The following is a 72089-nucleotide window of genomic DNA, read 5'->3' as shown; positions in this document are numbered from 1 at the left end:
ATTTGCCTGTCACTGGGAGAACATCTGGGATCCTGGTTTATAAAAGCGCGTAGCCATCTATATTGCCTTGATAAAACAGGTGCCTAAAGAACTTCTGACATAAGTTATAATTTTTTCCTATACTTGATATCAACAATTTATTATTTCTATAGCGCTACCAGGTGCACCCAGCGCTGCACATTCCTCATTGTTACTACAATTACGTTCATATAGCAAGAAATTTTTAAGTGCAAAACAAACTACTCCCATGTTTCCGAAAACATTTCGTGCAAGGGAGCAGTAGCTAGATTATTTAAAAGAATCTTACAGAGTATGGAGGTGCAGGTAGGGTTACCATATGGCTCCCGAAAAAAGAGGATGGATTGAGACATCTGGATTTTACTTCCATTGAAAGCAATGGAAGTAAAGAAGATAGACTGAGACATCTGGGTTTTACTTCCATTGCTTTCAATAGAAGTAAAACCCAGATGTCTCAATCTGTCCTCCTTTTTCAGGAGCCATATGGTAACCCTAGGTGCAGGGCCTATCTACGGTAGTAGCTCAATGGCAGTGTTGAGTGCTGCCATAGGGAATACTGACGTGCAAAACCTAGGTCCGGCTTCTACTTCTCATCCAGCAAGGATGGAGATGCAGGGTAAACAGCCCCTGGGCATTGGGAGCAGAAGGGCAGCTAGTTCACAACAGTGATGAGTACTGCCCAGTTCAGGGTACATGAGTACTGAGCTGAGATGCAACTGTGGCCTGGCACCCATGGCCAAGGTTCATCAGAACATTAGTTAGACTAGGTTAGGAGTTATAAAAAAAAACGGGAAACACTATAGTGCAATAAAGGCTAGTTATGGCTGAGATAAAAGCCCAAAGAAGAAAATGATCAGACCACCTCCTAAACAAGAACAAAAGAGCAGGATGGAAACACAGCTAATCTTATATGAGATCCCTGAAAGTGAAAAGAGAAATACTGTATCTTACCTGCAGCACACCATCAGCAAGTAACCTCACAACATTTTAGGAAACAGCTCAAGTGTATGAGGGCAATCCATTAGATTTACTGGAGACAGTTTAAGGGTGTAAAAGAAAGATTCCATATTTCAGGACATTCCTGAAAATGAGGTGATGAGTTTTAAATGGGATATGAGGGAAAATGTTAAGATAAAGAGCGCAGTTAAAATATTAAACGGGATCCTCTAAGAACAAGAGGCAGACAGAGGCCATGTCTTAGGAGATTCTCTGAAAACAGGAGGATGAAGCTTGTGCTTCAGGCTATCTGAGAATGAGATGGGTTGGGGATTCACATCTCAGCCAGTCCTCCAAGTCTACTTGAGAGAAAGCATCTTAAGCCTCCCAAGAATACATGAATGCAAAACGAGGGGTGCCCCTTCACAAATCAGAAGATACTTTAGACGTCCAAAGCATAAATGACCCCTGTCTTCCTGATCTCCAAGAGTGCAAAGGTCTAAGAACATCTCTGGAACATGGTAGGAGGAACTAACCTACATCAGGAGATTCTCTGAGAAAACAAGGGAAATCATCAAGCATATGAAGCAAAATCCATCACATCGATTAGATTCTCCAAGAGTTCAAGAGAAAACACAGACAATAGGACAAAACAATTGGCATAAGGAGGAAGGTAATTATAATAAACATAATTACTTTTAGGAGCGGCTTCCCATGCATCCCGCTGTCTCTCCTGGAATTCCTCCTTCTATTCGATGTCTCTGATTTTTTTTGCCTTTGTCTGTCTGTATTTGATAATTGTCCAGTCATTGTTTCCCTTTTCGCACATACCTGTCTTCACTCATGCCTCCCATAATATTTCTCTTTCCTCGTGCCTGTCTTTTTCCTTTCACATACTCTCCCTCCCTTTCTCTCTCGCTCCTTTGCTTATCTAGCCTCAGCGATACTTCCCCTCTTTCTTTATCTCCAGCTCTTGTTTCTTATCTCTCTGTTTTTTCCTCTCTCTCGCTCTCTCATCTTTGGCTCGAACTCTCCCTGTGCAGCGCGCACTTCGCCCGCAGTAAGCAAAAGCCGACGCTCAGCCAATAGAGCGGCGCCGTCCTGTGACGACAAAGCGCAGCTCAGCACCATGGACACCGGCACCCTCATTGGTTACCTTCGCAGTCAGGCCTGCGAGCTCGCGCCCATCAGGCAGCTCACCTGGAGCTGGGCGGCTCCAGGCTTCAGGTTGGAAGGTTATTGGATGCCGCCGCCGTCGTGCGGGCGCGCGGGAGCTGCACGGCGGGGGCTGGTCTTTCTTTGAATGCACAGAGCTCGTGGACATGGGTGTTGCGGTCTGCTGCGTTCCTGGTGCAGAACTAATTGCAAAATGAATTTGTTTGGTTATTGGAACGGCACTGCATCTGGTTCCACCCCCCCATCCTCTCCAGTTTAGTCCAGTAAAGTGCTGGATATATATTTATACGACTGAGTTTGTTTGACTGCAATGTTTACAAACGTACCAAATATATTTTTGCGTTACCGAGCCAGAAAGCTGTCTGCTTGATTGGTATCAATCTAAGAGATCGTGCTGAAGAGCTCTGTGCTTTGCAGCTGGGAAAGGCATCGATCCGATCAGAGCCCTAGATTTCTATGACACGAAGGCTCTGCAGATCCCATTGTTGAACAAATTATATTTGCAGAAACTGCCTATAGAATCAGAATGGGAGGCAAGTCATAGTGTGAACACTGAATGGTAAATCATCACAAAAATAAAACCGACAAATTTTTAAAAATTTGTCTTTGTCAAACCCTTTCTGACCTTTTTGATCGTCCAGAGGAGAAAAATCCATACAGTCCCGGAAGAAATAATCCAGTTGCAAGAATGTCAGCTGTCCAAAATAAAATATCTATATGCAATCAGAAAAATATTTAAGCTGGGGGACTGATGCAGAAAACTCAATGGCAGTGCTGCACATAACCAAGAAACTGTTATCCCGGAAGTAACGGAGGTTAGATTAAAATCTAAGATCCTTTCCCATTTCCGCTTCCTTGGAGGGCAGGTGTGATGATGCAGATAAACAGCTGGTTAGTATGGGGGCGTGTGTGTATTAATGTAAAATCATGAACCCTGTCTCTGAATAATTTATATCTACATGTTAGAGTTACAAATAAACCACAGTATAATAGTCAATAGTAGCTACAAATTATGAAAAATATGCAACCTGCTTCTATCAAATAAATGAATAAAAAAAATAATAGAAAATCATTACAGAAGCATATAATTCTAAACCTTAGCAATTAGATTTCTATATACCATTCAGTGAATTCAATTTATATGGTGCTGAAAAAGATCCAATAAGAGATAATGATTTGTTCTGCCCCTGGGAACTTCATACTAGTTTATGACACGGCTCTAAAATGTGTTTAATGTTATTCTCACAGAATTTAATGCTACAGTCGTTTCCTGTAATGATGTGTGAGCAATGCTTTGTGGGCAATGTAGTCTCATGCATGCTGCAGCCACTCTTACTTTTATGTATAAGCTTCACTGCCAGTGATCATTTCATAAGAACATAAGCATAGCCTTACTGGATCAGACTGATGGTCCATCAAGCTCAGTAGCCTGTTCTCACAGTGGCCAATCCAAGTAACTAGTACCTGGCCAAAACCCAAAGAGTAGCAACATTCCATGCTACCGATCCAGGGCAAGCAGTGACTTCCCCCATGTCTTTCTCAATAACAGACTATGGACTTTTCCTCCAGAAAATTGTCCAAACCTTTCTTAAAACCAGCTATGCTACCCCCTCATAACCGCTGGCAATGCATTCCAGAGCTTAACTATTCTGAGTGAAAAAATATGTCCTCGTATTGGTTTTAAAAGTATTTCCCTGTAACTTTATTGAGTGTCCCCTGGTCTTTGTAATTTTGACAGAGTGAAAAATCAATCCACTTGTACCCGTTCTACTCCACTCAGGATTTTGAATACTTCAAAGATATCTCCCCTCAGCCATCTCTTTTCCAAGCTGAAGAGCCCTAACCTTTTTAGCCTTTATCATCTTGGTCTCTCTTTTTTGAACCTTTTATAGTGCCTCTATATCTTTCTTGAGATAAGGAGACCAGAACTGAACACAATACTCTAGGTAAGGTCTCACCATGGTGTGATAGAGGCACTATAACATTCTTAGTCTTGTTAACCATCCCTTTTTTTATAATTCCTAACATCTTTTTTGGCCGCCGCCACACAGTGGGTGGAAGGTTTCATCGTATTATCTGCAATGACACCCAGATCCTTTTCTTGGGCATTAACCTCCAAGGTGGAACCTAGCATCTGGTAACTGTGATTTGGGTTATTTTTCCCAATGTGCATCACTTTGCATTTGTTCACATTATGTTAAATATATTTATTGATTTTTAAATCATGTAATCAAGAATTAACTTGTACAGAAAGCAAATTAGCAATTCCATAAAGCAAGAAACATTCCAATAACATTTAGATCATGTATAAACTAAAATGCTCAAGTCCTCAAATTGGATCCAAGGTTTCTTAGCGAAAACAAAAGAAAAAGAATTGAACAAATGTACACTCTTTCATATAAAGTTAGCTAGAAGGCTGATTGCTGGGATTAATCAATAATCTTAGAGCTTATGGTTTTTCTGCCTCCAAACGGGAGAGCGCTAAAAAAGAAGTCAACTGATTAGGCTCAAAGAAAACATATTTAACTGATCGGTGATGTACTATACACTTACAAGGATGTCGTAAATAAAAAGTAGCACCTAAAGATGTAACACCTGGCTTCAACATAAGAAATTCACGGCGACGCTTTTGGGTCTCTCGTGATAAATCAGGAAATATCTGCACTTTACAACCCATAAATTCTTTCTGTCTATTTTTAAAGTATAGTTTTAACAACCAAACTTTATCAATAGAGAGAGCTACTGTTACAATCAAAGTACTTGGTTCTATAGCCTCTTTATCAGATTTTTCCAATAACTCCGATACATCCAATAGTCCTTGATCCGACGACTTTTTTAGCAATTTAGTCTTATTAGGTAAATAATAAACTCGTGATAAAGGAGGTAATGAATCTTCTGAGGCCCCCAAAACTTCAAGAAAATATATTTTAAACATTTCTCTAGGTGGTATCAATGGTAGCCTAGGAAAGTTAATTAATCTTAAGTTATTGTATCTGGAGTTGTTTTCCAAATTCTCCATCTTTCTCCTAAGATTTATATTATCTTTCATTAAAGTTTCCTGTAGTTGTTTAGATGATTTAATTTCCTGTTCAAGCTTTTGAACAGAGGAATTAGAGGCAGTCATTTCATTTTTAAATTCTTTGAGTTCAGTAGAATGTTGAGACAGTTTCCCCTCAATTGACTGAAGTTTGGGACTTATGGTCTTCACTAGTCCGGCCATAAGATCCCATAGTGAGTCCAGAGTTACTTCTGAGGGTTTTTCCAAAGAAATTAAAGGTAAAGAAGTGCCATAGTGCTCACCGTCCAGTTGATTAACTTGTCGCTGTCCCTGAAGGCTAACTCGCCTCTCCTTAGATGATTTTCCCTCAGTTTCTTCAAAGGAGCTCGTATCCATGAGAGCTCCTGTCAGCAGGCTCTGTGATGGACTACTTGCCTCAGGGGAAGGCAAGACCCCGACATTCGGGGTTCCCTTGCCTCTTGGAGAGCTGCTCAACTGTGGCTGCAGGGGCGGCGCCCTAACGTCGGGGCTCAAAGATGTCTCCAATCCCGGAGGAATCACCACGGCCTCGCTGACACCGCTACTCCTCTGCGGGCCTCCCTCCGACGCCAAAAATGCTCCCTGTATCCGTCTGAGGAGTTCCCCGATATCGCCAACCGCGGGGGTGGCAGTGGGCCGCGAGGCACCAGCGGCACTACGGCCCCTCCGTTTAGGCATCAGGTAGGTAATTCAATCGCTAAGAAATATTGATAAGAGAAAATTCTCAGAGCGGCTCCTCAGCGCGTCTAGCCTGACGCCATCTTGGATCTCCCGCATTTGTTCACATTAAATGTCATCTGCCACGTGGACACCCAGTCTTCCACTTTCCTAAGGTGTGCCTGCAATTTTTCACAATCTGCATGCGTTTTAACAACTTTGAACAGTTTAGTGTCATCTGCACTCATGGTTCCAAGTTCCAGATCATTTATAAATAAGTTAAATAGTACCAGTCCCAGTACACTACAGATCCCGGTGGCACTCCACTGTTTACTCTCCTCCATTGAGAAAAATGACCATTTCACCCTACCCTCTATTTTCTATTCGATAACCAATTCCTAATCCGCAACTGAACTTTGCTATGTATCCCATGACTCTTTAATTTTCTTAGGAGCCTCTCATGAGTAACTTTGTCAAAAGCTTTCTGAAAATCTAGATACACTACATCAACCGGCCCTTGTTTATCCACACGTTTATTTGCATCTTCAAAAAAGTCAAGCAAATTAGTGAGGCAAGAGCTCCCTAGGCTAAACCCATGCTGGCTCTGTCTCATTAAATCATGTTTGTCTATGTGATCCACAATTTTATTTTTTTATAATGGTTTCCACCATTTTGCCCAGCACTGAAGTCAGGCTTACCAGTCTGTAATTTCCCAGCTCTCCCCTGGAAACCTTTTTAAAAATCAGCGTAACATTGGCCATCCTCCAATGTTCAGGTACTACAGACAATTTTAGCAACATATTACAGATCACTACAAGCAGGTCAGCAATTTCATGTTTGCGTTCTTTTAGTATCCTGGGATGTATACCATCCAGTCCAGGTGATTTATCACTTTTTAACTTGTCAATTTGGCTTAGTACATTGTCCAAATTCACCAAGATTTCTTTCAGTTCCTCCACATCATCACCCTTGAAAACTATTTCCAGTTCAGGTAGATCTCTTACATCTTCTTCCATAAAGATAGAAGCAAAGAATCCATTCAGTCTCTCCACTATGGCCTTATCTTCCCTGAACACAACCTTTTGCTCCTTGATCATCCAATGGTCCCATGGATTCCCTCATAGGTTTTCTGCTTCTAATGTGGAGCTTCACAGGCTGAATGCTTTTTTTTTTTTTGTGGGGAGGGGGGCATTGGGAGACAGGCAGTTGCTATTGAGGGTCTTCAGGACTACAGTTAAAAATGTGATTAATTGCAATTAATCGCATATTATAAATTTTGATTGAACTATAGTTATAAAGTAACATAATCAAGAAAAATTTATATCAGCAACTAGATATCATTGAAGGCAATTACAACCCCCCCAAAAAAAAAACCAAAACCCCTAATAAATCAATAAATGAACAGTAAAATCAGAAGGAAGGTCAAACAATAGCCAGCATGCTTTAAAGATGAGATGAGGCTAAGCAAAAGAAAGCCTAAGATCATGTTGAATCTCATTTAGCTCTTAACAAACGTGGTTTAGCCATTCTATAATCCTGAAGGGATCTCAGAATTCGAGCTGGTGTAACTGGAATGGCTAATGAGAGAAGATAAGAAGGTTGCTGCTCATTCCATTGTAAATAGTTTGAATTTTATTCTAAAAGATATAGGTAACCAGTGATAGTCCAGAAAGAGAGTGCTGCATTCTGCATAGTTTGAAGTCATTTAAAAATATGATTGGAATCTATTTTAGAAACAAAAATAAAGCATGAAGTGATGTAAGAAGATTTTTCTCATGAAAATAATGTTTTACTAAGCGTAGCAGCTTTAAGTTATAAAAGGCGTAGGGGTTAGAGCTACAGCCTCAGCACCCTTAGGTTATGGGTTCAAACCCCACGCTGCTCCTTGTGACTCTGGGTAAGTCACTTAATCCTCCACTGCCCCAGGTACATTAGATATACAGTACTGTGAACCCACCAGGACAGATAGGAAAAATGCTTGAGTACCTGATTTGTATTGAACTCCTTTAGGAGGACGGACTAAAAAACAAAATGAATAAATAAATTAAGTTATAAAAAACATCTCTTAACTACTGAAGTTTGGTCATTAAATATTATTTACAATCTCTAATTATACATAAGTATCTAAAATTCTCCACTAAGGTCCTGATTCTGTATATTGCTCCCCCCAAAAAATCAGCGCCGACTAGAATGGCACAGTGCAATTCTATCAAATTGCACTAAGTGCCAGTGCACTGCATAACTTTTAGGAGCACCAAATGTAAGAAAGTTCTTCTTCACCCAGAGAGTGGTGGAAATCTGGAACACTCTTCCGGAGACTGACATAGGGGAAAACACCCTCCAGGGATTCAAGACAAAGTTAGACAAGTTCCTGCTGAATCAGAACATACGCAGGTAGGGCTGGACTCAGGGCACTGGTCTTTGACCTAAGGGCCGACGTGGGAGAGGACTGCTGGGCACAATGGACCACTGGTCTGACCCAGCAGCAGCAATTCTTATGTTCTTAAGCCAGGTAAAACTGGGCCCAAATACGTATACCTAATTTGTGCATGCATCAGGAATATTCTATGAGTATGAATATGAGTGCTCGTAAATTCTAGGAATAACCACGATCGGCCCATGCTCTTCCCCTGGCCACATCCCATTTTCATACTCGCACACTAGAACTGGCATGCAGCATTTTATAGAATACACCTACCACGTTTGTGCGTATAGCTTTACATTAGTGTCAATTAATAGTTAATTGCAAATTATTGGCATGATTAGGCTTGTCAAACAATTAAGCTGTCTGCACAAATCGGCTGTTCACACCAATTTGCATGAGGTGGTGGAGACAGAGACTGAATTAAAGAAAGTGTGGGACAGGAGATAGTGAATGCTACAAATGGGTAGACTGGATGGGTCATTTGACCTTTATCTGCCATCATGTTTCTATAAGCATAAAGCTCTATGACCTCGCAATGCAAGTGTTAAGAGCCTTAATAGGGAGAGGAGGAGATAGTGGATGTTGCGGATGGGCCATTTGGCCTTTATTTGCCATCATGTTTCTATGTGTGTGGCATAGTGGTTAGAGCTATAGCTTCAGCACCCCAAGGTTGTGGGTTCAAATCCCATGCTGTTCCATGTGACCCTGGGCAAGTCACGTAATCCCCCCATTGCCCCAGGTACATCAGTTAGAGAGTTAAGTGGTATATAAATACTAAAAATAAATAAATATATAGAATGTGGGGGCAAGAGAATAGACCTGCCCAATAAAATAACTTCATACCAAGCCACTGGAATCAACTGCCCCCATCGATCAGATCCCTTGAAAGTCTCCTCAACTTTAGGAAAGCAATAAAAACATACCTCTTCACCTAACTCCCTTGCCTAAGCCAGAGTCCATTGAGGAATTCTCAGGTGTAGTCTCACAAATGGAGTCACGTGAACCGTGGATGTCATGTGCCCTAAAAGAACCATCATACATCTTGCTGAAAGAGACTGGGTCTGGGCAACCTGATGGCAGAGTTGAACAAGGGCAACTTGACATTGATGAGGGAGAAACACCCTGAGTTGAGTTGGGTCTAGGAGAGCTCCAATGAATTGGAGTTGCTGAGACAGTTGAAGTTGAGATTTGGGAAAGTTGATTTTGAATCCCAAATTCTGAAGAAAAGACACTGTCTGGTGTGTCGCTGAATGTACATTCCGATAAGAGAGATCCTTGATAAGCCAGGTAGGGAAAGACCTGAAGGTCCTGAGACCTCAAGGCCGCTGCTACTACTACCAGGCACTTGGTAAAGACTCTGGGAGAGGATGCCAGGCCAAATGGTATAACTTTGTGTTGGTAGTGGTGTTGCGCCACTTGAAACCTGAGGTACTTCCTGGGATAAGCCGGATGAATTGGGATACGAGTGTAGGCCTCTTTTAGGTCGAGAGAGCATAGCCAATCGTTGTGATTCAATAGGGGATACAACGTTGCTAGAGATAACATTCTGAATTTCTCTGACTAGAAATTTGTTTAGAGCTCTGAGATCCAATATAGGTCGAAGACACCCCCCCACCACCACCATATCTTATTGGTTACCAGAAAGTAACAAGAATAAAACCCCGTGTTCTCTTGTTCCGGGGAACTCTCTTGATGGCATTGAGAAGAAGTAAATTCTCGATCTCCTAAAGGGAGGTCTGAAGATGATTGGAAACAGACTCTCTTGGAGGATGTTCTGGAGGTATGGTGAGAAAATGAAGGAAGTACCCCCTCTTGAATAATGTTGAGAACCCAGAGGTCGGATGTAATTAACTCCCAACGATGAAAATAAAGTTGAAGATGACCTCCAATTGGTTGAGGGAGAGACAGAGGCAACTAGATTGAAACTATGCTCTCGAGGAACCGATCAAAAAGACTGAGTAGATTTAGCAGGGGTAGATTGTTGAGGTTTATGAGACCGCTGCTGATTTTGCTTTTTCTGCTGAGGTCATGGAGCAGAAGATGGTTTAGTAGAATAACACCATTGGTAAGATGAAGACGGCTTAAATGTACGTGAAGTGGAAGACTTGGGCTTAGGTTTTACCGAGTCCCAAAGACTTTTCATGAGCAAAGTGCTTTTGAGTGGCATTCTCAATTGTATCTCCAAAATCTCATCATGGTATATTAGCCAATTGCTCTTGAAATTTGAAATCTATGTCTGCCACTCTGAGACAGGCTAGGCATCTCATTACCACAGACATAGGGGAAGCTCGAGAGGATAGTTCAAAAGAGTCATAAGTGGATAGAACCAAATGTTGGCATAACTAAAAAAAGGTGGAAACCAAATGTTGAAACCCCTTGACACAATGAGGGAAGATATTTTTTGTACATAAGCAACTGCTTTAGTAAGCAAATGCTTTAAATAGCATTTGAAGTGGAAAGTGTAGTTATTCACCCTACTGTTTAACATAGAATTTTAATAGAGGCGTCTGCCAAATCTGTCCATGGAGTGACCCTCGCTCCCTGGTGGAACTGAAGCGTAAACCTTAGAGGAGGTAGACTTTTTGAGAGTAGGCTCCACCACTAAGAATTGATGAGATAGTTGAGGCTTATCAAGTCCTACAGTAGGCGCAATCTTATAAAAAAAGTCCAGCTTCCTCGGAGCAACAGAGACAGACAAGGGGAACTCCCAATTTTTATGAAGAGTATCTTTCAAAATAGCATGAAAAGGGAGCTTTAGAACCTCTTTGGAGGATGTTTAATATCAATAGTGTCCATGTATTCAGGAGTATACTTGGAATCTGCTTCCAGCTTAAGAGACATATCTTTACCAAGTTGTCTGATAAAATGGGTAAAAAAAAGTGTCTCAGGTGGAGATGATTCTTTTTGAAGAGCACTCGGAGAGTGTTGCTCCAGAGCAGTGGTTCCAAACCGTGTTCTGGAGAACCCCCAGACCAATCAGGTTTTCAGGCTAGCCCTAATGAATATGCATGGAGCTGATATGCATGCCTGTTACTTTCATTATACGCAAATCTCTCTCATGCATATTCATTAGGACTAGCCTGGAAACCCAATTGGCCTGGGGGTCCTCCAGGACAGGGTTGAGAACCACTGCTCTAGAGAGTCATAAGGCTCAGCTGAAGATAGAGAATCATCAGTTGAAGAGTCAGAAACCAGAACCAGAGCGTGGGATCTATGTTTTCGTTTACATCGATACTGATCTGAAGAGGGAGAAGTCCAGTGTTTATGCTTCTCAGAACATTTAGCAGAAATGTGCTTGGACTTACGAGAAGACTTGCTGGAATGAGAGAGTCTAGGAGAAGAGGAGTGATGTCTTGAAGAACTAGATTGATGACTGGAAGCAGGAGACTTTGATGCATGCCTGGTAAATGGGCGATGCTGAGAGCTAGGAGATGGCATTGAAGAGTGAGGACTGGTACTGGCATCCCTGGTAATGGTACGCTCAAGCTGGGTTGGTACCTGTATAGGCAGTACTGGAGCTGGTACCTGTATAAGCAATACCTGTGGAGTAGGTGTCGGGTGTAATAATTTGTGAAAAATTTTCCCGTACTCCTTATGAAAGAACTCCTCAAATTGTTCTTTCAAAGAAGGCACTGGTACCTGTGGCTTTTTCGTCGGTACCCACTCCGCAGCCCACTCTGAAGAGGATGAGTCTGATGAAGAGAAACCCCTTGATTTTGGAAGCAGGCCACATCAAGGGTTGACACTTGACCGGCATGACTGGACTCAATGCCTTAGAGGCCTGCGACCCTACCTGGAAAGCTGGTGACTTCTTTGCTGGCTTACCCAAAGAAGGAAGAGCTGCGACGCTGGGGTAGCAGGTGGTGCCGATAAAGATCTCTGTGCCTTCAAAGATAGTGCCCCAGAGTATGGTGCTTTAGATGTTGGTACCGCTGAATGCGGTGCCTTTGCTGGTGGTGCCATCGACATCGAAGGGGGTGAAGATTGATCTCCTTCCATAGTGGCACGGAAGAGTTGTTTTTGTTGAAGAAGACAGCTTTTCAAGGTGTGCTTTTTTTAAAGTAGTACACCATGCACAAGAGTCTATATGGTGTTCCAGTCCGAGACACTGTATACACCATGAATGTGGATGTCACAAAAATTGTCCGTTGGCACCTGCCACACTTCTTGAACCCCATTAACGGTCAGGACATCAAGTTTGGAAAAACTGCCTCAACCAAATCAAACGCAAGAGGCTGAGGCGAAACTGTAGGCCCCGCTGTCGAAGCCTTAGGGTGAACGAGGAAAAGAAAAGAAAACCATTTCCTTTTTTTCCCCCAGAAGAAAAAACAGAACTAGAAACTATAAATAAAAAAAGTAAATTTGACACGCAAACAGCAAGGCAAGCACAAAAAGAACGAACGTTCAATGACACGACTGGAACAGTTCCACAGAAAACATTGAACTGAGGAGCCGCGCGCCTACATCGGGCGGGAGGGCACTCATGCATGCACAGTGCAGTCAGTCGCAAACTTTGTAAAGTTCATAAAGTGGCGATGCACTTGGGACCTTCCGTGCCGGGGTTCTGTGGATGATGTTACCCACATGTGAGAATATGCTGCCGACTTGTCCTAGGATAAAAACTTGAATCGAAATAACGTGTACTGTAACTATGGCAAATTGTAACCTGTTAACTGTATATTATGCATGTTAAGCTGTAACCTGTTCTGAGCTCTTTGGGGAAAACAGGCCAGACTAATACACTTCTCCCTCCATATTCGTGGGGGTTAGGGGCAAAGCCAGCCCGTAAATACCAAAACACACAAATAATTTTTTTCTATCTTATTCTTGGTATTTTGGCTAAAGCCTGCGTGAATACTGTGAAATCGCAAACTTTCTCTCTGCATGCTGCTGTTTGCCAAGCCACACTGAAGTGCTGAAATTTTCTCTCTGCATGCTGAAACAAGTGCTTAAAAAAAGCACCAAACTTTTTCTTGGCACTCCAGGATGATGTCATTTGGAGGTGGAGCCAGTAAGATAAAAACTGCAAATAATCAAAGTCATGAGCGCTGAACCCACAAATATGGAGGGAGAAGTGTATTCAGAGTGTCATGAACATTGTCAGATGTGTCACAACAAAAGAAAGGTTAAGAACCACTGCTTTACATGAATGGAAGGCAGCAAGAGAGATTTTGGCCTGTTTAGCACAGTTGGGGTTTTTTTTACATCCTAAAATTAGCAAAGTTTCCAGGAATATTATTTTAGAATTCACATGATGAATGGACTACAGCTCTCAAAAAGCTATTACAGCTAGAAAATCAATTTTTAAAGTGGAAGGTGAGCCATCTTTGTAAACTTTCACTTGAGCTACATTAGTGTATTTCTGTGAGGAATTTAAGACTCTCTCATTTCACAATACATTAATTAATATCAGTCTTCCAGAAAGATTTTGAACTTTACTAACCATTTGAGATGTGATATCGTGTTAATCACTAAAAGATGATATGGATGTGGTAATTTAAAGATAATAAGATACACTTCCCATTTCTTTCCAAGTCTCCTACAATTCTTCCTATCTCTATAGCTAAGATTTTGCTTTTAACTTGTCCATTTACTTTACCTATAAATACTTTTGACTTTGCCTTCCAACATGCAATTTCCACCTCCAAGGGTCAATATTGAGCCTATGGTTGTGGTTTTGTTTTTTAAACATGAGCCTTTTATCCCCAGATATTCAGTGCCAGGCCATACCTAACGTGACCATTTATTTTTTTCATCAAAAGGGGACGTCTATTGTCAGTCCCGTCCCCAATCCTGCCCTAGCCCCGCCCCAATCCTGCCCTAGCCCCACCCCACCCCCACCCCCAATTTCTTCCATTCATTTTTCATGTACACATAATAGCTTATTAATTCATAATGGTAATCATAAAATAAAAAACTACAATCCACACTATATGCAGAGAAAATGTTAATTATTTATATTTGGGGGTTTTCAAAGATGTCAAGGCAAATGACTTTAAGATATGTAATGTCACCTCAGTAACTATAGAAAAATAGACAAATATAGTGCAAAATATAGACAGCAGATATAAATTCTCAAAACTGACACATTTTGATCACTAAATTGAAAATAAAATCATTTTTCCTACCTTTGCTGTCTGGTGATTTCATGAGTCTCTGGTTGCGTTTCCTTCTGACTATGCATCCTTTCTTTCTGCACTCAGGCCTAACAATTGTCCCTTTCTATTCCCTCCCTCCTTCCTTCCCATGTCCTTAGTGTCCATAGTGCCCCCAGTTCCTCCTTCCCATGTCCTTAGTGCCTCCAGTGCCTCCATCCTGTGTCCTTGTTGCCCCCAGTGCCTCCGTCCCATGTCCTTAGTGTCCCCAGTGCCTCCGTCCCATATCCTTAGTGTCCTCAGTGCCTCCTTCCCATGTCCATTGTGCCCCCAGTGCCTCCTTTCCATGTCCTTAGTGCCCCCAATGCCCGTCCCATGTCCTTAGTGCCCCCAATGCCTCTATCCAATGTCCTTAGTGCCCGTCCCATGTCCTTAGTGCCCCATTGCCCCTGTCCCATGTCCTTAGTGTCCCCAGTGCCTCCTTTCCGTGTCCTTAATGTCCATATTGCCCCCAGCACCCCCTTCCTGTGTCCTTAGTGCCCCAATGCCTGTCCCATGTCCTTAGTGCCCCCAGTGCCTCCTTCCCATGTCCATAGTGCCCCCAGTGCCTCCTTTCCATGTCCTTAGTGCCCCCAGTGCCTCCTTCCCATGTCCTTAGTGCCCCCAATGCCTCTGTCCTATGTCCTTAGTGCCTGTCCCATGTCCTTAGTGCCCCCAAGCCTCCTTCCCATGTCCATAGTGCCCCCAGTGCCTCCTTCCCATGTCCTTAGTGCCCCCAGTGCCTCCTTCCCATGTCCATAGTGCCCCCAATGCCTCCTTCCCGTGTCCTTAGTGCCCCCAATGCCTCCTTCCCGTGTCCTTAGTGCCCCCAGTGCCTCCTTCCCATGTCCTTAGTGCCCCCAATGCCTGTCCCATGTCCTTAGTGCTTCCAGTGCCTTTCCCCACAATGCTAGCTGCTTCTTATCCTTAGATCCCCTGCACGGGCAATGATGGGGCAAGCAACAAAGAGCAATCCACTTGCTGTTCTTGACCTTACCTTAATTCCCCACACACCTGCTCTTCTTCTACAAACGCCTGCACCATATATACAACCACCCTCAAGCATGAGGGGGAAGAAGAACCTCATCCCGACATGTACCACACGGGAACGACTTGAGAGCTTGCAATTGCTGCAGCATCCACTCCCTCAGGACTCTGTTTTCTTGACTGGAGCCCAGAGCTCACGCAAGAGCGCCCACACAGCCGGCTATAAATCACTAGGGAGTGGAAAGGAGGGAAGCTGAGTTCACCAGGCAGTCGTGGCCCTCCTGATATTTTTGGGCCTACCCTTTAATCCGGCCCTGGTCTTATGCAGGCATCAAGTGAATATCAGACAGGACCCGCATAATTTCCATGCAACAAATTAGCTCCGTACATGGCCAGCCTCTCTTCTTACCTCCCTGCTGCTAATCACCATCAGAAGCTTTCTTCCCGACGTCAATTCTGACGTCGGAGAGGATGTTCCAGGCCAGCCAATCGCTGCCTGGCTGGCCCGGAACGTCCTCTCCAACGGCAAAATTGATGTCGGGAAGAAGGCTTCTCGGCGGCAATTAACAGCAGCCGCAGGGTGGTAAGAAGAGTAGCAGCAGCAGCAGACTAGGGGGAGTTGGGGGTTAAATCGGACACTGGCGGGCGGCTTATTTTTTGCGCGTAGCAGGGAGGGACAGGAAGCGATCACCTGTCCCGTTGTCCCCGCGCATAGCTTCCGGACGCTGTCCCTGAAAACGGGACATTTCAGTGTCCCGAAGCTGTGTGTGGGGACAGTGGGACAGGGGGTCCAAAAACGGGACGGTCCCGTTCAAAACGGGATGTATGGGTCACCTTAGTCATACCTGATACCAGCATAATGTGACCACTGGGACTGGTATCTCCACAACTACCTCTCCACTAAATCAGGAACAGTAACACAAAACAGCAACTGTAATGGGGAAAATGTCCAACACACTGAAAACCGGAGAGAGTGGTGGATGCCCTTCCTGTAGAGGTGGTGGAAGCAAAATCAGTGACAGAGTTCAAAAATGCATGGGATAAATACAAAGGATCCTTAAATAGAAAGACGATAATGTTGAGATAAAACTCAACAGATCAACAACTGTAGCTTCATTTAGGACAGGGGTGTCCAACCTTTTGGCTTCCCTGGGTCACACTGGCTGAAAAAAATGTTTCTGGGACCGCACAAATGCGCAAACCCTGCAGCAAAACAGAGGAGGGAGCTGGCAAGACGGTAAATACCCGGGGGCAGCAGAGGAAAATACTGCATCGCCCTCGACCAGGGCCGCACAAAATACTTCACGGGCTGCAGGTTGGACACCCCTAATTTAGGATGTGCAGGAGCAGGGCTTAATTGAAGCTCCGGTAGTGGAGAAGTAGACATATGGTCTACTATTACTAATCATTTTTATAGCGCTACTAGAAATACGCAGCGCTTTACGTCAAAACACAGAAGAGACAGTCCCTGCTCAAAAGAGCTTACAATCTAGTTAAGACAGACAAACTGGCCAAGAAGGTACATCAATACACTGTGCTCAGATGGGGGAATTACAGAGGGAATGATGAGACAAATATTTGATGCTTAGCAGGTGGATTAACCCAAAAGAAATCCGAAGACTTCAAATAATATATAACACAGCAGTCAAACTCATTTATAAGGCCAAAAAATTTGATCATGTCACACCTCTCTTATAAAACACCCACTGGCTGCCCATATCCCACCATATCACTTTCAATATCTTACTCCTTGCTTTCAAAACAAAAACAAGAAAACTCTCCGGCATTTATCAACAAATTATTACTTCCTCATACTACTTCACAGTTACTTCGTTCAACGCAACAAAATCTCCTTTCAATTCCATCAATTCATCACATAGTCTGTGACACTACATGCAAATCCATTTTCTCTGTTGTTGCTCCTACCTTATAGGACGCACTCCCAAGCCATCTTAGACAGGAAACATCTTTACCAAATCTATAAGACGAACTTAAGGACCTTTCTGTTTAAGAATGCCTAAACTATCTAAGAAATTCTTATTCTCTATCAGTGCAGAACATTAACTTTTCCCCCTCCAATCTGTGTGGCTTTTTCATTTTTTCTTTGACCAATTTGTTTGTCAAAAGAGATAAAAGGGTATAACTAAAAAAATATTAAGTCACTTTTCATTTTTGGTCATTTCCATATGCAAGAAAACTCTTACACAATCATTTTCAATTGTTTCTTTTCCTTCAAACATGGTATTTACCAAGATCCTTTGTGATTTCGGTCAAGCGGTGACAGTTGGATGCATTCTCTCTAATAATTACACAGCTACAATAAAAAGAGACACTTGCAACATTTATAGAATAAATATAATTTATTAAATGAAGGTTATATCTGCATAAATATTCAAAATGTTACCAAATTCAAAAGTGCAACGCAATCGGATGTTTTTAGTGAGAACACAGAAATAAAAAATTTCCAGGGCTTTTGATGGATGACCTTTTTTTAGCATGTGGTTGTAAAGAAGTCATCAGGTCACACTCTTCAGCCTTCTTTAACCAACCACATCACGGCAGTTTTGTGGCTTTTTCTATGGTATCCATTACCAAACCACACCATTACCATTTTACAGTCTGTATTTACTTTAGGTGGTACACTGGTTTCACTGAATCCATTACCATGTGTGTTATGTGACATTTTTTAAAGATTCTAATTACAGTATCACTAATAGAGGTAATGGACAGGCACATAAAATGCAGGTGAAAGCAGTAATTCTATTTCAGCTGATTATACCTACTAAAAGTCTTGGTAATAAATATTACTCTGTTCAGTTCTCAAGAGAGGTCAAAACTTTGTTCTTTCTGGCCATCCTGCATTATAATAGACTAAAACATATTTCTCTCACAGAAGATGAAGTGAGACAGAAAGACATTTAAAAAAAACGGAACTTGTTATCTTAACTTTTATATTTCCTTTTGGTTATAGTTAATCCCTGTACATTGATCATTTTCTAGTCATAAAAAGCTTTAGACTATACAGATACTGTATATGTAACATATAATTTCATAAACAGAGATGCACAGAAAGACAGATGTATGTATATTTTTATATCCTTTACATTCTATATCCATGAAAACGATGAAAAAAAATTATTTTGACAGGAAGTTATCAGTTATAAACATATTTAGCCATGGTTTCCCTTCTCCCCTTTTTAACCATAAACTGTATAGTAAAGCAGCTTTCATAAATAAGTTTTAGTACAAGGCAACCCACAAGGAAGGCAGTTTTCAATAAGGCAGTTTTTGTTTTCATTGTTGTTGGTTAGCCATTATTATTTTTACTAGATTGCTACTTAGCAATCTAGTGAAGGCCCATGAAAGAAAATACTGTTGCATAAGCAGAACAGATGGACTGAAGGCATATTACAGGCATGATTTTTACATAATTTTTCTAATATGCTCATTCCTTGTGAAGGATATAAGCACTGGAAAATTAAGCTCGCTACTTATTCACAGCAAAGGAGCAACATAAGCAACACCTGTATTAAGTTTCCAAGTTTCCAAGTTTATTGGTTTTTAATATCCCGACCATCAAACAATTGTCTGGCCGGTTAACAATCAAATTAAGAAAGAATTAAAAGCTTTGCCACACTGCCTGGACATTTTGGTTCAACCATATTGCTGGCAAGGACCACTTCTGAGGGTGAGAGGATTGGTGGTAGTTGAAAGTATCAACAAGTGGCTAATGTAATTATGGATTCTAGTGTTATAAATATAAGAAATGCTATGCTCGGGCAAGAATAAGGTCTCATATCAGAGCAGCCAATCTAGTTATCTAGCAGATCCCAAAGAGCAGATCCAGACCTGAGGATAAGCAGTGGCCTTCCCAACTCTAACTGGCTATTTATTATTATTTACAGTATTTGTAACCCGCTTAAAAACCTAAATGGCTCCCAAGAAAACACACATAATAGTAGAAACAAAGACAACAGTTATGGTATACAAAATTAATAAAAATGATCCTACTCAGGATCTCTCTTCATCTGTTCTCAAAAGGCCTCATGTTGACATGATCTAACTGGACCAAATTTACTTCAGGCAAATGCTTCAATAAAGAAATTAGTTTTAAGTAATTTCCTAAACTGTAACATATTCCTACACAGTCTAATTATTCCTGATATACCATTCCCCTAAAGTGGTCTTGCAAGAGAAAAAGAGGATTTTCTGGTGTTAACATTTTTTATCTCATCTCTTTTTCATATTTCTAATAACATGCAGTTGTCCAATCTTAATGACCTAACAAATCTATATAAGGCCAAGCACTTAGTAAAATACGATAATGTACCATAAATTCCTTGTCAAACTATCTTAAAAATCTTAAACTATACACGGAGATGTACTGATAACCAATGGAGCTTCTTTACAATTGGAGTGACATATTGAAAGCGGGATTTCCCCATTAAAATCCGGGCTGCTGAATTCTGTACAATCTGCAAAGCTTTCATATGTACAGCTGGTATTCCTAAATAAATACTATTATAATAGTCAAGGTTTAATAGTAGCATAGATTGTAAGACCTGTATAAAATCCCAGACGGCCAAGACATTTCTCAATTGGGACAACATTCTCATTACAAAATAAAGCTAATTGTACTACTCTAGCAACTTGCAATTTATGGACTTTTCTTCCAAGAACTTGTCCAAATCTTCTCTAAGGGTCCCTGTTTACAAAGCTGTGGAAGTGAGTCTGCTGTGGCAAATGCATCGAAGCCCACAGGAATTGAATAGGAACCACCTGTGGCTATGCCAATGAAGAAAGATGACTTAAGTAGTACTTTCTCCAGCTGTGTGTTTACTAGTAAAACTGAAATTTAGTTTAAATGTCCTGCACAGTCTCTTAAATCCTTAAAGTGCAAAGAATGATGTCACTTGTTGCCTAACTGGATACCATCAAGAATGACATAGGAATGAACATCAAGCAATTGAAAGAAACCGTGGAAAACAGGGAAGCATGGCAAGGACTGGCCTACAGAGTATCCAAGGGTTGGACACAACTGAATGGATAATAGTAGTAGTTGCCTAACTTATGGGTAGGTCTGTTTTCCTGCAACATTAAGTTTGAATATATCAACACTGCTTTTAGCTGTCTATCTATATCATAGAGTTTTGAATTCTGTCCTTATATGTATGAAATCTGGTTACATTTAAAGCCAGCATGCAAAGGTATATATGATGTACAAGTGGTTCTATTTCAGGAACATACACTTTTCAATAAACACACAGTTGTAAGTCAAAACTGCCAACATTTCCTATTCCTTATTTGGTCCAAAACAGTCTTTTTCACTCTTTTCCTCCTAAAATTTCCTTTGAGCGCTCCCTTTTGGAGCTTTTGAGTGCCATCATCTGGATACTCTGCAAACAGAAACAGCATATCAGTATCATAAAGGCACAAAGTAACTATTTGGTATGAAATGCTGTACATCTGTAGATACAAAAAGGGCTGAAAATAAGCGTTTACATTTTTCCTTACTAATTAGTTACAAACACAGGATCCTCCTTCACCTTAAAGTCAACGACAACCTTCAGGTCTTACTATATGAAACAGATATAGGCAAGATGATAAAACAGCATATAAATCCAGAAAAATGAATATCAATAAAAACAATTACAACTTTTCTTGAAAAACAACAAACTAACTTTTTGTGCGTGCATTTCCCATGCATTACCTTTTCCATCTGAAGCAATATCAGTAAACAGCAAACTGCACCTATTGAACTACAAAATCCTAAGGGTCTACCCAGTTCCATAAAACAGCATAAAATATATTTTAAACATGAACTTATTTTAAATGATGAAAATGTGCTTTATCCCAGCAGTGGCCAGCTCAGTGGCAGTGCAGTATATTGCCATGCAGAGGGGCCTAGTTTCAACTGTCTAGTCTTTTCTCCTTAGGGTGTCCCAGGGGTGGTGATGTTGCTGAGGCAGCATTTATAGTCACGGGGGGGGGGGGGGGGCGAGAAAGAGTCTGAAATCACTCAATAACAACACCCCGGAGACAGACATAGGGTTCAGAGCAGAGACATGGGGATGGATACCCACGGTTAACCGCGGCAGGGACAGAGCTGAACGGGACGAAGCCAAACTGTGTCCCTGTGTCACTCTCTAACAAGCTTAAGACTAGCCTTAAACAGGCTGTTCCAAGATGGAACAGCATACACTTCCCCCTCCCTATTCGCGGTTCGTGGTTTCAATTATCCATGATTTTTTTTGGGGGGGGAGGCAGGGAAAAAAGCATAGTTTAGGGCATGGGTGTCCAACCTTTTGGCTTCCCTGGGCCGCATTGGCCGAAAAAAAATTTTCTGGGGCCGCGCAAACGCTGCAGCACGACAGAGGAGGGAGCCAGCAAGACAGTAAACACCCGGGGGTAGCAGAAGAAAACACTGCATCACCCTCAACCGAAGCCGCACAAAATACTTCACGGGGCCACATGCAGCCCTCGGGCCACAGGTTGGACACCCCTTGTTTAGGGCCTTCCCGCCTCCCTACAGGACTTAAAATGTCTAGTAGCGCTATAGATTACTCCTTACCTGGTGGTCTAGCAGGCTTTCGGGGCAGGAACGATCTTCCTACGCTCCTGCCCTGTGTAGATCGCCAACAGGAAATGGCTGCCGTGAGCTCCCGTCGTAGTCTTGAGAGACTACGGGAACTCACGGCAGTCATTTCCTATTGGCGATCTGCACGGGGCAGAAGCGTGGGAAGCTCACTCCTGCCACGAAAGCCCGCTACACCACCAGGCAAGGCCGGGATGCCAGGGGGAAGGCAGAAGGGAGGCGGGGTGGGTCGTGGTTTTTCACACTTCTCGGTCCGGCTCTGCCCCTATCCCCCGCAAATACCAAGGGAGAAGTGTATATATAAAATGCTAGTATCAATATGTAAAAACTTCACATGTCTTAAGACTGTCTAACTCGCAACTGAATTCAATGATTAAAAAAACCTGCAGAAACTGCTTTTGGATTTAAATGAACTACTGTTAAATGACATCATTTGATATGGCAACAAGAATCTTGTCTGCTGATCAGATTCCTACCACCTGCTATTTCCTTCCATCACAAGCCCAGTTGCTCAAGCGTCTTACTGTTACTGCAACAGATTCATCCACTGTTGCTGGCATCAAGGAGAATTTTCAACATTTAATAGGCCCTTACTTTCCAGTTCATCCACTACATAGCTAGATTGTGAGCCTTCGGGACAGCTAGGGAAATCCAAAGTACCATTTTTATTTATTTTATTTTAATGTATCTTTAATCTATCTTCATTGTAAACCGCTTTGAACCTCACGGTATAGCGGTATATAAGAAATAAAATAAAATAAAAAAATAAAATAAAATACTCGGTGTTGGTTCTCTTCTACACCCATATCTGAAAAACAATCCAATTATCTTCCCAGATGATGTAAAAACAGAGACAACATAAGAATTGCCGCTGCTGGGTCAGACCAGTGGTCCATCGTGCCCAGCAGTCCGCTCACGCGGCGGCCCTCTGGTTAAAGACCAGCGCCCTAACTGAGACTAGCCCTACCTGCGTATGTTCCGGTTCAGCAGGAACTTGTCTAACTTTTTGAAACCCTGGAGGGTGTTTTCCCCTACGACAGACTCCGGAAGAGCGTTCCAGTTTTCTATCACTCTCTGGGTGAAGAACAACTTCCTTATGTTCATACGGAATCTATCCCCTTTCAATTTTAGAGAGTGTCCTCTCATTCTCCCTACCTTGGAGAGGGTGAACAACCTGTCCTTATCTACTAAGTCTATTCCCTTCAGTACCTTGAATGTTTCGATCATGTCCCCTCTCAATCTCCTCTGCTCGAGAGAGAAGAGGCCCAGTTTCTCTAATCTTTCTCTGTACGGCAACTCCTCCAGCCCCTTAACCATCTCAGTCGCTCTTCTCTGGACCCTTTCGAGTAGTACCGTGTCCTTCTTCATGTACGGCGACCGAATCTCTGGGAAAACTGTATCAAAACCAGATCAAAATGGAAGACTATTTGTGATTTACAAACAAATGTTAAACAGAATATTGCCCTTTTATACTTTTAATTAAAATAAGTGTTCAAGGCTTGTGCAGATGAGGACAGTCTGTGGGGTCAGGGACAGAGACAGATCTTGCAGGGATGGGGATAAACTTTGTCCCCATGTCATTCTCTAATTGGGACCCTGGCTGACAGATGTCACTGCACTGACTAGGCAGAGTTGGAATAGGGGTACCACAGGGCTCCCCTCTTTTCTCCTATACTTTCAAACTTTATTTAACCTCTCTGGGAACCAAATTATCCTGCTTTGGAATCGAACTTTATAGTTGGGCGGACGCTATAACTTTTACAGTTCCGAATTCTGTTTTTTCAGCTGACATTTTACAACTTATATCTTCCATAATTCACTCAGTAGAATCACGGATGAAAGATTTCCAACTAACACTTAATACAGACAAAACAAAATTCTTTCTTGCATCACCAGCTAATAAGATCAAAGACACCACTCTAAAATTAAATAATAATAATAGTAACTTTTTTATATCCCGTCATACCTTTTCAGTTGTTTACCCCATTTTGCCAGTCATTAAAATCTTAGGGATTCAATTGGATCGTAATTTATCATTAGATGTACAAATGAATGCCCTAGTCAGAAAATGTTATTTTTTGCTGTGGAAACTTTAAACCATTAGATCATATTTTGATTTTTCTTCTTTTAGGCTTCTGGTCCAATCACTGGTTCTAAGTTCTTTGGATTACTGCAATTTTATTTACTTAGCATCATGTATAAAGAACATTAAAATAATGCAAATCATTCACAACATAGCTGTCCGATTAATATTTAATTTGAAAAAATTTGATCACGTAACTAAATATTATCAGATTTTGCATTGGTTACCAATTGAGGCAAGATTATTATTTAAATTTGGCTGTACCTGTTACAATTATCTTATTGACCATTTTAAATTTGTTAATAGAAAGCATTTCATTTGTGACGCTCGACCAGTGTATCTTAAAACTGTGTGCCCCAGCATAGTAGTGTGCCCTGAGAGATTCCATAATTTTACTTTATTTAAAAAAATTCCCTTCATAAGTATTCACTAGAATAGATGACATGTAAGTTGAGTATGCAAGAGTCTGTCAATGTTATGAGCGTCTGTGTATGTAAGGATACAATCCCTCAAACAAGTATCATTCTTTGACGTGATTGGATCTTGAAAACTAACGACAAGTAATTTTATTTTTTATCCAATAGTTAACCTAACATTGGCAACAAAGCTTTGTTCCCTTTTGAATCTTATTTTGCAAACTTGGATTTCAGCTTTGAGATATTGAATCAAAAAAGAGAACTGCAGATGGTGGATGATGAAATGCGTGTTTGCTTGTTGACTATCGAGATGCATTTTGAGTTAATTTGCACTGAAAAACAAGCTCATCCATCGCATTAATTAGCAATTCTATTCTATCTACTTTAGTTTCACCGTTGTTAAAATTACCCATACATAGCTTAAAGAACTTTAAATAAATAACTCTCAAATTTAATTTTTTGTTGGTTTTGCAATTTTATAATTTCAGTTATAATGTGCCACGAAAAACATTTGCTCCATTTAGTGTGCCAAAGCTTTAAAAAGTTCGAGACACTCTGCTCTAGACTATTTGCTTTCCCTTCTGTAAAACGTCTAAATAATTTTTCAATAGAATTCTAGCCTATCAGGCTGACTTGTGGGACAAGAGTTTTTGTAATTTGATATCAAGTTCTAATGCCTATCAAATTGTTAAAAACTTATTTGATAAGGTATTTTAATAATTGGGATTATAATTCTCTGTGAATGTAGTTTCTTGCATTGTTAACTGCACTGAACTGCGAGGTTGTTGTGGTATACAAGTGAATTGTTTTGTTATGTGATATGTTATAAAATGGGGAAATAAACCCCAGGTAGTTGCACATGAAGGTTCATGGAGCTGCTGCCTAGTGTAAACCTGTTCCAATTGAGAAAAAAATGGCGAGCTCAAAATACGTCTTATTCTTTACATTATCCATAACATGATTTGTCTAAGCAAATGCAAAGCAGTTAAACTAAATAGCAAGCACAACATGGAAACCAATTATGGACTGCTGTCAGTGCATGTTAGTTATTGCTATATTTTAAATACTTCTTGAATTTTCTGAAACTGGTTGGACCCTTTTGAAGGAAAATACCACCCGAATTCTTTTTCTGATAAAGGAGTCAAAAGTCAGTTTATAAGCCACTCATGTTAGTAACTACCATATATACTCAAATATAAACCGAGATTTTTAAACTAAAAAATGGGGGTGTTGGTTTATATTCAGGTCAGTGCCCACCTGCCCCATCCCGGACCTGTTGCAGGCCTCCACTGGGCCTGCCCTAAAACCTGGTGGTCCAGCTTCTGCCCTGCGCAGAGCCACTATCTGAATGGCTGCCACGAGTTCTCAAAGACCTCAAAGTTGGCTTTAGGTGGAGGCTCCTTGGATAACAGGTACTTAACTATAACGCAATTCCTTTATGAACAACCTACTAAACTCACAATGATTGTGCAACGATCATCTGGTGCCAAATCATAAGATGCAAATAAGTCGGTCCTGAGTTTTAAAATCTTGTACTTCTGCAAATTTCTCACAGTAAAAAAACAAAAACATGGAAAAAGCAGCCAAAAACTCAACTTGCTCACTTTGAGCTTGGTGATCATGATAAATGACAGTTAATGTAAAGCACTGGGAATAGCTCCGAGTGAACCACACCTGCTGCTTCCAACTTGATCATTACAAGGAAGGGATAAGGAAGAGATGCTGATCTCCTCAAGGAAAAGCAGGTGGAAAACAGGAAGAAAGGGGGCAAAGATTTGAGAGGGAAATCAGTTTTTACACCGAGTTTGAACGAAACGTTTGCCTGAGCTGTAACACCCCACAAAGAGGCACCAGGGGAATAAGAAAGAGATATAGTAACACAGTAGATGACGGCAGATAAAGCACAGTTACTTACCGTAACAGGTGTTATCCAGGGACAGCAGGCAGATATTCCCACACATGGGTGACGTCACCGACGGAGCCCCGCAGCGGACAGCCTCGAAAGCATCTTGCTTGAAGATCTCGAGCTTTCGATTGCTGCATCGCGCATGCGCGCGTGCCTTCCCGCCCAAACTAGGGGGCGCATCTCCTGAGAGGATCCTCAGTTCAGATACCAAGCTAAGAAGCCAACCAGGGGAGGTGGGAGGGTTGTGGGAATATCTGCCTGCTGTCCCTGGATAACACCTGTTACGGTAAGTAACTGTGCTTTATCCCAGGACAAGCAGGCAGCATATTCCCACACATGGGTGACCTCCAAGCTAACTCAAAAGGGAGGAGGGAAGTTGGCAATTTAAGAAAAAAGATTCTGTAAAACAGATTGGCCAAAATGGCCATCCCTCCTGGATAAAGTATCCAGACAATAATGAGAAGTAAAAGTGTGAACCGAGGACCAAGTGGCAGCTTTACAAATTTCCTCAATAGGAGTTGATCTGAGGAAAGCAACAGAAGCCGCCATAGCCCTGACTTTATGGCCCGTTACTCGACTCTGTAGAGGAAGACCAGCCTGAGCATAACAGAAAGAAATACATGCAGCCATCCAGTTGGAGATAGTACGCTTCGAGACGGGATGACCCAATCTATTTGGATCAAAAGAAATAAAAAGTTGAGGAGAATTTCTGTGAGGTTGAGTACGTTGAAGATAGAAAGCCAACGTACGTTTACAATCCAAAGAATGCAAAGCCGCCTCACCAGGGTGAGAATGTGGCTTAGGAAAAAATACCGGTAGAACAATAGATTGATTGATATGAAAATCAGACACTACCTTAGGTAAGAATTTGGGATGCGTACGGAGCACCACCTTGTCATGGTGAAAAACAGTAAAAGGTGGATCCGAAACCAAAGCTTGTAACTCACTAACTCGACGAGCTGAAGTGAGAGCAATCAAGAAAACAGTTTTCCAAGTAAGATATCGAAAATGAGCCAAGTCAATAGGTTCAAAAGGAGGCTTCATCAATTGAGCCAAGACCACATTAAGATCCCATACCACAGGAGGTGGTTTGACAGGTGGATGGAGATTAAAAAAACCCTTCATAAAACGAGAAACTAGAGGGTGTGCCGAAAGTGATTTCCCCTCTAAAGGCTGATGGAAAGCAGCAATTGCACTAAGATGAACTCTAATAGATGTGGATTGAAGACCTGACTGGGATAAATGAAGTAAATAATCCAAAACGGAAGCCAAAGAAGAAGTTGGCTGAAGATTATGAGTGGAACACCAAGAAGAGAATCTGGTCCACTTCTGACTATAACATTGACGAGTGGACGGTTTTCTGGAAGCCAGAAATACATCCTGAACAGACTGAGAAAATTCAGCAGAATCCATCAGGTAGAAAGGAACCATGCTGTCAAATGAAGAGACTGTAGGTTTGGATGAAGTAAGGATCCCTGACTCTGAGTGAGCAGAGAAGGAAAAACTGGCAGAAGAAGAGGTTCCTTGCTGCTGAGTTGCAGAAGAAGAGAGAACCAATGTTGTCGGGGCCACCGAGGTGCTATGAGAATCATTGTGGCATGATCCGACTTCAACTTGACAAGAGTTTTGAGAATCAGAGGAAAAGGAGGAAAGGCGTAAAGGAACTGATTCCTCCAGTCTAGTAGAAAAGCATCCGCCTCGAGACGAAGAGGGGAGAAGATGCGGGAACAAAACAGAGGAAGTTTGAAGTTGTTGGGTGATGCAAAAAGATCCACCCGAGGAGTCCCCCATCGATTGAATACTTGACGAAGTGTGGGGGAGTTGATCGTCCATTCGTGAGGTTGAAGCAGACGACTCAATTTGTCTGCAAGGCAATTCTGAATACCCTGAATATAAACGGCTCGAAGAAAGATGTTGTGTGAAATCGCCCAATGCCACAACTTCAGAGCTTCCTGACACAGAGGATGGGAACCCATCCCGCCCTGTTTGTTGACATAATACATTGCTACTTGATTGTCCGTCCGAACAAGGACTACTTGGTCGTGAAGGATGTGAAGGAAAGCTTTGAGAGCAAGAAATATCGCTCTGAGTTCCAACAGATTGATATGACATCGACGATCTGTGGCCGTCCATAACCCTTGCGTACGGAGACCATCTACGTGGGCTCCCCATGCGTACTCGGACGAATCTGTTGTGAGAACTTTCTGATGAGGAAGATGGTGAAACAGTAAACCTCTGGAAAGATTTGAAGAGAGCATCCACCAGCGGAGAGACTTCTTTAAAGAAGGTGTCACCGTTATATGGCGAGAAGGTGGATCTAGAGCTTGTTGCCATTGGGATGCCAGAGTCCACTGAGGAATGCGAAGGTGTAGTCTTGCAAAAGGAGTCACATGTACTGTAGATGCCATGTGACCGAGAAGGACCATCATTTGACGCGCCCTGATAGTTGATAGGGAAGTTACATGATGACAAAGGTTTAAGAGAGTATGCTGTCGGTTGAGAGGAAGAAAAGCTCTCATGCGAACAGAATCCAACACCGCTCCAATAAATTGGATCGATCGAGTTGGAACTAACTGAGATTTTGGGAAGTTGATATGGAACCCCAGACTTTGAAGAAAAGAAATAGTCTGAAGGGTCGCTTGCGTAACCCCTGTAAGAGAAGGAGCTTTTATAAGCCAATCGTCGAGGTAAGGAAAAACTTGCAATCCCCGGGCTCGAAGGGCCGCGGCTACCACAACCAGACACTTGGTGAAGACCCGAGGAGAGGTTGCTAAACCAAATGGAAGAACCCTGTATTGAAGGTGAAGGTTCCCCACCTTGAACCTGAGATATTTGCGAAAATTTGGATGAATAGGAATGTGAGTATAAGCCTCTTTGAGATCCAGTGAGCACATCCAATCCCCTTGATCCATGAGGGAGTACAGAATCGGGAGAAAGAGCATGCAAAATTTCTCTTTGACTAGAAATTTGTTGAGAGCTCGGAGATCCAGAATGGGTCGCAAATCCCCCGTCTTCTTTGGAACCAGGAAGTATCTGGAATAAAACCCCTGGTTGTGTTCGAGAGGAGGAATTTCCTCCACAGCTCAAAGGTGAAGAAGAGCCTGAGCCTCCCGAAGAAGAAGGGGAAGTTGCGAGGAACTGGAAAGACACTCTCTTGGAGGGTGATCTGGAGGCACCTGAAGCAGGCGCAGAGAGTATCCCTCGCGGATGATTGTAAGGACCCAAAGGTCCGATGTAATGGTTTCCCAGACAGATGAAAAAAGGGAAAGTCGACCTCCGATGGGTAGGGAGGAATTTGGATGTAAAGAGGTTGGAATGCTCATCACTGGACCGTCAAAAAGACGGAGCTGTTTTGGTTGGAGCAGGTGTCTGGGGCTTTTGAGAACGTTGTTGTTGTGGCCGCCTAGGTGGAGGCCTAGAAAAAGCCGGTGTGGACTTCATGGGGTAACGACGAGCTGGAGGTCTGTAAGCTCTAGTCACAGAAGGTTTTGGTTTCGGACGAAGCAGAGAGGCGAAAGAGCGCTCATGCTCAGAAAGCTTTTTAGTAGCTGCTTCAATAGAGTCATCAAAGAGCTCAGAACCTTGGCACGGCAGGTTTGCTAAACGATCCTGTAAATTGGGATCCATATCTACAATCCTGAGCCATGCAAGACGTCTCATAGCTACTGCAAATGCCGAGACTCTGGAGGATAGCTCAAAAGCATCGTAAGATGCCTGCAACATGAATAGACGTAACTGAGATAGAGATTGAATAATATGTTTATATTCAGAAAGACGTTCTTTGGGCCAGTCTGGGCAAAACGATGACAACTGCTTCAAAAAATGGTTAAAATATGAAGTAAAGACATAGTTGTAATTCAAAATTCTATTTGTCATCATAGAATTTTGATAAAGTCTGCGCCCAAACTTGTCCATAGTTCGCCCTTCGCGTCCTGGTGGAACTGTTGCAGACACCTTAGATGGGTGAGCCTTCTTCAGGGAGGATTCCACAACTAGAGATTGATGAGAAAGTTGAGCTTTCTCAAACCCTTTACATGGAACAGTACGATACCGAGACTCCAGCTTCGATGGAATAGCTGTCACAGAATAAGGAGTCTCCATGTTACGTAGAAAAGTCTGCTTCAGTACCGGTGTCATGGGTAGACGTAAAGTCTCCTTAGGAGGATGAGAAAGTTCCATATCCGCCAGATATTCAGGCGTGTATTTTGAATCGGAACGTAAATCAATATTAAGAGCCTGCCCCATGTCGAAGACAAATTTAGCGAAGGAAGAAGACTTCGAGGTCGAGGCTTCCTCAGGAGAGACAGAACGAGAACGATGTGCCACAGAAAAAGATGGAGAAGCCTCGCGTGAATACTGAGATACAGGCTCAGATTCAAGATGTAAAGTGATGGAAGATGCTCCACTGCCTGTCAGAGGAGGAGTGGCTGAATGTTTCCGCTTAAGGCTCCGAGTCGGAGAGGTGCGCGGAGTACGAGGCTTAGTAAGAGGAGATTTTTCTCGAGACAAATGCCTCGAAGGTGGCGTCCTCGACCTCGAATGCCTCGATGAAATTGAAGAGGCAATGGTAGTATGAGCTTTGGAAGTAAGATCAGAATGCTTCGAGCTCTTTGTAGAGGTAAGCTTCGAAGATCGAGACCTGTGCTTGGATCGAGGTAATGCTTGTTTAGCCCCATGTTCAGATGAGGAGTCCGACGAGGAAACCCTGGATCGAGACCTGCGACGAGGAGATCGTCGAGAAGGTGCAGATTGTTGCTCAGGCTGGAGTTGCGCAGACAGAGTCGAGGCCGGTACCAACTGAGCCACTATTGAGGAAATTTGCGTAGTCAAAATTGACTTAAGCATATCCTCAAACATGGGGACGGAGACCAAAGGACTCGGAGTCACAGGAGGTCTCGTGCGTTCCAAGGAGGGCGACCTCGATCGAGAGTATTCCCTGGACTTGGAAGCACGTTTTGAAGGTCTGGAAGACGGAGTCAAACCTGGGGCCCCAGGTTGAATGGAAGTAGATTCTGTCGGCTTCTTAGGGATGGTACCTGAAAAGGAAGCAGGAGACTTACCCCCCAATCCAGGCTTCGAGGACATCGTCGAGGCCTTCGAGGCCGAGGACCCGGAGGTCTTCGAGGCCGAGGCCTGTCGAGGAGGCGAGGTCGAGGCTTTAGTACTCGAGGTTGGACCCGGAGTCGAGGATTTTACAGATGCCTCGACCGAGGCCACAGCTTTTTCAGGCTCCATACGAGGAAAAAGCTCCAAAAACCTGTCGCAGCGGCGTTTAAAAGCACGAGGTTGAAGAGTGAGGCAGCGAAGACAATCTTCAGGGTGATGAGTCGACCCAAGACAGATCATACACCGACTATGTGGATCAGTGATGGAAATAGTCCGACCGCACTGATAACACCTTTTAAACCCGGTAACAGGCCGGGACATAGATAGGACAAAGTCCGTGTCGAGAACGGAGAAGAGAGGCCTAGGCCTCAATCTTCCAACCCGACGCTAAAGAAAAACAAAAAGATGTTTTTGGTTTTTTTTTTTTATATATATAAAAAGAAATAAAATAGAATTAGTATAGAAACACAGCGACCGAAAACAATAAAAAGTACTCAGCCGCGGTGAAGAGAAGGCACAACGCTACGGGAACCAAGTCGACAAGTCTTCTCGGCTCCGCGGAAAACGTTGAACTGAGGATCCTCTCAGGAGATGCGCCCCCTAGTTTGGGCGGGAAGGCACGCGCGCATGCGCGATGCAGCAATCGAAAGCTCGAGATCTTCAAGCAAGATGCTTTCGAGGCTGTCTGCTGCGGGGCTCCGTCGGTGACGTCACCCATGTGTGGGAATATGCTGCCTGCTTGTCCTGGGATAAAAACCCGAATGGTCCATCCAGTCTGCCCAACCTGATTCAATTTACATTTTTTAATTTTTTTTCTTCTGGGCAAGAATCCAAAGCTCTACCTGCTTGGGTTCCAACTGCCGAGGTCTCCGTCAAAACTCATTCCAGCCCATCTACATCCTTCCAACCATTGAAGCCCTCCCCAGCCCATCCTCAACCAAAAGGCCATATACAGACACATACCGTGCAAGTCTGCTCAGTACTGGCCATAGCTCAATATTTACTATTACTTTCTGATTCTAGATCCTCTGTTCATCCCACGCTTCTTTCAACTCCATCACCGTTTTTCCTCTCCAAAAAAAAAAAAAGGTTTAGGCACATGGTGTTTTCCGGACACTTGGGTATTATCAGCATAGAAATTGTCTGAATTAGGATGTATAACTCTAGAGAAAATTGAACTACTTTCAGGATTTAACAGTGCATTACTTTGCAAAGCCAGGCACTTAAAACATATTGAATACCTATCTATATTGCATATTTATCATTTCAAAATTATAGCTTTATAACTTCTTCGGAAACTATTTTGTAGTGGGTGATCTTAAAGGAACATGCCGTATTTAAATATTTCAGGTGGTTTATCCCTCAACTGAAAGCATTCCCTGGTTGAATGTTGTTCATCCAAAATCTGCTTGGGTCTAAAACTGATCTTAAAGAGGGCTCTCTGCTACTTACTATAACCACTTTGTACCAGGAGCAGCAGAGCAATCACTGACTTCAGAAAGCTCTCTGTATCTTAGAATGGGATGAGCTTTCTTATAATAGTTTTGCACCCAGAACAAAACCCACAATCCAAGAGGTAGCAGAAAGCACATTTCAAGGTAAATTAATTTGTAGTCCTCTTGACATCAAAATGTATCATTCATATAGGGTCATTTTAATCTAGCTGGACCACCCAGAAATCTGCAACTGTAGTTCCACTTTAATGGCTGACTTGTGAAAGTAGGCGTCCATCTTGTTGGCAGCTATGAAGGAATTGCAACTGCAAACACGTTGACAACACAGTACATGGTTCGGTTTTCCCACCGCACTGTGCAGCTTCCTAGCAAAAAAAAAAAAAGAAACGTTAAATTGTAATTTAGTTCAACATTTTAAACATCTTATATTACCGTCTTGACAGTGTCCTTTCAACCATCTCTCTAACAATTTCAACCAACATAGACATTCATGCACTAGATTTATACTCAATGTCTATAAAGATAAATCACTCAAAACCTATAACAATTTTCTATATATTGATATTATTTACATAACACATCTCGTTCACACAGTCTCAATTTGCTTTACTATTCCAGTACTTCACAAACACAATTTCAGTCACATCCATGGTACAAAATCTTTTCACTGATTTTGATGCTGCTCTACATAACATCTTCCAAAAGGAAGAAACTTTCTATGACTGCTCAAATTTAACTGAAGTAAAAGGAAATAAAGTGCTTTGTCTAAAGACATAGAGGAGCATTTTTGATATGATGTTGTGAGCGGTGGGGAAGCAAGTCTGACCTCTGTTCCAGGGAAAATGGCGGAAGCACTGATAAAAGAAAACATCGATGAACATTTTGAAAGAAACGAACTTCTGATAACCAGCCAACATGGTTTCTGCAAGGGGAGATCATCATGCCTAACGAACTTATTGCACTTCTTCGAAGGAATTAACAAACGGATGGACAAAGGAGACCCCATAGACATCATATATCTAGATTTCCAAAAAGCCTTTGACAAGGTGCCCCATGAACGCCTACTCCGGAAACTGAAGAACCATGGGGTGGAAAGAGACGTACATAGATGGATCAGAAACTGGTTGGCGAGTAGGAAACAGAGGGTAGGAGTGAAGGACCACTACTCGGACTGGAGGAGGGTCACGAGTGGGGTCCTGCAAAGCTCGGTGCTCGGGCCACTGCTATTTAATATATTCATAAATGATCTAGAAACAGGGACGAAGTGTGAGCTAATAAAATTTGCGGACGACACCAAACTATTTAGTGAAGCTCGGACTAAAGAGGACTGTGAAGAATTGCAAAGGGACTTGAACAAATTAGGGGAATGGGTGATGAGATGGCAGATGAACTTTGTTTTTTTTTTTTTTACGATGGGAGGGATGTTATTAAATGAGAGTACCCAAGAAAGGGACTTGGGGGTAATGGTGGACATGACAATGAAGCCAACGGCACAGTGCGCAGCAGCCGCTAAGAAGGCAAACAGAATGCTAGGCATAATCAAGAAGGGTATTACAACCAGAACGAAAGAAGTTATCCTGCCATTGTATCAGGCGATGGTGCGTCCGCATCTGGAGTACTGCGTCCAATATTGGTCGCCGAACCTTAAAAAGGACATGGCGTTACTTGAGAGGGTTCAGAGGAGAGCGACGCGTCTGATAAAGGGGATGGAAAACCTTTCATAGGCTGAGAGATTGGAGAAACTGGGTTTCTTTTCCCTGGAGAAGAGGAGACTTAAAAGGGATATGATAGAGACTTACAAGATCATGAAGGGCATAGAGAGAGTAGAGAGGGACAGATTCTTCAAACTTTCGAATAATAAAAGAACAAGAGGGCATTCAGAAAAGTTGAAAGCGGACAGATTCAAAACGAATGCTAGAAAGTTCTTCTTTACCCAACGTGTGGTGGACACCTGGAATGCGCTTCCAGAGGGTGTAATAGGGCAGAGTACGGTACTGGGGTTCAAGAAAGGATTGGACAATTTCCTGCTGATTGAGGGGTATAGATAGAGGATTACTGCACAGGTTCTGGACCTGTTGGGCCACCGCATAAGCGGACTGCTGGGCACAATGGACCTCAGGTCTGACCCAGCAGAGGCATTGCTTATGTTCTTAAAACACAGTCAGTCAGGGATACAAGGTGAAACCAAAACCTTTATTAACCAAAGGCTGGTCCTTATCACTTCTTTGGCACAGTAAATAAAGAATAATGTCTCTTTAAGTTCAGAAACCAACTTTAGACAGTACTCAAACCCTCAATTGGCAGTGTTCTCAAACACAGGTCTGGCTTCCTTCAGACCTCCTAAACAGGATTCTTATATGGCCAAAGTTACAGCTTGTCCTACCTTGGCTTACTTCTCATAACTTCCATACACACATGCAAAGGAAACCCAAACTCCAGGGTCACATCCCTCCTTCCAGGTCCTCTCCTAGAGACCTCTCGTCTCAGGACCTCTTCTCTTAGGGACCTCTCCCTCTGGAACCTCCTTGCTTAACTCCCTGCTAGGGCATTTATCCTTCTTCCTGAGCCCTGCCCTTTCTGCCTCAGCAGGATTGCATCACTCTCCCCATGTGCCTCAGTGCCTTCTGGGATCTGAAATCCATTTACTTTTAGGCTAGCGCCCACTGCTGCCCAGTGGTACACTGGCAGCCCTGGTGAGGGAGGACCCCTTACTCCCTCAGACATCTAAATCCAAGTTTAGACGTTTTGCGGCACACATTCAAAAATCCAGTACCAAACATGCCCATTTTCAAAACTGCAAGTTGTCCTTATCTTGTTTTTCAAAAATGGATGTGTTTATCCTCACTGTGTCTATCTTTTTGAACCATTTTCAGAAAAAACCCCACATCCAAAACAGGCCAGCATTCTCCGTAGACTGGCCACACAGACATCCCAGCAGAGCAGTGGGGCAACCTAGGGGGCACTGCAGTGAATGTCACATAAAAAGGCCCAGGTACACTAGTCTCATCATAGCTCCCTTATACTGTATGATGAGTCCTCAAAACCCACTGTATCCAATTAACACCCTTATAACATGCTTTCTGCATTTCTGTTTTGTCTGTGAATGATGCAAATGTGGGGTCTGATCACCACTGTGTAAAATACAAAATTAAGTTTACATGGAAAGCTATATCATGCCATTGAAACTGTTTCAAGGCAGTCCTATTATTAAGTTTCAATTTGCTGCTTTTGAGTTTACCTCATTCATTGTATTTATGTTTATATTTGGTCTTTTTACTACCGTTAGAACTTACAATTTTATTAACAGTATATGCTGAGTTATACCTGCTGACGTTGTGGGAAATGTGTTCATTGTAATATCATGATTGAATGAATTTAGATGCAAATTTCTGGGAAGAAAACCATTACTCTTAAGAAATATACCACATGTTGATCTAATTTTGTAGATTATTTTTTTGATGTGCCCATGTTCTCTCGTATATATTGGACAAACATCTCATGCATTGAAACCTCAATTACAGGCAGTCCCTGAGTTAGACACCTAACTTAAGTACAACTTGTACTTAAGAACGCAGTTGCGGCTTCATTTGATTTCACCGAGCAGTATTTCCAGTGGCCTAGACTCCTACATTTTTCCTGTAGCAGATTCAGGAATGATGCATGGCCACATTAAGAACAGTGTGCAATTGTGCATGCTGTACCTTAGAGGGAACACTGGCCCTTTTGTTAGCTGGGAGCAGAGGTAAGCAGCAAGAATCTTAAAATCTATAAGTTCTGAGTTGCATACAAATCTGACTTAACAGCTTTAAAAACGCAGCGTAAATATAATGACAATGAAAGAGTGGTAGATCCTCATGTGATACATTGCACAGAGAATCATCATAAGTTTAAAGACTTGAAATGTGCTGTTTTGGATTCTATTGGAGAATCATCATGGGCTGATCCAAAGAGACGACTGTGGCAAATGGAATACCAGTATATTTTTTCTTTCCAGATGGTTCGGCCCAGTGGGCTTAAAGAAAGAATTGAGTGGAATGCATTTTTCTAAAGAAAATACTATCCCTAAATTATTAGACGTTTGACGGAGTGTTGTGATTGGCGGATTGAAGAAAACGGAAGTGCCCTTTCCCGCAGTGTTCTTTTTAAGCCAGCACCATTGATGTTAGAGTTGTGCACTAGAGCACTGGTTCCCAACCCTGTCCTGGAGGACCACCAGAACAGTCGGGTTTTCAGGGTAGCCCTAATGAATATGCATGGAGCAGATTTGCATGCCTGGCACCTCCATTAAATGCTGATCTCTCTCATGCATATTCATTAGGGCTATTCTGAAAAAACTGACTGGCCTGGTGGTCCTCCAGGACAGGGTTGGGAACCACTGCACTAGAGAATGACCCGGAGACAAATTTTTCCTTGTCTCCGCAGGAACTCAATTTCCTTGTCCCGTCCTCGTGAGCTTTGTCACTATCCCTGTCCCATTCCTGTAAGCTCTGCCTTAAGTGCACAAGCCTCGAACACTTATGACTTTAAAGTGTTTGAGGCTTGCGCAGATGAGGACAGAGCTTAGGCATTGGTGAAATGAGGCATTATGACATCACAATCTGAGCTCTAGAATGTTACTTATGATTTTAAAGGGTTTGAGGCTTATGCAGATGAGGACGGAGCTTAGGCATTGATGGAATGAGGCATTATGACATCACAATCTGAGCTCTAGAATGTTGCTACTTATGATTTTACAGTGTTTGAGGCTTGTGCAGATGAGGGCAGAGCTTGCAGGAATGGGGCAGGGACAGGAAGGGAAAATGAGTTCCTGCGGGGACGGGAAAAAATTTATCCCCATGTCATTCTCTATTGTGCACGGGGTATGTTTTCCCCATGAAGTAGCCAACCTGATCGGCAGAAAAGAATTCTTGTCAGGTTTAATCTAAAGGTGTTTGAAGTAGGGGTGGTCAGTTGCAAGCCTCTTTGATTCAGCTTTCGCAGTAACATGCCTTTGTGAAGTCTCGATTATTAGCGACACACCAGATAAGTAATACTTTTGTGCACCTTTGCTACAGTTGTGCGAGTCCTCTCTTCATTGCAAGTTTAAAATGTTAAAAGTAGGTGGAGTTTTCTTATGCCTATGACTGGTTGAATGGCATTACTGCCACTTTATTCTGAGGCTATTTTCTCCATCCTATTTTTTTGTACTTTTTTTTTTTTTTTTACAATGAAGACTGGTACTAGCTCATTCTGTTAGTGATCTCATTTCAATAGTATATTGCATTGACAAATTAATCTATTGAATCCCTGGATATTTGTGTGATACACATATTATGTCATTTTATTTGGTAGCCTCTTGATAGGTGGTATATAAATACCTAATTAAATGATTAAATATAACAGTTTTTGTTTTATAGTCAATCCTTAAAGTGAGCAGGCACCTGAGTTTTTGTCTGATAAGACCAGACAGGTGAAAGGCATGTCAGGATTGTAATGCAATTAATGCTTTTCTTTGCTATATTGCTTTCTTGTTCAATTTATTTATTTAAGATTTGTGGTTCCTACTAAAAGGTCTCTTGCAGGTTTCATGTACATCAGCCCTAATGCATACTTAAATCCCCAAACTTGGTGGAGTTAAGTTTTTGTTAAAAAAAAAAAAAAAGCAGAGCTTGCAGGAATGGGGCAGGGACAGGAAGGGAAAATGAGTTCCTGCGGGGACGGGAAAAAATTTATCCCCATGTCATTCTCTATTGTGCACGGGGTATGTTTTCCCCATGAAGTAGCCAACCTGATCGGCAGAAAAGAATTCTTGTCAGGTTTAATCTAAAGGTGTTTGAAGTAGGGGTGGTCAGTTGCAAGCCTCTTTGATTCAGCTTTCGCAGTAACATGCCTTTGTGAAGTCTCGATTATTAGCGACACACCAGATAAGTAATACTTTTGTGCACCTTTGCTACAGTTGTGCGAGTCCTCTCTTCATTGCAAGTTTAAAATGTTAAAAGTAGGTGGAGTTTTCTTATGCCTATGACTGGTTGAATGGCATTACTGCCACTTTATTCTGAGGCTATTTTCTCCATCCTATTTTTTTGTACTTTTTTTTTTTTTTTTACAATGAAGACTGGTACTAGCTCATTCTGTTAGTGATCTCATTTCAATAGTATATTGCATTGACAAATTAATCTATTGAATCCCTGGATATTTGTGTGATACACATATTATGTCATTTTATTTGGTAGCCTCTTGATAGGTGGTATATAAATACCTAATTAAATGATTAAATATAACAGTTTTTGTTTTATAGTCAATCCTTAAAGTGAGCAGGCACCTGAGTTTTTGTCTGATAAGACCAGACAGGTGAAAGGCATGTCAGGATTGTAATGCAATTAATGCTTTTCTTTGCTATATTGCTTTCTTGTTCAATTTATTTATTTAAGATTTGTGGTTCCTACTAAAAGGTCTCTTGCAGGTTTCATGTACATCAGCCCTAATGCATACTTAAATCCCCAAACTTGGTGGAGTTAAGTTTTTGTTAAAAAAAAAAAAAAAGCAATAGAGAGACTTGTGTTCTGCTACTGTGCGTCTTTCCACTGTCGTGGAGGTATGCCTCTCTCATTACCAGAGGACATGATACAGCAGTTAGCAAGTTGGGTTTAAACCAGGTTGTGGAACAAAGTCCACATACCATTATTAGCCATGTAGATTTTGGAAAGCCAATCTTTATCTGTAGCTGTACTACTCGAAAGGGTCCAGAGAAGAGCAACTAAGATGGTTAAGTGGTTGGAGGAGCTGCCGTACAGCGAAAGTTTAGAGAAACTGGGCCTCTTCTCCCTCAAACAGAGGAGATTGTGAGAGGACATGATCGAAACATTCAAGGTACTGAAGGGGATAGACTTAGTAGATAAGGACAGGTTGTTCACCATCTCCAAGGTAGGAAGAATGAGAGGGCACTCTCTAAAGTTGAAAGGGGATAGATTCCGTACAAACGTAAGGAAATTCTTTTTCACCCAGAGAGTGGTAGAAAACTGGAACGCTCTTCTGGAGTCTGTCATAGGGGAAAACACCCTCCAGGGATTCAAGACAAAGTTAGACAAGTTCCTGCTGAACCAGGACGAACGTTGGTAGGGCTAGTCTCAGCCTCAGTTAGGGCGCTAGTCTTTGACCAGAGCGTTAGTGGACTGCTGGGCATGATGGACCACTGGTCTGACCCAACAGCAATTCTTATGTTCTTACAAGAAATATATTTACTTTTTAGTATGCTGTAGGTACTTGTGATTTAGATTGGCCACTGTCAGAGCCAGGATGCTGAGTTTGAGGGTCATTTGGTCTGATCCAGTATGATATGTCTTATGTTCTTATCTTATTTTCTCATACTTCTACTCTCTTGGCTTTGCACTAATGGCATAACCAGGGCTTTGGCTCAGCATTCGGCAGCAGTTGCTCAGGGCTAAAGGGACATCCACCCACAGAAATTCTCTAATCCAATGTACTGTCTTGGCTGACTAAAGTCAGTGCTATCTGTGTTCTGTACTATAGCATAAGGAAGGAGAGAACTGACTTCACTGCTGTAGTTTGTTTTCAAACCAGAATTGTGGAAATCAAATAGTATGCAAACAAGCAGTCAGCACAGCCTGCTATGCTCAGAATAGTTCATTAACGTCTTCTACCCTTCTGCCCTGGCAATGCCATACAACCCAATTAGAGCCACTTTACTAAATATTTTTAATCCATTTTGTCATTTCCTTGAAGCAGTGATAAAAGTGGTAATAACAAAAGCAGAGGTGAAGTTCCACTCGGGAAGGAGAGTTGCACACGTTGCACAGCTGACTGCTAGCAAGATCTCCCAATTAATGAAGGGTGGAAAAAAAGAAGAAAACAGCCAAGTTTTTTCCATTTCAGAACAACCAGCATTTGAGGACAATACACTATACAAATTACATTCTCAGTACAGTGGCATTCAATCCAGACATGGGAGAAGCCACCGCTTGCCCTGGGATCAGCAGCATGGAATGCTGCTCCTATTTGGGTTTCTAAGTGACCATAGTAAATAGGGCTATAGGAAATTACTCAATTATTTTGTCATTATTTGTAATAGTCACAAATGTACTTTATACCTTTTATCATCAAATTCACCATTCAGTATCTATATCAAGTAAACATGAACCTTTAATTAATAACAAACCCCTCAATAAACAAATAAACTAGGAGGAAGGTATATCATACACTGTAAACAGATTTCAGTGCATAGGACCTCCCATAATGTACATTATCCCAGGCACGTATTCTGTTCAGTTTCAAATAATCATTTAAACCAAACCCCCTTCCCTTAATTGACTGACTAGTATCTTTATTTAATTTATCTTATATTGTATGAAAACAGTTCTATTTCTCTACTTATAAACTCATGGAGCTTTTTCTTCCTAATTAATAAGTCTAATATAATCAGGTCAGTTCATTATTGTTATATCCATCAATAAATTAATTGTCTTTTAAAAAATCTTCAGTATATATCAGCAACACTTATCTTTTAACAGCAAACTGCTGATCCAACGTTGGTTTGTTAAATCATAACGGTGTCAAGTCAAAAGCGCGCCGGGACAAAGGCGCGCCCAGACAATTGAGCGCAGCGCGGAGGCGCACGCCGCTCTAAATTACTGTTTTTAGGGCTCTGACGGGGGTGTGTGGGGGGAACCCCCACACTTTACTTAATAGACATCACACCGCATTGTGGGGGCGTTGTGGGGTGATGTAACCCCCCACATTTTACTGAAAACTTAACTTTTTCCCTATTTTTAGGGAAAAAGTTCAGTGAACAGTAAAATGTGGAGGGTTACAACCCCCCAAACCCCCCATAACGCCGGCGCGATGTCTATTAAGTAAACTGGGGGGGTTCCCCAACAAAAACCCCCGTCGGAGCCCCTAAAAACTGTAATTTTGTGCGGCGCACACCTCCGCACTGCGCTCAATTGTCGGCGCGCGCTTTTGTCTTTCGCGCCGTTGTCTATAAACCAATTATAACTGCCCTATTTGGGTTTCTGCCAGGTATTTGTGATCTGGACTGGCCACTGTGAAAACAGGATACTGGGCTAGATGCGACCATTGGTCTGATCCAGTATGGCTATATGCTCTTAACCAAATTAAGGCCACTTTGCTTTACTACTTTCTGCAGAGGATGTTGTCATTTGGTACAGCTGTTTAAAAGGTTCTTCTGGATGCTTTGCCCTCAAGTACAGCTCAAGGTGAACCATCAACCAAGCACACCATCCCTGCTCATAGTCTTGCATTTCCCTCTTCCCTACTCTTCTCCTAGGTGTCCAGCATCTCTCTCCTTCCCTTCCACTTCCTCCCTAAAGTGTCTGGCCTCTCTCTCCCTCTCTTCTGCCCCCAGCTTCAATCCCCCTCTTTCACCATTATTGCTGAAGCTAAACTGGGAGCTAAGCCTGTAGTTGCAGGCCTCTGAGCATCCTTGCACACATTCAAGGCCTGCTAATGGTGGCAGAACACAGAAGACAGTTTTAAATGGCTGCCTTTCAGTGTCTTTGCCAGAGGTGCTTGCGCTTTGCTGCTGCCTGTAGTGGATGTCTAGTCTGCCTAGTGGCAGGTCCCTGCCAGTTTGTCCTATATATAAAATTATCTGAAGATAAAAGGCTCTTACCATCAGTACTGTTATCCCAAAAGCAAGAATTTGCTGTGTGCAGACCAGCTCCCGTCTTCTGCATAACTGTGCAGGACACTGAAGGACAGGTTTAAGAAAGTACTCATAAAAAGGTTTTGACTGACAAGCAATATAGATAAATAATAAAAATACTGCACCTCTCGACCTTCAGCCATCAATGAATAGAACCTTGGAAAAGCATAATGTTATACTGAAGAAATTTCAGTCTGTAAATGAGGTAATACTATAGCCATAGTATAGAGGTAAAAAGCCTTCTCCAAAGTAGTCTCCACACTCTGGAACATACTCTTACAAAGCCTTTTCTTAGTGCAAGACTATTTTTATTTCAGAAATCAGGCATAAGCTTGGTTCTTCTCCCAAGTCTTTAATGGAACATACTACTACCATGTTTCCCCGAAAATAAGACCTATCCCAAAAATAAGCCCTAGCATGATTTTTAAAGATGCTCCTAATATAAGCCCTACCCCAAAAATAAGCCCTAGTTAAGATCGACCCATGAACCCCCCCCTCCTGAATGTCCCCGACACTCCCTAACACTAGTGTTGCTCAATTCACCGAAAAAAATCGGACTCATCGATTCAGCAACCCCCACCTCTGTGAAACCCAACATACCTCTGCTCCGAGGCTTCCTAAAGGAGTGGCGGCAACTCTGAACAGGCTGCTTCGCAGCTTTCCTCGCCGGGACCTTCCCTCTGCCGCATCACTGATGACATCATCAGTGATGTGGCAGAGAGAAGCCCCAGCGGGGAAGGCCACAAAGCAGCCCATTCAGAGCACTGCTGCCGCTGCTGCTTTAGGAGGCCTCGGAGCGGAAGTATGTCAGTCTCACAGTGGAAGGGTCGGTAGGGTTCTGCTGCACAGGGGGATGAGCGGGAGGGATAGAAGAAATGCTGCACAAGGGGATGGGTGAGAAGGGAGGAAAGATGCTGCAAATGAGGGGGGGGAAGAAAGGAAAGAGGAAGAATTGGTGTGGAGGAGAGGAAAGGAGAGCTGATTGCTGTACATGAAAAAAAAATAGACATCTCCTGAAAATAAGCCCTAATGCATTTTTTGGACCCAAAATTAATATAAGACACTGTTTTATTTTCAGAGACTGAACAAAAAAGAATTGGCAAAAGCTTTTAACTCCCAATAAGAATAGACACCAGCGTCCAATCCAATAAAGAAAAAAATATATAAATAATGAAGATAAAGGGACCTCAGTACGAGCTCAGTCAGCCCTTCGATTCATTTTTAGCCCCAATAAGGTCTAAATAAACACTGCCCCATACATCACAATGTCCCAAAAGATTTTTTTCAAAATTAAATATAAGTGCTAATAATCATAGAAATGCTGAGTGTGAATTCAAAGCGGAAGCAAAAAGACTGAGAAGTGCTTTAAACCCCCCAGAAGGAAGGCTTCAAAAACAATCAAAATAATAATGAAAAAGATCCAAAATACTTAAGACAATGTTGCTAAGGTATAGTTCAACTTAACTGAGTCCCATCGGGTTCACATCCACTCGACAGAGCCCCGTTTCAGAATCTTTGTCAGGAGTAGGGATGAAATGCTGGAGACATGAAAAAGCAGCCAATCCGCTGGGGGGTTTAAAGCGCTTCTCAATCTTTTTGCTTCCCGCTTTGAATTCACACTCAGCATTTCTGTGTTTATTAGCACTTATATTTAATTTTGAAAAACTTCTTTTGGGACATTGTGATGCTCCGATAGGTTTCCTTAATTCATTCCAGAATGTGGGGGACAAGTTGAGAGGCAGAAGGTGCAAGAAACCTATATTTTATCCACAACATGGACACATGGCAAAAACCACTGGCACTTGTCTCAGTTCAGATTTGAAGAGGACTTAAAAATGGAGCCTTATTCAAGAACTGTTGGTTCCAGTTCAGTTGCCAGAGAACAGGTCCACCAAAAGAATTTGACACAATTTGGTACTGTTGGTAACAGTTTCAGCACGGGCAAAGAGACTGGATCATCCTCTCACCCACAGAGGTGGTCTCTCTAGAGCAGTGGTTTTCAACCTACAGACAACATTGATGTGTGCGACACACTGAACACTAACTTAGAGACTAAATAAAATAAAAAGTCTAAATATTTGTTAAAAATGATTCATAGGAAGTAGAAAATATTTTTATAAACTTATTCAAATTAGATATTAAATTTTCTTTCTCACAGAAGTCTTAATCTTCACTTACTGTATATACTCGAATATAAACTGAGATTTTTGGGCCAAAAAGAAAATGGCCCAAAAATAGGGGTCTCGGTTTATCGCTCACCCGCTCCCCTCCCAGACTTGTTGCAGGCCTCCGCCGGGCCTGCCGTATGGCCTGGTGGGGTTGGCCGAGACAGGAGGGATACCTCCCATCTCCCCCCACGTACCTTTTTGAATCCTTGGAGGTCCAGCAGTGTACCAGGCAGGAGTGAGCTTTCCATGCTCCTGCCCCACATTGAGCTCCTCTCTGAATGGCTGCCTCAAATTCCCCCAACCCAGCGGTGTACCGGACAATAGAGAGTTTTCTTTGCTCCTGCCCGGCACTAAGCCACTTACTGAATGGCTGCCCTAAGTTCTCGTGGGACTCATGGGAACTGGCGGCAGCCTTTCAATGAGCAGCTCAGCACCAGGCAGGAGTGAGAAAAGCTCACTCATGCCCAGTACACCACTGGGCCAAGAGAACTCGAGGCTGCCATTCAGGAAGGGGTTCAGGGCAGGCACACAGAAAGCTTGTTCCTGCCCGATACACCACTGGACCACCAGGGATTCAAAAAGGTATGCGGGAGGGAGGTAAAAAAAATTGGCAGAGCTGGCTCACCATGTCATATAGCAGGCCCAGTGGAGGCCTGAAGGCCATCGGGAGAGAAGGGGCTGGGTGTGAGAGGGACTGAGTGCAGAGCCTGGCAGGGGAGAGAGGGAATGAGAGGGGGCAGGGCACATGAATATTAACACACACACCCTCATCTTATATTCATCAAGTCAACCTTTTTTCCTCCTTTTTGGGGTAAAAGGGGTACCTTGTCTTATACTTGGATCGACTTATATTCAGGTATATAAGTGACCGCCCCGATTTGAAAAATACATTGCTCATACAATAAAAGGTAAAAAGAATAGGCTCAGTATTCAAAAGCTGCTAACTGGATAAATGCTGGCCAATGGAATATCAACCTGTATTAACTGGACTGCACCAGAGAATGAAAGGTATAAGATAAAGGGTCATGGATTTGATATACCACCATTCTGTGGTACACCAAAGTGGTTTACATTTTGCTCTAGGAAGAATTCTGCAGAACAAGCAGAATTCTGCAAAGATGCCATCATCGTGTCTCTCCCTCACCCAGAGAGATTGCATGGCAGGATGACGACAACAAACAAACTGTTGCACATCGGGTCACTTCCTCCTCCTCTGCTGGTCTAGACTTAATTGTTTACGTAAACTGTAGGGAGGCCTGCGCAGTTCACCTAAACAGTCGGGTGTAAGTGGCAGAGAAAGAAGTGAGCCAATGTGCTCTTTGTGGGGAAGGGGGACTGGGAGAGAGAGCTGCTGGTGCTGGGAAGAGTGTGAGTGTGCTATGGGAAGAGCAAGGTGACAATATGCTCTGAGGTTTGGCAAGGCAGTGAGAGTATAAGATGGGGATGGGAGATGCAGCAGAGAAAACTGAGCATGTGCCACTGGTGTGGTCCCTGTTCTCACCCCTCCGAGCTCTGCTTAGTCTCAATCCTATGAAGGAGTGGCCTAATGGTTAGAGCTACAGCCTCAGCACCTCGAGGTTGTGGGTTCAAATCCCACACTGCTCCTTGTGACCCTGGGCAAGTTACTCAATCCTCCATTGCCCCACGTATGTTAGATAAATTGTGAGCCCACCGGGACAGACAGGGAAAATGTTTCAGTACCTGATTGTAAACCACTTAGATAACCTGATTGGGGGTATATAAATATCTAAATAAATAAAAATAAAAAATCCTGAAAGTCATTATTTTAGGAAGGGAAGCCATATGAATGGCACTGTACTAGGTTCATCTCGTGGCTCACCTTCTAACTCTACCCTAGCCCGACAACCCAACCCCATTCTTGTCCCCTCTTTTTCCCCTTTCAATACACTTCATCCACCAGTCCTTAAGATTCACCCTCCCCATCCAAAGACCAAAGCTGTCAGAAAAGAAAGCACATGTCATCTCCCTCTCTGCAGCAAGAAATGGTAATGATTACAACCACAGATGAGGAAGCAGAACCCCCACATTACTAGGCCAGACCTATTATGGTGGTGACTGGTCACATGGGAGGGTGCAGAAAGCATCATTAATAGCCGAGGCAGTAGCAGTACAGATGGGTGCAGGATGCAAGGAAAAGGGGAGGAGTAGACCTACAAAATTTCAAGTTGCCACTGACAGCAAAAGAGATCACAGGGAGGCAGCAGAGAAGCAAGGGACCAATTATGGAGATTTCAAGTACCTGACTCTCTGCTCGCCCCAGCCTCAAAACACACATTAAAACAATGAACAGCTAAAGTGTAAATGGAGATGAAGAATATAGAACAAAGATTCCAAAATTTGTCCTTGGGAAACTCCAGCCAGTCAGGTTTTCAGGATATCCACAGTGGTTGTTAATGAAAGTATGGGCTCGTTGTCTCCATCAACTTTTTGATGGCACACCTTCCAGCACTTGATCACATGCTGACTGAAAACCACTGCTCTACTGCAGGCTGGAGGAATAACATGTGAAGTAGAGAATGACATGGAGACAAAATTTTTCCCCCATCCCCATGGGAACTCATTTTCCTGTCCCCGCAAGGTCTTTTCCTGTCCCTGCCCCGTTCCTGCAAGCTCCATCCTCATCTGCACAAGCCTCAACCACTTTAAAATCATAAGTGTTCGAGGCTTGTGTGGTTAAGGCAGACCTTACAGAAATGGGGCAGGAGCAGGGGCTTGGATAACGACAAAACTCGCGGGAAAGGGGTGTGGAAATTGAGTTCCTGAAGGACGGGGACAAATTAGTCCCCTTGTCATTCTCTAATGGGAAGCTTGCACTACTACTTCTACCCATGCTGCACCCCTTCTAAGGATAAATGGAGGACTTTGGCCAATCAAAGCTTTTCAAGAGCACTGCAAGCACTAGAAATTTAATTTAGTATTAAAAAAAAGATTTGTACTTACCAATGTACTTGTACATTTTTCCTAGTTTGACAAGATGTGTGAGACACTGCTCTACTACCGCTGCCATCCACTGATTGATCTTGCTTTGATCATAGCTTAAACCACCCAAGATGACATCAACACACTGGAAAATAAAGCACAGATGAATAGCAACATCTGGTTAATTTAACAATGAGAGAATTTGCCATTCTGACCCATTTTAAACTCACTTTATACCTACCAGAGACCTATTGGTTTCTATACAAATATTTCTGCTGATCAGTCACTTTCTAGGTCTTAATTAAATAACTAATTATTTCAACTCCTGTTAAAACATTGGTTTGCTGACCTGCTTACTCTAATACACCCACCCTCTGCACATCTGGTGAGTGAATATCCAACACCCTGCACTTGCTTCTGATCTTAAGATCATCATCCTAGAACCTTTGAAGGACAGCCTTGAGCTGCTGCCAGTCTTGAGCCACAGCAGCAGCTGAAGTCATTTCAAGAAACAAAACAGTGGAAGAATAAGGCACTTTTCGGACCAGCCTCCTTACTTTAGCTCAGGATAGCAGAAGCCAAAACAGGGGACTGTTAGTGTGACCAACCAAGAGAGAAAAAAGAAGTACCACTGGAGGCTAGGAGAAGGGGAGATAGAATTCAGAAGGGAGAAAAGAAATGTTTTTCTCCATTATTGTATAAATTACCAAAACACTGCTTTTGCAGTAATATTCACTAATAAATGTTTTCTGCACTACATTTTTTTACTGTTAGGAAAAATCTATCGAGGGCTGGATTCTCAAAACTCGCCAGTAAAATCCGGTGAGTTGATATAGCGCCAAAGTGAAAGCAATTTGACTTTTAAAGCGATTCTCAGCATTAGAGTATGCAAATTATATGCACGCTATTTGTGCAGAGAATCGCTGGTAAAGGAGGGGGAGGGAGAAACTGTGCCTGGAGATTGCTCAAAAGAGTAAATCACTAGGTACAGCTCCTTCTTCTTGTCAAAGCTGATCTCCCTGCACCAATCAACTGAGCTGCAGGTCTTCCCAAGTCCTGCTGGCTCAGCTGATTGACCAGCAGAGAAAGCAGCAGAAGGGAAAGTTCCCCCCTCTCCTGCCAATGCACACCCCCCTCCCACTCTGTACTAGATCGGCAGGAGGGATGCCTATTTCCTCCTGCCTCGGTTGCCGCTGCCCGGACCTGCCCAGAACCCCCCTCTCCCCCACTTTGGCAGGAAGGATGTCCACTCCTTCCTCCCAGCAGGCCGCTGGGGTTCCCCGACAACCCCCTCCCCCCCACCCACATCTTCAGGGTAAAAAGACTCTGCAGCCTCCGGGGGTCTCCTGTCCGCCCCCCCCCCCCCAACAACTCCAGTAGAACAGCCAGAGAGATGCCCATTCCTTCCCGCTGGCAGGCCCACCTCTTCAAAATGGTAGGTCTTCCCCTTCCTGGTGCATCCTGGGATGAAATGAGAGAGGTCTAAGGCCCCACCTATGGGAAGGGCCTTAGGCGCCTGGGCCAATCAGGGCCTTAGATACCTTCCCGGTGCACCCTTGCACTGGGGAGGAGTCTAAGGCATTGATTGGAGGGGCCTTAAGCGCCTGAGCCAATCAGGGCCTTAGACCCCTCTCAATGCATGCCAGGATGCACCGGAAAGGGAAAGGCCCACCATTTTGAAGAGGCAGGCCTGCCAGCAGTAGGAAGTGTCCATCCCGTTTGCTGATCTTTCTATAATGATGTGGGGGGTATCATTCAGGCAGGAGGGAATGGGCATCCCTCCTGCCGATTTCAGGTGTGGTGATGGTGGTGGGGGGATCATTCAGGCAGGACAAAGTGGGCATCCTTCCTGCCAATTGAGGTGGGTGTCTTCTGCCTGCTGCAAGAGGCTGAACTGATCGCAGCAGGGGAATTTCCCTCGATCAGCTGAGCCAGCAGGACTCCCCAAAGTTGTGGTTTGGGGAATCCTGCCGGCTCAGCTGATTGGGAGAAATTCCCCTGCCACGATCAGCTGATGGTAAGCTGCAGTCTAATGTCAGGATCCCTCAGCAAAGATAGGCAGCTGAAATGTAGAACAGGGTTTTCCAGCCTACATTTTAGCCACCTAACTTTGCATGAATCAGGCGCAATTCTCTAACCGGCGATATCACAAGAATGACACGCAATTGGTGGCCATCAACATGGGCGCCGGTTAAAAAATCCAGGGGTCAGTGTATCCACTTATTCTCAATGACACGTATTTATTGCTATATTTTTATATAAGCGAATGTGTGGCTCTTAAGCTCTACTCGCTGTTAACAGTGAATTAAACCACACATGCAAGAGGTCCTCTGTCATAGTTGTGAAAAGCTACAGTATTGTGATTAATATTATGCATCTATCAACTTAGAAAGCAGCAAGTGCAAAACTGTCTAGAGCAACAGATTTTATGTATTTAAAAAGCTGTATATTTGAACTGAAGATGGGCTAAACCTTCTCCATAGTGAATAAAATCAGAACTTGTTTTTTTAATTCTGTTACAGCAGAATTAATCTTGCTTCAAGGAATGTGGGGGGGGGGGGGGGGACGACGACAAGGCATTGGTTTAGATATAAAGCACAGTTACTTACCGTAACAGGTGTTATCCAGGGACAGCAGGCAGATATTCTTGACTGATGGGTGACGGCACCGACGGAGCCCCGGTACGGACAATTTTAGAGTGATCTCACTCTAAGAACTTTTAGAAAGTTCTAGCTCGGCCGCACCGCGCACGCGCGAGTGCCTTCCCGCCCGACAGAGGCGCGCGGTCCCTCAGTTAGTATAAGCCAGCTAAGAAGCCAACCCGGGGAGGTGGGTGGGACGCAAGAATATCTGCCTGCTGTCCCTGGATAACACCTGTTACGGTAAGTAACTGTGCTTTATCCCAGGACAAGCAGGCAGCTATTCTTGACTGATGGGTGACCTCCAAGCTAACAAAAAGAGGGATGGAGGGAAGGTTGGCCATTAGGAAAACAAATTTTGCAAAACAGATTGGCCGAAGTGACCATCCCTTCTGGAGAATGTATCCAGACAATAATGAGATGTAAAAGTGTGAACTGAGGACCAAGTAGCAGCCTTGCAGATTTCCTCAATAGGAGTGGAACGGAGGAAAGCTACAGATGCTGCCATTGCTCTGACTTTATGGGCTGTGACAGAACCTTCCAGTGTCAGTCCGGTCTGAGCATAACAGAATGAAATGCACGCTGCAAGCCAATTAGACAACGTACGTTTAGAAACAGGACGTCCCAATTTATTCGGATCAAAGGACAGAAAGAGTTGGGGAACTGATCTGTGGGGTTTCGTACGCTCCAGATAGTAAGCAAGAGCCCTTTTACAATCCAAAGTATGCAGAGCTTGTTCCCCAGAATGAGAATGAGGTTTTGGAAAGAAAACAGGTAAAACAATGGATTGGTTGAGATGAAATTCAGAAACAACCTTGGGGAGAAACTTTGGATGTGTACGCAGAACCACCTTGTCATGGTGAAAAACCGTAAAAGGTGGATCTGCAACCAGTGCATGAAGCTCACTGACCCTCCTGGCAGAGGTAATGGCAATAAGAAAAAGTACCTTCCAAGTGAGAAATTTGAAAGGAGAGGTAGCTAAAGGTTCAAATGGAGGTTTCATTAAAGCGGAAAGAACCACATTGAGATCCCAGATAACCGGAGGGGCTTTAAGAGGTGGTTTCACATTGAAAAGCCCACGCATGAACCTGGATACCAGGGGATGAGCTGAAAGAAGTTTTCCATGGACTGGCTCATGAAAAGCTGCAATGGCACTGAGGTGGACCCTGATGGAAGAGGACTTCAGGCCAGAATCAGACAAAGAAAGAAGATAATCCAACAACGTCTCCACCGCTAGGGAAGTGGGATCAAGATGATGAAGAAGACACCAGGAAGAAAACCTCGTCCACTTTTGATGGTAACATTGTAGAGTGGCTGGTTTCCTGGAGGCATCCAGAATGGAACGAACGGGCTGAGACAAAAGAGTATCAGTCGAGTTCAGCCCGAGAGATACCAAGCCATCAGGTGTAGAGACTGGAGGTTGGGATGCAGAAGGGTTCCCTGCTGTTGCGTAAGCAGAGAAGGAAACAGAGGAAGAAGAAAAGGTTCCCTGGAACTGAGTTGAAGTAGAAGGGAGAACCAATGTTGCCTGGGCCACCTCGGAGCAATCAGAATCATGGTGGCTCGTTCCCTCTTGAGCTTGAACAAGGTTCTCAACATGAGAGGTAGAGGAGGGAAGGCGTACAGGAACAGATTCGACCAGTCGAGGAGAAAAGCATCTGCTGTGAGACGGTGTGGAGAGTAAAGTCTTGAGCAGAAACGGGGCAGCTGGTGATTGTGAGGAGCTGCAAAGAGGTCTATCTGAGGAGTGCCCCATTGAGTGAAGATAGACTGTAGAGTTACAGGGTCGAGTGTCCACTCGTGAGGCTGGAGAATTCTGCTGAGTTTGTCCGCTAATGAATTCTGTTTCCCCTGAATGTAAATAGCTTTCAGGAAGAGATGATGATCTATGGCCCAATTCCAGATCTTCTGGGCTTCCTGGCATAACAGGCGAGAGCCTGTCCCACCCTGTTTGTTGATGTAGTACATCGCAACCTGATTGTCTGTGCACAACAGAAGGACCTGAGGAAAGAGAAGGTGTTGAAAGGCCTTGAGGGCGTAAAACATCGCTCTGAGTTCCAGGAAATTGATTTGATGCTTCTTTTCCTGGGCTGACCAAAGACCCTGAGTCTGGAACTCGTTCAAGTGAGCTCCCCATGCGTACAGAGAGGCGTCGGTGGTGATGACTAGTTGATGAGGAGGCTGATGGAACAGAAGACCTCTGGATAGATTTGAGGATACCAACCACCATTGCAGAGACTGACGAAGAGATGATGTCACAGATATGTGTCGTGAGCAAGAGTCCGACGCTTGGGACCACTGGGTCGCAAGGGTCCATTGAGGAGTGCGCAGGTGAAGACGGGCATGAGGTGTGACATGAACTGTGGATGCCATGTGTCCCAAGAGCACCATCATTTGTCTTGCTGAGATGGACGGCAGAGGAAGTACCTGGTGACATAGAGACTGAAGGGTCTGAAGCCGATTGGATGGCAGGAAAGCTCTCATGAGGAGTGTGTCCAGGATCGCTCCAATGAATTGAAGTCTCTGAGTGGGAATGATATGAGATTTGGGTAGATTGATCTCGAATCCCAGAAGTTGCAGAAACTGGATGGTTTGGTTGGTGGCCAGAAGGACCGCTTGGGCAGAAGTGTCTTTGATCAACCAATCGTCCAGGTAAGGAAATACCTGCAGGTGGTGAGAGCGCAGAAAAGCCGCCACCACAATGAGACATTTGGTGAATACCCTTGGAGATGAGGCAAGACCGAAGGGCAGCACCTTGTACTGGTAATGACAATGATTGATCATGAATCGGAGATATGGTCTTGAGGTTACATTGATCGGTATGTGAGTGTAAGCCTCTTTGAGATCGAGGGAGCATAGCCAGTCGTTTTGATTTAGAAGGGGATAAAGTATGGCTAAAGAAAGCATCTTGAATTTTTCTTTTACTAGATGAATGTTGAGATCGCGAAGGTCCAGGATGGGTCTGAGATCTCCTGTCTTTTTGGGAACTAGAAAGTAACGGGAGTAGAATCCCTGCCCCTTTTGATCTAGAGGAACTTCCTCTATAGCGTTCAGAAGGAGGAGGGATTGGACCTCCTGAATAAGGAGGGCTGATTGAGGACTGTTCAAAGCAGACTCTTTTGGCAGGCTTTGAGGTGGGAGAGTCTGAAAGTTGAGAGAGTAGCCGTGGCGGATGATGTTGAGGACCCATTGGTCCGAAGTGATTACTTCCCACCGGCTGAAGAACAGAGAAAGTCGACCTCCTATTGGTTGAGGCAGGAGAACAGGAACAGGGATACTGGCTATACTGCGGAGAATGAAGTCAAAAGGGCTGTGACTTCTGCTGAGGAGGTTGTTTCGCAGGTTGCTGCTGTTGCTGCTGTCGGGGAGGCTGACGTTGCTGTTGCCTCTGACGTCGAGGTTGTTGAGCAGTGGTAGGCAATGGACGGGCTGTGAAACGGCGTTGATAAGCCGATTGCTGCCTGTATGGTCTCGGTGGAGGAGGCTTCTTTTTATTCTTGAGCAGGGTATCCCAGCGCGTCTCATGAGCCGAGAGCTTTTGGGTGGTAGAGTCCATGGAATCCCCAAAGAGCTCATCCCCTAGGCATGGGGCGTTGGCTAACCGATCTTGATGGTTAACATCAAGCTCGGATACCCGAAGCCAGGCCAAACGGCGCATAGCCACCGACATAGCTGTCGCTCTGGATGTAAGTTCAAAGGTGTCATATATGGACCTAACCATAAACTTACGAAGTTGGAATAGAGACGACAAGCAGGAGTGAAAAGATGGATGTTTTCTTGAAGGAAGATACTTCTCGAAGGAAGCCATGGTGGTAAGGAGATGCTTTAAATAAAAAGAAAAATGAAAAGCATAATTACTAGCTCTATTTGCTAACATAGCGTTTTGGTAGAGCCTCTTACCGAATTTATCCATGGCCCTTCCTTCTCTGCCAGGAGGGACAGATGCATATACACTGGCTCCTGAAGTCTTTTTAAGGGTGGATTCGACAAATAAGGATTCGTGTGGAAGTTGAGGCTTGTCGAACCCAGGAATGGGAATTACCTTGTATAGAGAATCCAGTTTACGTGGGGCCCCTGGAACAGTTAAAGGAGTCTCTAAATTTTTATAGAAAGTTTCCCTCAAGATGTCATGAAGGGGAAGCTTCAAAAATTCCTTTGGAGGCTGATCAAAATCAAGGGCATCCAAAAAAGCTTTAGACTTTTTGGATTCAGCCTCCAAAGGAATGGACAAAGACTCACACATCTCTTTCAAGAAATTGGAGAAAGAGGAAGTGGTCTGCTTGGAGGATGGGTCAGGGAGAGCCGAATCCTCCTCCTCTGAGGAACATTCTCCTTCAGAAAGAAAGGGTTCCTCTGAGTCCCCCCACAGATCAGGGTCTCTGACATGGGAAGAATGGTCCCGAGACTCAGGTGTCGATGTTTGCATGTGTCGGGTTTTGCGTACCGACTTACCCGACCTCATCGATACCGAGTCAGGCGATGTTATCGGTCGCACCGGTGCCGAAGTCTGTACCGATTGATGGTGAGCTGTCGGCTCCGGTGCAAGGACTGGCATCGATACCGATGAAGTTAGGTGAAGCGGTACCGAGACAGTAGAAGCAGGTAAGACAGGTTCGACAACCGGTACCGACACGGGTTGATGTACAACCGGTACCGATGGCTCGGTGCGGACTGGCACCGGAAGGTTCGGTGTCATTATAGCAGGAAGGAGTCGTTCTAATTGCTCCTTAAGCTGCACATGAAGGATGGCCGTAATGCGGTCATCGAGGGATGGCACCGGTACCGCTTTTTTCTTCTGCGGTACCTGCGGTGCCGCTCTACGCCCCGGAGATGAGGAGCCCGATGTCGAGGGACTCACCTCAATAGGGGCGGAGCGCTTCCGCTGGCGTCTAACCGGCGGCAGGACTGGGCTCACTGCACTCGAGGCCGGAAGACGTTCCAGCGGGGAAGGCTTCTTAGCCGGCTTACCTGACTGTTGGGATGCCGGTGTGGAATCACGCGGCGTCGAAGACGAGGGTGCCGACTGAAGCGGTGCCGAAGCCGGAGTCGAAGGAACGGGGTCGGACATCTCGGCACCGAATAACAAACGCTGTTGAATTAAGCGATTTTTTAATGTTCTTTTCTTTAAAGTAGCACAGCGGGTGCAAGAAGAGGCCTGATGCTCAGGACCCAAACACTGCAAGCACCAGTTGTGTGGGTCCGTGAGAGATATAGGCCTAGCACACCGCTGGCACTTTTTAAAACCCGGTTGAGGGGGCATGAAAGGGAAAACGGCTTCCGCCAAATCGAAGGCCGAGGCTTCGATGGTGGCAGAAGGCCCCGCCGGGGAAAAACCGAAATTGAAGAAAAAAGAAGTTTTTTTTTTTTTTTTTTTTTTTTTTTTTACCAAAATAAAAGTAAAGTAATAAAAGAAAGTAATAAAGTCAAAAGTTTACGCGAGCGGGAAGGCAAGTTATAAAAAAATTTCAACAGCCGTTGAAAACGCGTCTTCTTAGCTCCGCGGAAACTAAGAAACTGAGGGACCGCGCGCCTCTGTCGGGCGGGAAGGCACTCGCGCAGTGCGCGGTGCGGCCGAGCTAGAACTTTCTAAAAGTTCTTAGAGTGAGATCACTCTAAAATTGTCCGTACCGGGGCTCCGTCGGTGCCGTCACCCATCAGTCAAGAATAGCTGCCTGCTTGTCCTGGGATAAGAAAGGATTTATTTTAGTGGCATTTCCTTCAGTGAATCTCTGTACAGTTCCAGAAAAAAAAAAATGCTCACATAAAGATGTTCTAAGATGATAAATCGCTTACCTCCTTCACAATGCTGCTGGCCTCTTCAGCATTAAAGCCCACCTGCAACAAAGACATTCAACTGAAAATTTAGTTGCTTCCTTAATAAAATACAATTGCTGCTTCTTTATCCAAAGGTTTGAGGATTTCCCAATGAATTTATCAACTAAGGACCCCACAATTTTATTCCATTTTCTATGTCTCCCCATTCTGATAATTTTCTAAATTCAACCATGAGTCATAAGAACATAAGAATAGTCTTACTGGGTCAGACCAAAGATCCATCAAGCCCAGTAGCCCATTCTCACGATGGCCAATCCAGGTCACTAGTACCTGGCCAAAACCCAAAGAGTAGCAGATCTAGGGCAAGCAGAGGCTTGCCCCATGTCTTTCTCAATAATAGACAATGGACTTTTCCTCCAGGAAACCTGTCCAAACCCTTCTTAAAACCAGCAATGCTATCTGCTCTTACCACAACCACTGGCAATGAATTTCAGGGCTTAACTATTCTCTGAATGAAAAAATATTTTCTCCTATTGATTTTAAAAGTATTTCACTGTAACTTCATCGAGTGTCACCTAGTCTTTGTAATTTTTGATGGAGTGAAAAATTGATCAATTACTACACTCAGGATTTTGTAGACTTCAATCATATCTCCCCCTCAGCCTTCTCTTTTCCATCTGAAGAGTCCTAACCTTTTTAGTCTTTCCTCACATGAGAGGAGTTCCATCCCCTTTATCATCTCGCTTCTTCTTTGAACCTTTTCTAGTGCCACTGTATCTTTCTTGAGATAAGACCAGAATTGAACACAATACTCCAGGTGAGTTTCCAAGTTTATTCCATACTTGATAAACTGTCTATCAACTCGTATCTAGACGGTTTTTACAATACTAAAAATTCTTTAAAGAAACAAGCAAAATAGACAAAGCAAAAACAAGTCAAAAACAATAAATCCAAAATATAAATGATGCAAACAATTAAAAAGATAAAAAATAAACTGATACAAAAGTTACAGTATAAAAGGCACCATAATTTTGTTTCTATAAAGTCTTGGCTGTTGTCTAAACATTTTCTAAATATTTTTCCACCCCTGGTTACAGACTAATGTTTTTCAAGCAAGAACACTCCCTAGCTAGCTTGATTTCCGTGATATCCACCACTTATCTCCCCCCATGTTCCTCCCCGTGAACTTTGTTCATCAGGCAAGACCTTCTTATCTGTACGCTTCTCTTCCACTGCCAACTCCAGACTCCGTCCCTTCTTTCTTGCCGCACCGTATGCTTGGAACAGGCTGTCTGAATCAATATGTCATACTCCATCACTAGCAGTATTCAAATCCAAGCTAAAAGCCCCCTTTTATTGAAACTGCTTTCAACTCTTAATTCCCACTCACTGCTGCCTGATACCCCTAAGATTATTTCCTCTACCATAATCTCCCCAACCCTGAGATGTCCTGTCTAATTAGATTGTTAGCTCTTCTGTGCAGGGACTGTCTATTGTATGTAACATACAGCACTGCGTATGCCTTTCAGTGTTATAGAAATGATAAATAATAGTAATAATAATAAATCATGGGCAAGTTACTTAACCCTGTCCATTGCCCTAAGCACCATAGTTAGATTGTGAGCCTGCAGGAACAGATATGGAAAATACTTAAGAATTCCTGATGTACAATTTTCTACCACCCTGAACTTCTCCAAGATAAGGTGTTGGAAGTGGTTATCCTAGAAATCAGACTAGCTGTTTGGTACTTTAGGACTAGCTTGAGAAACCTTGCTATAGAGCAGTGACGCTTAACCTTTTTTGAGTCACAGACCTTTTTTTAAAAAAATTCTTTATGAAGTTTTCCAACTACAATTGTGCAACAAATGATTCACAAATAGGGATACTTAAAAACAAGCACAATGGAACTTACAGACAGACTTCAACCTATAATTATATTATCCCCACCCTCCCACCTGATATACAAGTAAAATAAAACCTTAATAAAACTGTTATTCATGAAATCCCTAAATCAACCCCTTTAAGAATCTGATGAAAGGTATGGACCCCTTTCTCCAGAAATATTCACATGAACACAACTTTGCATGCAGTGATTATAATGTACTTTATTTATCGAGATTTGATTGTCTTATACATATATGACATACACAAAGTATTTTTAAACTTTAAAGTAAACAATCTAAAAAAAAAAGAAAACACTCCTTTTTTGTGCAAAAAAGTAATGGCCACTCATAATTATGAAATACAATCCTCTTGTGCAAATTAAAAACAGATCTACTACATAGTAACATAGTAGATGACGGCAGATAAAGACCCGAATGATCCATCCAGTCTGCCCAACCTAATTCAATTTAATTTTTTTTTTTTTTTTTTTCTTCTTAGCTATTTCTGGGCAAGAATCCAAAGCTTTACCCGGTACTATGCTTGGGTTCCAACTGCCGAAATCTCTGTTAAGACTTACTCCAGCCCATCTACACCCTCCCAGCCATTGAAGCCCTCCCCTGCCCATCCTCCACCAAACGGCCATACACAGACACAGACCGTGCAAGTCTGCCCAGTAACTGGCCTTAGTTCAATATTTAATATTATTTTCCGATTCTAAATCTTCTGTGTTCATCCCACGCTTCTTTGAACTCAGTCACAGTTTTACTCTCCACCACCTCTCTCGGGAGCGCATTCCAGGCATCCACCACCCTCTCCGTAAAATAGAATTTCCTAACATTGCCCCTGAATCTACCACCCCTCAACCTCAAATTATGTCCTCTGGTTTTACCATTTTCCTTTCTCTGGAAAAGATTTTGTTCTACGTTAATACCCTTTAAGTATTTGAACGTCTGAATCATATCTCCCCTGTCTCTCCTTTCCTCTAGGGCAGGGGTGTCAAAGTCGGTCCTCGAGGGCCGCAATCCAGTCGGGTTTTCAGGATTTCCCCAATGAATATGCATGAGATCTATGTGCACGCACTGCTTTCAATGCATAGTCATTGGGGAAATCCTGAAAACCCGACCGGATTGCGGCCCTCGAGGACCGACTTTGACACCTGTGCTCTAGGGTATACATATTCAGGGCTTCCAGTCTCTCCTCATACGTCTTCTGGCGCAAGCCTCCTATCATTTTCGTCGACCTCCTCTGGACCGCCTCAAGTCTTCTTACGTCTTTCGCCAGATATGGTCTCCAAAACTGAACACAATACTCCAAGTGGGGCCTCACCAATGACCTGCACAGGGGCATCAACACCTTCTTCCTTCTACTGACTAATCCTCTCTTTATACAGCCCAGAATCCTTCTGGCAGCAGCCACTGCCTTGTCACACTGTTTTTTCGCCTTTAGATTTTCGGACACTATCACCCCAAGGTCCCTCTCCCCGTCCGTGCATATCAGCTTCTCTCCTCCCAGCATATACAGTTCCTTCCTATTATTAATCCCCAAATGCATTACTCTGCATTTCTTTGCATTGAATTTTAGTTGCCAGGCATTAGACCATTCCTCTAACTTTTGCAGATCCTTTTTCATATTCTTCACTCCCTCTTCGGTGTCTACTCTGTTACAAATCTTGGTATCATCTGCAAAAAGGCACACTTTTCCTTCTAACCCTTCAGCAATGTCACTTACATACATATTGAACAGGATTGGCCCCAGCACCGAACCTTGAGGGACTCCACTAGTCACCTTTCCTTCCTTCGAGCGACTTCCATTAATCACCACCCTCTGGCGTCTGTCCGACAGCCAGTTTCTGACCCAGTTCACCACTTTGGGTCCTAACTTCAGCCCTTCAAGTTTGTTCAACAGCCTCCTATGAGGAACTGTATCAAAGGCTTTGCTGAAATCCAAGTAAATTACATCTAGCATATGTCCTCGATCCAGCTCTCTGGTCACCCAATCAAAAAATTCAATCAGGTTCGTTTGGCACGATTTACCTTTTGTAAAGCCATGTTGCCTCGGATCCTGTAACCCATTAGATTCAAGGAAATACACTATCCTTTCTTTCAGCAACACTTCCATTATTTTTCCAACAACTGAAGTGAGGCTCACCGGCCTGTAGTTTCCTGTTTCATCCCTGTGACCACTTTTATGAATAGGGACCACATCCGCTCTCCTCCAATCCCCAGGAATCACTCCCGTCTCCAGAGATTTGTTGAACAAGTTTTTAATAGGACTCGCCAGAACCTCTCTGAGCTCCCTTAGTATCCTGGGATGGATCCCGTCTGGTCCCATCGCTTTGTCCACCTTCAGTTTTTCAAGTTGCTCATAAACACCCTCCTCCGTGAACGGCGCAGAATCTACTCCATTTTCTCGTTTTTCAGCGATAATCTCCTTTTTTGTATGGATTTTTGTGTCGTTTCACTTTCCGTTGCAATACTAAGAAATGAGTTGCTGATATTGCTTATGTTGCAGCCTTTACTACTATCACATCTTTTCTTTTGCCGGGGGTGGTCTCTATAATTGTCCTTCGTACATACACCACCTCCACCTTCTAGTTTAAATGCCTAGAAAAATATTGTCTAAATTTCTCTGCAAGGTTTCTTTTTCCTGCTGTAGTAATATGTAGCCCATCAGTGCAATATAGCTTCTTGTCCTTCCATGTATTTCCCCATCCTCCTATGTACCTGAAGCCTTCTTGATGACACCAGGCTCTGAGCAATCTATTAAAGTCCTCTGTGTTTTTCACTCTTTGCTCTCCTTTTCCATATGCAGGCAGTATTTCAGAAAAAGCTAAAGTCTTTACAAAAGGTTTCACGCCCTCACCAAGCTCCCGAAAAGCTTTCTGTGCTGCAAGTGTGGAGTTGTTGGCCAGGTCATTTGTTCCCAGATGGATAACAACATCAGTGTTAAAATCCTTAGTTTCTTCCTTAATTATAGTCAGTATTTGCCTGGAACTCCTGGTAGCTGAGGATCCTGGAAGACATTTCACTAATTTGGTCTCCTCGCCCTGTGTTCCAAGGTTAATGCCTCTGATGATGCCCCAACAGTAATAGTTTTCTGTTTTTGGCTTTTTTATTTGTACTTAGGGTGTGCTTGTTCTCTTGAGTTACCTTCATTGGTTCCAGTCCCACCTCCCTTCTGTTTTCCTGAGTATCGCAGTGCACTAGTGGAGCGAAGGAATTCTGTAGAGGTAATATTAGTGAAGGTGGATGTTTCTGTGTTACATGTCGCAGTCTTCCTGAGCCTACTATGACCCATTTATTCCTGGGCTGTTTTATTCTTTGAGGTAGAGGCGGTAAGTTGGTATGATTTTGTGGAGTGATGGAAGCTGCTTTAATTGTACTCAATTCCTGTTTAAGTTTGCAGAGCTCCTCCTTAATACTGGCAAGTTGAAGACAGATGGGGCAAGCCTTAAGCCTCCAAATAGTATGTCTTGGAATTAAAGCACCACAGTGATTGCATAGAATAAAGGTCATCTTGATTGGTTGTGAAGTGACTTGATTTGAGTAGTCCTGATTATATATGAATAGTAGTCCCTGGGGTTGGTGGGACTATAAGTAAGACTACTAGTAAGGCAGAAATATAGGCTCTATACCACCTAAAACACAGTATTTTAAACAAAACTGCAGGTTCTATCAGTGCTACCCTAAAACACAGGATTTATAACAGGATTTTCCCTACTTTAGTCACCCTGAGCCACAGGCACCAGAAATATAGGCTCTATACAACCTAAAACACAGTATTTTAAACAAAAATGCAGGAAGAGGAAATAAGATTTAACAGAGGAAAGAGAAGGATTTTTTTGTGCTTTTTTATATTTTTTTTTAGTAAGAAACAGGGAGGAGAAGAGAAATTAAGCAGATATAATGCTGAAAACCAGTCAAAAGAGCAGAATATGAAATGCTGAGTAACTTAGCTTTTAGATGTTTACAGGGCAGCCTTGTTCACAGCAACTACTACATCTACTCTGGTTATCTGTGAGAAAAATCAACAGTACTGGGCTGTATAGTGAATATAAATGTTAATTTTTACCTGACCCCAGATTAAGAACCCCTGCCATAGAGGATTAAAGAGGGGAAGGTTTGAGGGGAAATTACAGTGTGTGCTCTGTATAACAAACTGAAATGCCAGACAACACACTGGACATAGAAACTGTCACTGCAGAATTAGACATGCCTGTAACAAATATATTTAAAACATGTGATTTCTTTGGAGGAGAGGGATCTTATTTTATCTCCACCCCTTCTCCCCCCACACATACACTTTTACAAAACCGTAGCGCGGTTTTTCGTTGGAGCTGTTAATTACATTACATTACATTACGGATTTCTATTCCGCCTGTGCCTTGCGGTTCTAGGCGGATTACAATATAGAAAATATCTGGGACATTCCAGTATAATTACATTTCAGGATAGGAGTAAGTTACAGGAAAAGTGAAGAGTTATGATATTACAATTTCACAGAAGATATTACTTATTACAGAAGATAGTACATATAGCAGAAGATAATGCATTTTGCAGAGGTAATATATGTCAACTCGATCAGTTAAGTCGGGTGTAGTGTAGTAGAGTTACAGTACATTCTTGATCACAGACAAAGAGATAATATGGATGAGTGATTCCGAAGTCGTTGAATGGGAACTCATTGGGCGGTGGTTAGAGTGATGGGAGATATTTTTTGAACAGTAGTGTTTTTATTTCTTTGCGGAACTCTTTTATGTCTGTTGTTTTGGTCAGTAATTTAGAGATGTCAGAGTCTATTTTGGCTGCCTGTGTCACCAGGAGGTTGTCGGAAATGTCAAGCAAGAAGTGCAGTACAGTACTGAGAAAAATCCCTGTTGTGCCTGGGTTTCAGCAAGCTTGTCCCGCGAGGGAGCAAGGCCAGTGCCAGCTTCAGCGCCTCTGGCAATCCCCATGACTGTCAAGACCCATCTTCTGCCCCACCCTCTAACTTGACATCTTGTTACCTGGTAGCCGCGACCTAACTACACGCTATAGGCCAGATGCACTTCAAAACTTTTAATTTCTGTGTGCTTTATGAACGCCACTCCGTCTTTAACCGCTGAACGTGCAGTTTATTTATTCATTCCCCGGGTTACAATACAGCACATACACAAACCGATTCAGGTACAGTACAACAAATTGAACACGAAAAGCCTCCTAAAATTACAAAGAGGCTACCAGCGCCTCGCCTCAAAAAAACCTGTAAATTAAGTCACATAGTTCAGCATTTCTTCAACATTTTCTTAAAACTACTCAAACGTGTTTAATAGTGCATCACACGCCAAACCGCAGCGTGGCTGGGTCCAATTACCATCGGAGTACATATTCTGACAGCTCCGATGTTGGCACAATAGCTCTTGTCCGTCTGCGGCCTACGAGGAATAAAGCCCTTTCGGCGGCGATAACGCAACAACAAAATGATTTGGCAACCGGTGCAGGATCCCGACAGAGCGTCCGCCCTCGTGCTATACGCTGTATACCTCCCCCCCCCCCCCCGGAAAGGGCCGGTGACGGACCAGTGCCACGGGTTTTAGGTGTGGGGGGGGGAGAGGAAAGCGAGAGAAGTGCAGGGGTCGGTACCTCCTCATTCGGTGCCTGTTCCTCCATGTTTCCAAGAAGCCACCGATACGCATTCGCTCGCGACTCTTCCTGTCTCTCCGCGCGCGCTGTCACCGGCCCCGCCCCACCTACTCCTGCGTCGGGCGAGAGAACGCGCGGGCTGCCTCAGACGTCGAACTCTGCTCACAGCGCCTCCTGCGGGAGCCTGGGTTCATTGCACCCCTCCCCCACTTCTGGGTCTTTGCAGAGCTGTGCTGCTGCTCTTTGTCTTGTTGTTCCATCCAATGCGTCCGCCTCGGCGCTTTCCGGCAAGCCTCTCTCTAACACAAATCCGAAACTGTGGCCAGCCCTCGATTCTCAAACAGCATTGACTCTGTTTACATACAGCACTGGATCAAGGGTTTCAACTGCTTATTGTTCCAGAAACAATCAAAGGGTGTTGAACCCCTATTGCGCAAGCGTGGCAGTCGCCAATGGTCCTGATTTCTGCTGGGAGATTTTTCGTCAGTTCTGGTTTTACAGACTTGCTGCATTTATAATTTTTTTTTCTTTATGAAATCAAAGGTTGGGATACCACAATGCATTGGGTCTGGGTCTAAAATATGTTGAGATCTTGTCTTTTTAAGCCATATTAAAAAACAAACAAACAATACACCAGGCTTTTGGGGAGAAATAGTGTAAGGGCAAACTAGCTGCCCTAGCCAGACGAACCTCCAGCCTTTAGTCACATCCTAGATTTTGATTAAACCGATTAATCATAATCAATATTACCCCCTCATGAGGACACCGTAGTTTTATAGTAATTAAATATATTTTATATTAAAATATATTAGGGGTGTTCAATAATTTATCTACCTCAGTAGGAAAGAAAAAGAAGTTTTCAAAATGTTGTTCTTTTATTTGTCAATATAGACCCTGTTAGCTTCATCCACTTTTCCTGCAATGACTTTAACCCCTTTGAAAATAATTTTTCTGTTTGACCTTCAAAACCAGGACATCACAGCTTTCTTGATGTCTTCATCACTTGAAAACCACAGTCCATGGAGAGGAGATTTCTTAAAACTCAGAACAGGAAATAATGGGGTCCTTTTACTAAGGACCCCATTCTGTTCTGTCCAAACTATATCCCCAAGAACACCCACCCACAGAAAAGGGCTTATATGTAAACATGTCCAACTGCAAACATATGTACCAATGTATGCACATAGGAAGAATGTACCTGCTTTTATTAAATTTGTGTCAGAGCATAGTTTGGCAGGGGAGTTGTGAAGTACAAACATGTTTTATATATATATATTTTTTTAATGGGTATACTCCCAGAGTACTCACATTTACACTATCATCTGAGCAGGTATAAATTGTGTATTTCAGTTTGTTTTCAACTGGTGTTGGTTGTAGCAGTCTATTTTATTAAGGCAAATGGGTACCTTTACAAAACAGGTGCCTTTCTGGACTTCTCACATAGTCAAGCTGTTATAAAATATACTTGAATAATAACTAAGTCATGTGAATTATGCGGGTGGTTTGAAAATTTGGTAAAAAAGCAAGTTAAACAACATATTCTCCATCGAGGGCTATACACTTAGTCCGGCGAGTTTCCAGTTTTTTTGTCTCATAGGAAAAATAGCTTTCGAATAAACTGGAAATCACCAGATTAAATACATGGATGGAGACTACATTGTGTAACTTGCTTTTTTACCAAACTTTCCAAACCAGCCTTGTAAGTCCCAAATAAATAAATATCTTTCTAGTGCAATAGGTGTATCATCCTGGATGGATGGGTAATATCCCCATGCTCGCGAGTTGTGCAGAAGGAATCTATTCCATTTTTCGAATCCTTCCTTCACCTGAGGCTCATGAGCCATGCTGTAAAAACAAAGCAATTGAGATCTTCTATGAGAAAGAAGGTCCGGTTATACTCATAGTCTGAGACCTGCGCCCCTCTGATGACTCACTAGATCTGCATACTGTGGTCTGCTTGGCCAATCTGGAGCCATGAGAATGACTTTTCCCAGATGGCTTGAAATCCTGTGAAGTATCTGCCCTATCATGGGCTACAGAGGAAACACGTACAAAGCTCATTCTTTGGCCAAGCCTGGACCAGACAATCTAGTCCTGCGCTTCCAGGCTTGGATCTTCAACTAAAGAATCAGTTTATACCATTTTGATGCTTCTACAGCTTTAAAGGTAATGCACTCACAGGTTGGAATATCATTGCTAAGTTGATTGACAACCATCACAGATTTAATACAATGCAATATTTATATCCATCTAAAATGTTGAGCAGCTGATAAATTATATGTCTCCTTTAGTTCCTCAAACAATAGCCATCTATCTCCAGACATAAGGGGGCAAATTCTATAAACGGCGTTCCGTTTATAACCCATAGTAACTCAAAAGCAATCACTTAGATTTATTAACAGTGGGGTGAAAGGTTGCTGTCACCATATTCAGTGTGGCCCAGACACCAAGGATTCAGGCAGGTCCAAGGATCCTACAGAGAGCTGAGGGGAAGGTATAATTGTTTGCTCTTGGGTGGGGGGTGGGGGGGGGGGGGGGCAGAAAATAGGCCCTGTGGCAACAAAAGTGGAGGAACCCCCCAACAAAATGAACATTCCCTCTAACGATACGGAAACGACATGAAAAGAAAATATTCTGGCTGCCCAACTCTAGCACCAAGCTATCAGAGGAAAAGAGATCTTTTTCTCACAAAGACAAACAGGAGGATAATGACCAAGTCCCAGGAAGCGTGAATTACAAAACACATTGGCAATTCTACAAAGAAAGCACCAATATTTATGTGCCAAGAATGTGTATAAAATTACCAGAATACCTGCATATATGTGTGTAAATACCAATAGTCCAGCTACAGACTATTCTATAGAATGGTGCCTAAATGTGATGAAGGTGAGGATTACACAGGGGTGAATTACACAGGGGAGGAGGCTTGATAGAGCTTGAGCACAGCCAGTCAGAAATGGCTCCGCTCTGATTAAATCGCTTGTTCAGAGCTAACCATTAATTTTCAGCAGCATGTAACCAATCAGTGCTGCTGAAAATCACCAGATAGTGCCAAACTACAAACCGACTATATTTGGGGGTGTTCTGGAGCAGAGTTGCCATTTGGCTGGCTAAGTACCGAATCTCCCACCCACTGCCTGATCTAGAGCATTCTGCAGGCAGCAATGGCATAAGCAGAGACCTTGCTCAAGACTCTAAAGATGTCATATAGGACATCTGCTACATAATCAATCCCCATCAGAAGAAAGTGGGAGCTGCTGTCTGAGTCCGAAGTCCAGCTGAGTCTCGAGTGGTGTGTCCGGGTGACATATGATGCCACTGTTGCCGCTTTCAAAGCAAGCACTGCGGTCTCAAATTGCCTTTTGATGACAAAATCCAACCTGCAGTTCTGGAAATCTAACAGGACTAGTTCATCCTCTCTGGGAAAGGAGGTATGTTTGGTAACCTGTGCCACTAGAGAATCCACCTTTGACTGTTGAAATTCAGTATCCATTAGTAGAGCTTTACCAATCGTAAGGGGTCCTCAGGGACCACCCAATGGTCCGTTAACATCTTGGTGATTTCTGAAAGTGAAGGGAAGCATGTCACCTGCGCCTTGATGCTGTTCATAAGTGAGCACTGCATGGCAGAGGTCTGTGGGGGCTCCAGGTTCAGTTTTGGAAGGATTCAGTAATAATTATTTACGAAGCAGATGATTTAAACAGTTTGCACACAGTTCAGTCCTCTCCTAGGTCCAAGACGACCACCAGGTCATGGCCTAGACCTCCTACTTGAGATGCAGAATCTCCGAGCCCTGAGGACCCTGATTGAGAAAGCAGAGGCATGAGCTTTGAGCCCTCCTCCTCTGATTCCAGCTCAGACTGCGTTCCCTGTGTCTGCTCTTGGCTTTGCTGGGGTTTCCCTAGCAGCTTTCCAGGTAAGAGATTCTGACACCGCTGCCGCAGCAGCCCCCAAGGGGCTAGCTGGACCTTTGTAACTTAGAAATGCCTTATATATCATGTGGATGAATTCGGGAGTGAACCTTTTCCCAGGTTGCCCAGAGGGTTCTGGCATGGACTCCTGGAGCTCGGTCTGGTATTTGGCCACCATAAAGAGGGGTGCTTCGCTGGGGATGCAAACTCCCCCTTTTCTGGCTCCAACTTGGATTTTTGGTCTGGAAAATACACAATCTGAGCTTCCACTGCACCAGAGGGGTTAGAGGAGGTGAAGGCTGAGGCTCCTGCCCCCCCCCCCCCTTCACATGCCGCATGGCATGTGGAACAAGGACTACCCTTAGCCAGTCATACACAACAATTATGGCAGGAATCTAAAGTATCACCGCTCGAGGAGTCCATTGATACCTGTTTTGAGTCAAAATGAAGTGTTTGAGGCAGATGGAAGTTTTAAAAACAAAACAAGAAATCTAAGATGGCCGCCAAGATAGCAATTTTGGAGGCAAAATACAAACATTAAAACTTCAGGGAAGGAGGAATTGGAGGTGGGGGACCCTGTCCCTAACCTCAAAAACTTCTAAGACTCACTTCTAGAGAAACCCCCCCCCTCCCACGCACAATTTATTCCATAGACTGTATCAGTCTTACTCACTGTACCATGCTTGTGCTGGGAGCTGCCATAGGAAAACCTCTAACCAGAGTTATAAGACTACTGCCTCAGACAAGCGTGAATCCATCCTGATGGACTGTTTCTTCTGACTGCCATCCAAACCCCTCATGGGTCAGACCCCCACTGGGACCTGAGCAATGTTGGTGGGGGGGGAAGGGAGGAACACAGTTATCCTCTGATCCAAGTTAAATACTGCCACAGGGGCCACACAGCCTGCGCTCAAGCCCAATGCAGACAAAACCTGGGGCAAGCTGCTCCCAAGAGAATGGTCCCTGAAACACCAAACTGTAAGTACAGGCTAGCCACACAGAACTCCTCCAAAGCAGGTGCCTGCAGGCTTCAGACCTCTCCCTTGAGCGTCTGTGTCTTCTCACAGTCAGAGATGTCCCAGACAACCGAGAGCCTCTCCGCAGCACCAAAAACCTTGTGATCAGATCAAAGAAACCCAAAGGAAAAACAAAAGGAACATGAGCAGAACAGACAGGCTTCTGCAACTCAAGAGTGATGGGACGTGGAGAGAAGACAATGTAAATAAGGCTCTCTACACACCTCTCAGTTGAAGAGGGCAAAACCCAATCACTCAAGACTGCTGTTCCTAGTGCACTAGAACAGTGGTCTTCATTAATTTTTAAGCTAGGACCACTTTGGATTCTATTGAGCTGAATGACAGCTGCTAAATATTTTTGCAGGGGGGTAGGGACCACGACTCTATTGACATTCATCCTTACAGCTAGGGTTACCAGATTTTACATACCAGGCCTACCCAGTTTCATCCATCCCTGCCCTGTTCATCCACACCACGCCCCAGCCTCAACTCTAACCACACCCCCTTAGCCTGCTCGTCGTTCAGTCAGGGTATCCGTGCATGTGCAGATGCGACGTGATGACATCACGTGCATGCATTAAGTCACCGCGTTGCATCTGCGCATGTGCAGATGCCCCTCCCAACGCGGTCTGCTTTTCAAAACCCAAACAAAGTGCCGGGTTTTGAAAAGCTGTCCATATGCCTGGACATGCCCAGATAAATCTGGACGTCTGGTAGTCCTACTTACAGCCCACCTTCAGATTTCTTGGGAAGTATTCTCAGGATTATGACCATTTCTAAATGCCTTCTCTTGTCTTTTTAGAAATGCTTTCTCCTTCAAGCATGTGCTCATGCCCCCATCCAGTGGCTTAGCGGCACCCTTCTCCTGTCCCCATCCCCGTACCTTTTTAACTTTGGTGTCAGCTTTGGCACTCTCTGTGACATCACTTCCTAGGCGTGGATCCTGGAAGTGACATCAGAGAAAGCGCCAAAGCCGACACAAGCAGCAAATTGGTGGCTGCTTGCTCCAAAGTTAAAAAGGGAAGTGGGAAGGGAAGGGGCGAGCAAATGCGGTAGGGGGAGGAGTCAGAAGGAGGGGGGGTTCTGGTGCCCAAGGTAGACTGCCCCTCCTGCCCTCCTAACTCTGCCACTGTCCCCATCTACTTTCTCCTTTCTGTCCTGAGCCTGGTAGGAAGGCAGAGTAGCAGAAAATCCCCGCAAACAATTAGAAAGGCATTGAGGGCTGCTAAAGAGTTCTCTGGGGGCCGCCATTGGCCCCCAGGCCTTGCATTAAAGAACACTGCACTGCACAAGAAGAATATCCCCAAGACCAATACACAGAATGAAACACTGACATTAAAACTGAAATATTCCCAGCTATGAAATAGAAATAACAAAAGTGCATGCAGAAGTATTTGGCTAAATGATTCAGTCAAATAAACCACTTTCAGAGTCTCCATAACGCCAGATCGGCTTTTGCACTAGCAAGAGGAAAAATAAAACAAGATATTCAGCAGCATTGAAGGGACCAAACATAAAAACCCAGCACTAGTCAATAATAATAAAACCCTTAGCATGCATATTCACTTGAAACTCTGTGCGTTCGTGCCATCGCATGCGCAGTAGAGTAGAACTGCCCAGCAGGGAAGCGGGGCCGCAGTAGAGAGAAGACGCAGGGACAGGAAAGGGAAAGATGCAAAAGAGGTGAAACAGGGTCAGAGAGAGATGGTAGAGGGTGTGACAGTAACCGCCGAGTAGGGAAGCGTCCACTGAGATGGGCCGCAATGGAGAGAAGACACAGGGACCAGTGGCAGGGAATTATTATTGCCGCCAGATAACCTTTACAGAAAACTATAGCTAGATGTGGGGGAGGGGGTGATTTTAGAATGGGAAAAGTACTGATTGTGGGGAGAAGGGTAAAAGCATTATATGCTGAGAAGGGGAGCGGCAGATAGGGCCAGAAACAAAATCTCACTCCCTCAATGGAAGGGACAGGAAAGGGAAAGTTGGTAAAAGGGGTGAAACAGGGTCAGAGAGAGATAGTAGAGGGTGTGAAAGGGAGAGATGGAAATGGGGGGAGTGCAGATGTGCTAGTGATTCCCTGCAGGATTGGGGGTCTGGCTTACGGCCACCTTTCTGCCCCACCCGTGTCTCCAGTGAGCTGCTGATGACTGAAGCCTGGCTGGAGGAGGAACTGCAAGAGCTCCGCAGAGACAGGAGGAGCTGGATTTGGGGGAGGGAGTGGGAGAAGGGAGAGATGTTGGGCTCAAGTGAGGAAAGGAGAGAGAGAGAGACAGGGATGGTGTAAGGGAGGGAGGAAGAGATGTCAGATTTGGGAGATGGATGAGAAGGACAGAGGGGCTACAAGGGGGATAGGGAGAGATGGTAGGAGATATGGAGAGATAGACTTCAGTGAGGATGGAGGGGGCCTAAAGAGAGAGATGGCCTTGGGAAAGGACAGAGAGGACAGGAAAGGGAAAGATGGCAAAAGGGATGAAACAGGGTCAGAGCGAGATGGTAAAGGGTGTAAAAGAGGGAAAGGGAGAGATGGAAATGGTAGGACCGCTGCTGCTTTGGGGCACTGAGGGAGGAGGGGTTGGTACGTCAGGACCGCTGCTGCCGCCTCGGGTAAGTAATGGGGGTCCAGGAGGCTAGACCCACATGGAGGGAAAGGCCCTGTTTGGTGATAAATGCAGTGGAGGATCTATGAGAGCCAAAAGGGTACAGAGGACTAAGGAAATGGTGAAAGGTGAGGTGGTGGGACTGGGATCAGTAGGAGGCAGGATCCGGGCATGGTAGAGGCAGGGCATGGATGGGGTCAGGATCAGGGTATAGGTGGGGCTGTTCTAGCACCCGTTACTGTAACAAATGTAAAGGGCTAAAACACTAGTGTTAAGAACAAATTTCTTACCAAGCACCAAACTGTAACTAGTATCTCTGGGCAGCCTGAAACAGTCCAGTTCAAGGTCTCTAGATTCCCATACACCAATAACCAGTCATCATTGTGAAAATGTTTTATTTTATCAGTGCTGAGAGTCAGGAATTTAGCAAATGGATTCTCTGTCTGGAATACAAAACTTCACAGCATATCTTACACAATGTTACAAAACTGTGATTTCCATAAGTACACCCAGGAAAATACATATAAGGTTTGTGAGTGCATACATGTAATACTGATTAGTAATATACTTAATAACCTCACCTACTGTCTCTTGCTAATAATTATTCTTAAGACTGCCATACTGGGACAGACCGAAGGTCCATCAAATCCAGTATCCTGTTTCCAACAGTGGACAACCCAGGGTCCAGGTACCTAGCTAGATTCCAAATACTAAGACTGATTTTATGCTGCTTATCCTAGGAACATAAGAACATAAGAAGTTGCCTCCGCTGAGGCAGACCAGAGTCCATCTCGCCCAGCGGTCCGCTCCCGCGGCGGCCCATCAGGCCCATTGCCTGAGCAGTGGTCCCAGACTATCCCTAAAACTACCTCTACTCCTATCCCTCAATTCCTTTATCCTCTAGGAACCTATCCAAACCTTCTTTGAAGCCTTGTAACGTGCTC

At 43.6% G+C, this 72089-nt stretch overlaps 2 protein-coding genes across 7 annotated transcripts in view; both read right to left on the bottom strand.

Moving 5' to 3' along the window:
• Window positions 1-2843, bottom strand: part of TIAM1 (TIAM Rac1 associated GEF 1) — a 460276-nt gene extending 457433 nt beyond the window's left edge. For 5 of the 6 annotated variants that reach the window (XM_033949519.1, XM_033949524.1, XM_033949521.1 and 2 more), the window contains exon 1: window positions 1651-1978. The gene's annotated coding sequence lies outside the window, so the exon portion shown is untranslated. Of the gene's footprint in view, window positions 1-1650; window positions 1979-2755 lie in introns of those variants that run through there. The other variant, XM_033949522.1, reaches the window with a different exon arrangement.
• Window positions 2844-17711: 14868 nt separating this feature from the next.
• DYNLT3 (dynein light chain Tctex-type 3) lies at window positions 17712-63971 on the bottom strand. Its single transcript, XM_033948354.1, has 6 exons — window positions 63619-63971; window positions 56132-56173; window positions 47721-47844; window positions 42559-42636; window positions 33188-33295; window positions 17712-20766 (listed from the first exon to the last, which is right to left on the bottom strand). The coding sequence occupies exons 1-5, from the start codon at window positions 63643-63645 to the stop codon at window positions 33219-33221; spliced, it is 348 nt and encodes a 115-aa protein (XP_033804245.1). The 5' UTR covers window positions 63646-63971; the 3' UTR covers window positions 17712-20766; window positions 33188-33218.
• Window positions 63972-72089: the final 8118 nt, after the last annotated feature.

The sequence above is a fragment of the Geotrypetes seraphini genome, chromosome 6 (genome assembly GCF_902459505.1).
Source record: "Geotrypetes seraphini chromosome 6, aGeoSer1.1, whole genome shotgun sequence".
Lineage (NCBI taxonomy): Eukaryota > Metazoa > Chordata > Amphibia > Gymnophiona > Dermophiidae > Geotrypetes > Geotrypetes seraphini.
This window is presented reverse-complemented; position numbering and strand designations above follow the sequence as displayed.

Excerpts from the sequence above, each read along its gene's own strand:
- DYNLT3 (XM_033948354.1), bottom strand. The coding sequence starts at position 63,645 with ATGGAGGAACAGGCACCGAATGAGGAG. Across the intron at positions 56,174-63,618 it reads AACAGGCACCGAATGAGGAG|GTGGGCTTTAATGCTGAAGA; the intron begins GTACCGACCCCT and ends TCTTTGTTGCAG. Across the intron at positions 42,637-47,720 it reads AAAAATGTACAAGTACATTG|TGTCCTGCACAGTTATGCAG; the intron begins GTAAGTACAAAT and ends CCTGTCCTTCAG.